Below are 72,089 nucleotides of genomic sequence, written 5' to 3' on the forward strand. Positions count from 1 at the left end.
CTAGAGAGAGATTCTAACGAATTCAGAGCAGCCTCCAGGGACTGAAGGGAACTCATCGGCAAAGAACCAATTCCCTCTCATATAAACCCTAAGATTGTTCTCCAAACCCAACGGTGCAATTCAATTTCATTCGATCTCTCCAATCAGGTTTGACTTATTCCCATTACTTTACGCTTTTAATTTGAAATTCCTGAAGCATGAGGTATTATGTTTGAATCTGGGAGAGTGGGTATAGTTAGGTTTTGCATGTGGGTTTAGATGTGTATGAATGTGTAGAACAATACCTTGAATGTTTAATCACCTCGTTGCTGAGATGGATACCATAGGGTTTGGGGTTTCTGAAATCGTACTGTTATCAATGGAGAATCCAGAACCCGTAGGCATTCGCTAGCCCACCGCTAGGCGAGCCTGCAGCGAAGCTTCGCTAAGCGAGACAGTAGCGATCGTGACAGTAGTTGGTTTTTCTGTTTGCTCTCTAATCTGTTCTGTGTTTGTTATGACATGTTTTCTATTGCATCCCGGTACATGTTTTAGTATGTATGTCATGTCTTGATGTGTGGATCCCTGCTCTCTGACTTTGAGTTTTAATACCTTTTGATGCATTTGTTTGACAAGAGGTTTAGTCCTCCTATCCTTTGTTGCTTTTTGTGAGCTTTTTGTGAACTTTAATAGCATGATTCATGTGGTTGCTATGATCTTTCTGTTTGGTGCACCTCTTGATTACACCCCATCTTGTCATTCTAACGTGTTTGTTGAGTTTTTGTGAGGGCTCACATGATTCTTGAAGAGATAGCTTGCTTGGTATTCCACTTTATTTGTGGGATACCATTTGGAGATTTATTTTGATTGCTTTGCTGACTTGCTTTCTTTGATGGTGCTAGCTTGAGAGATCACCGGGTTTCTTGCTTCTTTAGTTGTTATTACTTCGGATTTTTATCCGTGTGGTAGATCTCTTGATCCCTTTATCTTTCCCGTATTTTACCGTTTTCTTAGTTGGAAGACCTCGATAGGAGGCGATGTTTTTGTGTGTTTACTTTTGTACCCAAAGACCTCTAAGAAGAGGCACCAGTGCTAAAGACCTCCACGAAGAGGCAATTGACGGATAAAAGGGATTAGTAGTCAATCCGCCGTTATTCAGTGTGTCGTTCTTTATGCTCGCACTATGTGTCGATGCTTCAGAACAAAAGCCCACGATCTTTTGTCCGGTCAGTCAGTGGAGAGGGTTCCACCTTTCCGAATCCCCACTTTTTATCATGAGCTCACCCTGTCCAGGGTTAAGAGCTATGAGGTCTTATCCTCATTACCCTTTTGGTCTGCTCACCCTGACGTTCAGTGTCAGTGGTTAAGAGCCCATTTGATTACCCTTCTATGGCTTGTTTGTCGAGGTTGATATGACCCCTCTTGACTAAAGCCCTACCCATGTATGTTTGAGCCCCCTTATTGGTTGTTTACTTTATGCATGTTTGTTTTGTATGGTGTGATCGTCTCCCCATAGGGTTGCTAGGCTTCGTATAGTCTCTCGTTTGCATGTCAATTAAGGTAGCACGGTTCCTTCGTCTAGGACTTCCTTTTTGCATGAGCATTCATAAAACACAAACAAACTCATTGATTTTTCTTCTCCTAAGAACATGTTAACTCCTTCTACTACAGGCGAGTAAGTCTCAAAAGTTCGAGCATCCGGTAGATTGCGTAGTAACGTCGTTCATCTAAAATCACAAACAAATAGGTCAGTCGAGCTACGAAGACTCTGATTCTCATATTCAGATGAGATACGTATGCAGTGGATGCGACATCCGTGCGAGTCATTTTCTCTTGACCCCTCTTTTAGTAAATAGTACATTAGATAAACCCACACCCTTTAGACAAGAACAACAAGAGTGGATCCCGTTGAGTACTACGGATGCGTAGGGGTGCTAATACCTTCCCTTCGCATAATCGACTCCCGAACCCAAGATTTGGTTGCGAGACCTTATCTTTTCCTTTCCTTTTTCCAGGTTTACTTCGAGCGTTTCCTTTCCCTCCTTCGGGATTAATAACGCACGGTGGCGACTCTTCTGTCATTTCTTTTTTCGCCGGTTGTTTTTTTCGCATTCCTTTTTTTAGGTTGCGACACTTGTGCCTACATACCAACACAAAAATGAGGGATCAAAACATCGTAGTTCGTGGTGTCTATTTCAAAGTGAGTGTATTGCTTTTAACAAAAATTTAAGTTTGAAAGGCACAAAGGCCTAAAAATGGTTTGAATGAGTTAGTTCCTTTTGGATTTTGAAATTTTAAGTAAAGTATAGTTAAGTTTATTTACAACTTTGATTAAGAAAGTGAGTTTCAAAATGCAATGGCATAAGGCCAGAGTTTCTAGTTTGCAAAAGTGGTCAAAGTATAGAAAACAGACACAAGAAAATAAGATTTTAAAAGGGGGGAGATATTTTTTAAATTAAAGAAATGGGGAGGAGATAAAGAGACTAATTCTAAGCACAAAATTAAAAGTTGAGAGTTGAGAATATCTGACCAATGGGCTGCAATCCAATACACAAGAATGTCATATAGAAACCCACAATTCCCTTGGACTTTAGAATCAAGCAACAAATAATGCACAAAATTTCAACTTGAAGAGCAAGGCATCAAATAAAGATAGCCACATCCAAGCTTAGCAATTCCATGATCTTCTTCAAATTTACCCATGTAGCAGATGAATTTCACTATGCATAAATCACACGTTCAAAATAACAGCTTCACAATGATCATGTTGTCGATGAACTCAAATGGATCTTCAATGATGTATAAGATGAAGTTTCAAATTACAAGCAATTGGTTTCATGAAAGTTGGCATTGGTCAAGTCCTTTGCATAGGGAATGTTTCCTAAATTCTAAGTCCAATTGTCTCAGATCAAACCAAGCTGATTATATGGTGTATAATGTGTGGATTGATTATATGTTGATGTGGATTATCCTTCATATTTTATGAACAATTAATATATGTGATTGCATTTTTACCCCTTGTATGTTTTATGTGTTGTTCTTTACACCTAAAGTGCAGATACTCAGGTAGATCCTGATGCGCTTTAGGTGTAACTTATGTTTGAGGATGGCGTAATTGGCCTTCTTCGTTTATTATTTTTTGTGAGTCCCTCGGGTAGTGTAACACTTGGGTTGAGATGATTTGATGATGTTTTATGCGAATTTTTGATTTTATTTGACTTATGATTTTAATAAAATTGAGTACTATTTCATGAGATAAATGAAGATGTTTTTAATTGCTTAATTCAGCTGCGATTATATTTTGAGAATGATGTTATGATGTGAAGACATGAAAGCACTCAGATGCTCTGGATGAAGAATCAACTTGGGGACTTTAAAATCTATGAGAGTAACATTCCTATCTTTTTTGATAATACTGTTGCTATCTGCTTAAGTAAGAATCCAATTGACGACATGTGGTTATGGATGCAGAGCCATGGTATGCATGCAACCTATTGATCGCTCTCACCAGGATTGATCACAGGTTCTACCACTCCTTACTCACGCTTATCTCATTACATTGAGAGCAATGTATGTTTCAAGTGTATGGGAGGAAATTTCCCGCTTTTAGTAGTTTAGATTTACTTGATTTTTAGTTATATTTAATGCTTTCTAATTATGATTTCCATGATTTTTAGTTTAGGATCTTAGTTTTATTTGTTAGTTAGTGTTATCAAGTTTATGCATGCACTATCGAGTAATTTATGCATGTGTTTCATCTATGTTAATGATTTTCCCCATTTTTGGAATCGAACAATTTTTTTGAAAAGGATTAGGATTAGTGGCTCACTTAGAAAGTACATTGGTTCCAAAAGAGGAGAGGGTAAGGTTAAGGACACTTGGGAAAATTTTGACAAAACCAGTATTGTCCCAACACTTAAAGCCTCCCGAATATGGATATCAATTTAAATACTTGTTTTCCCATAGTCTCGAGTTTCTATTTCATACTAATGCTCAACTAGTTTGTTTATCTAGTCAGGTATATTCTATAGTCATACATTAAGTAGGCTAGTCTATGAACATTAGCAAAAAGTTCAAAGCGTAAAGAAAATAAAAAGGGACAATTGTTAGAACAAGATTTTGAATCTGCAATATATCTCTAAGTTTTGATAATAACCAAGAATAAAACAATTTGGTACCCTAATATCTTTCTCAAGTGTGCAAGATTATAAGTTAAAAGGACTGTGAGGAAAGAAATATATGACATTCGCACTAGTCCATAAAAGTTGACCCAACACAAAGAGAAATCAGATCTGACTCCAAACAAAATGCCTTTGAGGAGTAATTACCTGAAGAATTTGAAGACTCCGCACGAGATATATGAAGACTCTACACGAGATATATGAAGACTCTGCACGAGATATCTGAAGATTCTGCATGAGATATCTGAAGACTCTACACAAGATATCCGAAGACTACAAGAGATATTTGAAGACTGCAAAGATATCTGAAGACTGCAAAAAGATATCTGAACTCCAACTCTGAAGACTTTGATCATGCTAACTCTGATACATGTTCAACACACCATCAAACTTCACATAATCAGAAACTTAAGCTGGAGGTATTTAAAGTGAAGTACAATTATTTTTAAGGAAACAATGGATTACACTCCAAGACTGCTATGAAAATGACAAGAAGATTTACTACCTTTAACTCCCATAGCTGGCACGAAATCTCCATTGATTTCCCCCAAACGGTATCATTTCAAGTTCTATATAAATGCCTTCTTACCACTTGCTGAACACAACAACAAAATATACAACAATACAACTTTCATACAAAAACACTCTCTTTTCCAAATACTCTTCACTACCATTGTTGTAAGAAATAGTTTCCATACAAGAGTTGTTTCTCCAAAATTGTGTGGTCGTGTTTCATTGTTCTCAACGTGTATTTACACTTCTTATCTAGAAGCATTTAGTCAAACACTTGTAATTTCTTGAAACTTGTTGTAATTTATCAAGTGACTTATTTAAGTCTGCAGACTTGAGAGGGCTAAGAGATTGCTAAACTCTTAGACGTATTATTTTGTAATTTGTTAAGATTAGTGGATTAAGTTCTTATTGAAGGCTAAATCACCTTGGTCGGGTGGACTAGAGTAGATTTGAGTTTCAAGAGAACCAGGAGAAATTCTTTGTGTTGTTAGTATTTATTTTGTGCGTGTGGTGTTGCAAAAGTTTTTAATTACTGTGAAAACAATTCAAATCCCCCATTTCTTGTTTTTATCTACCTTTAATTGGTATCAGAGCATCGACTCTATTATTGATTTTTGAATCCAACACTTAACCATGTAGAGAGACCCAGGGTGAGAAAAACTTCTTGGCTGACACAAATGAAAGAGAAAGCTACATACCAAAACCTCCAGTTTTTGGTGGAGAAAATTTGAATACTGGAAGGACATAATTGAAATTTTCTTCCTAGACTATGATGTTGATCTCTGGGTTATGGTTACAAATGATTATGAAATACCCAACTTTACACTTGGTATTCCTATTCCAAGAAGCAGAATGGGCGACGATAAGAAGCATGATTTCAAGAATCACCATAAAGCAAGAACCATTTTGTTAAACGTTATCTCCTACAACGAGTACGAGAAGATAACCAACAGGGAAACAACGAAAGATATTGTTGACTCCTTGAAAATGATGCATGAAGGAAATAATCAAGTTAAAGAGACTAAGGCTCTGGCCTTAATCCAGAAGTATGAAGCCTTCATAATGGAAGATGATGAAGTTGTTGAAGTGATGTTCTCAAGGTTCCAAACCTTGGTTGCAGGACTCCAGGTTATGGAAAAAGGATACACTACAACAGATCACGTCAAGAAGATAATCAGAAGTCTTCCCAAGAAATGGAGACATATGGTTACTGCTCTGAAGTTATCCAAGGATCTGAACATCATAAGTCTTGAAGAACTTATCAGCTCCCTCAGAAGTCATGAAATAGAGCTAGAAGAAGATGAACCTCAGAATAAAAGTAAATATGTTGCTCTAAAGTCTAGATCAGAAAGAAGAAATCCAGAAAGGAACAAAGCCTTTCAAGTTGAAGAGAAAGAAGATGATGACTCTGAGAATGAAGATTCTGATGATGAAGAAGAATTATCTCTTCATTCCAGAAGAATCAAACAACTCTGGAGAAAAAGACAAAACAACTTCAGAAAGCCCAGGAAGAAGGGATACTGTCCAGATTCAACCTCCAGAGGCAGACCCGACAAGGAAATCACGTATTATGAATGTAAAGAGCCTGGACACTACAAAAATGAATATCCAATGCCAAAGAAGGATAGCTCCAGAAAGGAAAGCTTCAAGAAGAACTCATTCAAAGAAAAGAAGAAAGGACTCATGGCAACATGGGACGACTATAAATCTGAAGCTTTAGAACCTGATTCAGAAGAGGAGCAAGCAAAAATAGCATTCATGGCCACTACCTCTGGAAGTTCATCTGAAACAGAGTCTGACTTTGAAGAGGTATTCTATGACTTTTCTTGTTATGATCTGGAAGCCTATTTATCAGAATTTCTGAGCTTGTATCAGAAGCTTTGACAAAAATTCAAGAACCTAAAAAAGGTTCATGAAAAGATTGTTGAAGAGTGTGATAAGCTTGAGAAAGAAGTTTCTGAACTCAAAGAACATAATTTTATTCTTGAAAGAGAAAACAAATTTTCAACCAAGAAATGTTCAAAACTTGAAGAAACTCTTTCTAAAGCTCCACCTACTTCTGACACTATCATATACAAATATGAAAAAACTTTTTAGAAACTTCTGAACAATGGTCTAAAAAGAAGCAAAATGGCTTCTATGATCTATGGTGTAAGTCATCATAGAAAGAGAGGAATTGGTTTTGACTCCGATGAAGATGATCTGAAACCTTCTATAGAAAACAAATCAAAATCTCCTTTTTCTTATCATTATACACCTGCACAGACATAGACATTCAGTAATGCTAGAAAACCCAAAGTTTTCAGAAACTCTAGGAGAACTAATCCTAAAGGACCCAAAAGATTATGGGTACCAAAAGATAAAATAGTGTATGTTGCATATATCATGTGCAGTAGAGTTAAAACACCAATCATGGTACCTAGACTCTAGATTATCACGACACATGACGGGAAGAAGGCATATGATCCAAAACCTGGAACTTAAAGATGCTGGTTTCGTAGGCTTTGGAGGAAATCAGAAAGGAAGAATCAGTGGATCTAGAACAGTTGGTAACTGATCTCTTCCCTCTATTTCTGATGTCCTTTATGTTGAAGGATTAATGCATAATTTGTTATCCATAAGTCAATTAAGTGATAACAGTTATGATATTATCTTTAATCAAAAAACATGCAAATCTGTTAATCATAAAAATGGCACAACCTTTTTCACTGGAAAGAGGAAAAACAACATTTATAAAATAAAACTTTCAGATTTGAAAAACCAAAACGTAGAATGCTTGATGTCTATTAATGAAGAGCAACGTTTGTGGCATAGACGCTTGGGTCACATTAGCTTGAGGAGGATTTCTAAGCTAAATAAACTTGAGTTAGTTAGAGACCTACCCAAGCTTAAGTTTTCTTCATATCCTCTTTGTGAAGCATGTCAGAAAGGGAAATTTTCTAAAACCACATTCAAAACCAAATTTTTTGTTTCTACCTCTAAACCTCTTGAACTTCTACACATTGATTTGTTTGGACTTATTAAGACAACGTCAGTCAATGGTAAGAAGTATGGACTTGTCACTTTTGATGATTATAGTCATTGGACATGGGAGAAATTCTTAAGGCACAAGAATAAGTCACATTTTGTGTTCACCAGTTTCTGTTCAAAAGTGAAAAATGAATTTGACTCTAAGATAATCAGAGTCAGAAGTGATCATAGTGGCGAATTTGAAAACAAACTTTTTGTAGAACTTTTTGACTCTAATGGAATATCCCATGATTTATCTTGTTCTAGAACTCCACAACAAAATAGAGTTGTAGAAAGGAAGAATAAGAATCTCCAATAAATGGCCAAAACCATGATCAATGAAACTAATATGTGTAAGACCCCAATTTTGACCCTAAGATACCTCATGCTATCTCATCATATGTGTAACACCCTTCTAAAATACCCCAATAATTAATTAAAACAACAAAATATAAATCAGAGTAGATATGCAATTTCAGGGTGTCACACTTGACACTTCACACCATTCACCAAAATAACCTGTCATGCTCATTTATTAATCAAATAAAACATTGCACAATTCGCAGCGGATGGAAATCTAACAACAGACAAACCATGTAACACATTACATGTAAAATTGTTCAACAACCAAAAATGAAAACAAAGTAAAACATCCCGTCCCGATGTTACATATACCAGAGCATGACCCACTAAGGAACTACACTAGACTCCAATCACTGCTCGTTACCTGAAAAATAGTTGTAAGAGTGAGTTCCTCAATCGATATAATAAGCATTATAAAATATCATGTAATGTTAAGTAAATTAACAGATTCATCACCCTAATCATATCACACATTCAACAACGACAACATCAACTCATAATCATACTCCACACAAACACAAAACACACGTACAATATTGGAATACATCCATTCATATTATACGCCATACATACATCATGTAATGAGACTCCATGCATGCGGTACCGACTATTCGTGAACACATAGTTCAACCTCACCGATCAAACCCAGATACGGCTACCAAGCTCACTAGTCCCACTCATTTGAGACCTAGTGACTCACTCACTAACTCCTCACCATGGGAATTAGCTACCACTGTAACACCCCGATAATAATAAAATAATTATTTAAATTGAGTTAATAATTTATTTATTAATTTAATTAAATAATTGGAAATTTTATTATTATTACTATTGGATTATTATTATTATTTGGAAAATATATATAAGTTGGAAATAAGAGAAAAGTCTCATTTTTTGGAAAAAGGTTTTCACGTGAAAACAGAGAAACGATCGTGAAAGAGGAAAAGGGCAAAGAGACAGAGCAAGGGCTGAAGGTTGAAGAGAGAAAAGCTTGGAGCTCAAAGATTTGCCGGATTAATCAGGTAAAGGGGGTTTATCGTCGATTAATGGGTATTATGGGATAATATGTGATGGGTAGTGATAAGCCGTTAATTTGACCCTAATTGGGATTGTTGATGCTGAAGAATTATGTTGGATAAATTGTATTTAGACTGAAATTGAATCTGTGTTTGGGTTAGTTGTGAAATTCCGAACGTGTAGCTTTTTACGGAATCGGAATCGGAGGTCCGGAAGTCCTCCAACGGCGGAAAATGCGGAGAATTCTGCATTCTGCCTTGTGTTAGCGCAGGAACTGCTGTTTTGTCTGCGTTAACCGGTTAACCCAGGGTGTTAACCGGTTAACACTGTTATAATTGGTGAAAATGTGTTATTTTGCCTGCGTTAACCGGTTAACCCAGGGCGTTAACCGGTTAACACTGTTGCGTTTTGCCAGAAAATGTGTTTTTGCCTGCGTTAACCGGTTAACACTGTTGCAGAGTGGAAAAATTGGCTTTTTAAGGTTGTGTACATAATTGAGAGTTGGCCTATGTTGGCGTATGATGTGATAGGGATTATTTCCCGCTGTTTTGAGCAGTATAGGTATTAGTAGAGTGTGCTAATACTGTGTTTAATTGATTGACATGATAATGATGTGTTGATACATGTGTTGATGATGTATGATGATAGGCATAATGCTATGAATGTATATATTATGCCTGTATTTGTGAATGGACTGTTGTATGGCTTAGAGTGTGAGCATATGTCCATTTGAATTGTTGATTGATGCTGCATTGCTAGATGATTAGCGTGCATAGCATAGCCTTCGGGGCTGTAGCTAATTCCCATGGTGAGGAATTAGTGAGTGAACCATTGTGGGTTTGTTGTTGATGTTTGCATGCTAGATGATTAATGTGCATAGTCTAGCCTTCGGGGCTGTAGCTAATTCCCATGGTGAGGAATTAGTGAGTGAGTCATTAGATCTCAAATGAGTGGGACTAGTGAGCTTAGTAGCCGCATCTGGATTGATCGGTGAGCTTGAACTATATGTTCAAGAATAGTCGGTACCGCATGTGTGGAGTCTCATTGCATAATGTATGTATGGCGTATAATATGAATGGATGCATTCCAATATTGTACGTGTGTTTGTGTTGTTATGGAGTATGATTTGAGATTATACTTGTGCTTTATATTGGTGTTGAGTATAATGTTGAGCTGATGTGCTGTTACTGATTGTATGTTGTGATTAGGGTGATTAATATGTTAAATTGCTTAACATGACATTATATTCTATAATGCTTATTATATTGATTGAGGAACTCACCCTTACAACTATTTTTCAGGTAACGAGAAATGAGTTGAGTAGAAGCGAATGCTTGGAGTCTAGTGTAGTCTCCTTAGTGGGTCGTGCTCTGATAGATGTAACATCGGGATGGGATATTTACCTTGTTGAATAATTTACATTGAATGTTACATGTTTTACATGATTGGGGAGATCTCTATCCGTTGCGTTTTATGCAATTGTTTATGTTTTGAATTAATAAAAGAGCATGACCCTTATATGGTTGAATGGTGTGAATATTATGTGTGACACCCTTGCATGGCATAATTACTCTGAATTGTTATATGTTTATTATTTTTAATTAAATAATTGGGGTATTTTAGAAGGGTGTTACATTAGTGGTATCAGAGCATAGTCGGTCGAGTCGAGTCGTAATTATTCTAATTCCCCTGTACGGTATAGGTGTTGTGTAACCCTATCAGTACTTATTGTTTTAGTTGTTTGGGTTTTCAGAATAGAGATGGCTGGAAGAGGTAGAGATGATGCTGCGATTGCTTAGGCTCTGGGTATGCTAGCTGGAGTACTTGGAGGAAATCCGAATGTTGTGGGAATGGGAGCTGCTCGTCAACTGAGTGAGTTCCAGAAGAACAATCCTCCAATGTTCAAGGGGGCATACGATCCAGATGGTGCTCAGAAGTGGTTGAAGGAGATCGAGAGGATCTTCCGAGTAACTGAGTGTGCCGATAACCAGAAGGTCAGGTTCGGTACGCATATGCTGTCTGAGGAAGCAGATGATTGAGTAGAAGCGAATGCTTGGAGTCTAGTGTAGTCTCCTTAGTGGGTCGTGCTCTGATAGATGTAACATCGGGATGGGATATTTACCTTGTTGAATAATTTACATTGAATGTTACATGTTTTACATGATTGGGGAGATCTCTATCCGTTGCGTTTTATGCAATTGTTTATGTTTTGAATTAATAAAAGAGCATGACCGTTATATGGTTGAATGGTGTGAATATTATGTGTGACACCCTTGCATGGCATAATTACTCTGAATTGTTATATGTTTATTATTTTTAATTAAATAATTGGGGTATTTTAGAAGGGTGTTACATTAGTGGTATCAGAGCATAGTCGGTCGAGTCGAGTCGTAATTATTCTAATTCCCCTGTACGGTATAGGTGTTGTGTAACCCTATCAGTACTTATTGTTTTAGTTGTTTGGGTTTTCAGAATAGAGATGGCTGGAAGAGGTAGAGATGATGCTGCGATTGCTGAGGCTCTGGGTATGCTAGCTGGAGTACTTGGAGGAAATCCGAATGTTGTGGGAATGGGAGCTGCTCGTCAACTGAGTGAGTTCCAGAAGAACAATCCTCCAATGTTCAAGGGGGCATACGATCCAGATGGTGCTCAGAAGTGGTTGAAGGAGATCGAGAGGATCTTCCGAGTAACTGAGTGTGCCGATAACCAGAAGGTCAGGTTCGGTACGCATATGCTGTCAGAAGAAGCAGATGATTGGTGGGTTGCTACCCGCACTGAGTTGGAAACTGCTGGGAATGCTAAAATCACTTGGGCTGTGTTCAGAGAGAGATTTCTGAGGAAGTATTTTCCAGAGGATGTCAGAGGAAAGAAAGAGATAGAGTTTTTGGAATTGAAACAGGGTAACAGGTCTGTTACTGAGTATGCTGCTAAGTTCACAGAGCTGTCGAAGTATTATACTCCCTATAATGAGGCTGCTGGAGAATTTTCGAAATGTGTGAAGTTTGAGAACGGATTGCGTCCCGAGATCAAACAAGCTATTGGATACCAACGGATCAGAGTGTTTTCTGACTTGGTTGACTGTTGCAGGATTTTTGAACAGGATTCCAAAGCCAGAGCAGAGAGCTATCAGCAAAGGGTTGATAGGAAAGGCAAGAATCAGAATGATCGTGGAAATCCGTATGCAGCTGGTAAAGGTTTCCAGAAGCAGAGTGGGATGAAGAGGCCTAGTGGGGGAGACTCTAGTGCCCCTGCTAAGTGTTATAGATGTGGTCGGGCTGGACATCGTGTCCATGAGTGTACCAGTGCTGAGATGAAGTGTTTCAAGTGTGGCAAAGGTGGTCATTTGGCTGCAGAGTGTCGGTTGAAGACTGTAACTTGTTTCAACTGTGGAGAGTTGGGTCATATCAGTCCACAGTGTCCTCACTCAACTGAAACGACCAAAACTGCACAACAGACAGCTCAGAAAAATCAAACTTCTGCCCATACGCGTATGCCTCATGCCCATACGCGTATGGCACAATTCCTAGCCAAGCCCATACACGTATGGCCTGTCTCATACGCGTGTAATACGCGTACCACTTCTCCCATACGCGTACCAACAGAGACAAAACCACGTTTAAAACATCATCTTCTTCATTCATACGCGTATGGCCTCACCCCATACGCGTACCACTCACAGGCTACGCGTAAGTACACGCGTATGGCGCGTATCAGCACCAGCCTCCTCCCCTCAAGGCCATCTCATACGCGTATGGCCTAATGTCATACGCGTATGACCAGAAACCACAATTCCAGATCTGCTATGGGTTTTCTCTGCTGCGAGATTTCTCAGATCCGGCCTTCCACAGTCCAATTTTCACACAGCATTCGTTCATACTATCTAACACAGATCATACCCATTCGATTTCACAATTTCTAACCTTATTACATCTAAATCCTACGAATTTTCTTCCATTATAGACCCATATCTCATTCATCCAGAAATTCACAATTTGCAACATTCATCATCCAAATTAGAGTCGATTCAATGGCTTATTACTACCCATTACATGTTAACCCATAATACCCATTAAACGATGATAAACCCCCCTTACCTGAGTTAATCCGGCAAATCCTTTAACTTCAAGCTTTTCCCTTCTTCAACCCTTTTTCTCTTGCTCTTCCTTTTTGCCCTTCTTCCACTTTTGAGTCGCTTCCCTCTTTTCACGTGAAAAACCCTTTTTACCAAATGGGACTCTTTACTGATTCCAACTTTATTATTCCAATAATAATAATCCAAATAATATTCCAATTATTTAATTAAATTAATAAATATACTATTAACTTAAATTAAATAATTATCATATTTTATCGGGGTGTTACAACTCTCCCCCACTAAAAGAGTTTTCGTCCTCGAAAACATACCTCAAGCGAATAACTCTGGATAAGACTCCTTCATCTGACTCTCAAGTTCCCAAGTCACATTGCCACCTGCTGGTCCTCCCCAAGCTACCTTTACCAAAGCAATCTCTTTACCCCGCAACTGCTTCAACTCTCGATCCTCGATCCTCATAGGTGATGTTTCAACAGTCAGGTTATCTCTCACCTGTACATCATCTACTTGGACCACATGCGACGGATCAGGAATGTACCTCCTCAACTGAGACACATGAAAAACCTCATGCAAATTCGCAAGTGACGGCGGTAAAGCGATACGATAGGCTACCTCCCCTATCCTCTCCAAAATCTGATAAGGACCAATAAATCGAGGTGTCAACTTCTTCGACTTCAAAGCTCGACCAACACCAGTTATCGGAGTAACACGAAGAAACACATGATCTCCCTCTTGAAACTCAAGTGACTTCCTTCTCTTGTCGTGATAACTCTTCTGACGACTCTGAGCAATCCTCATCTTCTCCTGAATCATCTTAATCTTTTCCGTAGTTTGTTGAACAATCTCCGGTCCAACCACAACACTCTCACCGGACTCATACCAACATAAAGGTGTCCGACATCTCCTACCATACAAAGCTTCAAACGGTGCCATACCAATGCTCGAATGAAAACTATTGTTGTAGGTAAACTCAATCAAAGGCAAATAACAATCCCAAGCACCTCCCTTTTCCAAAACACAAGCCCTCAAAAGATCCTCCAGTGACTGAATCGTCCTCTCAGTCTGACCATCAGTCTGCGGATGATATGCAGAACTCAATCTCAACTTAGTTCCCAAAGCCCTCTGCAAACCTTCCCAGAACTTCGATGTAAATCTAGGATCTCTGTCCGAAACAATACTCGACGGAATACCATGCAAACTTACAATTTTCTCAATATACAACTCAGCTAATCTCTCTAACGGATAATCCATTCTGATCGGAATAAAATGAGCCGATTTTGTCAATCTGTCAACAATCACCCAAATAGCTTCAAAATTCTTAATTGTCCTCGGTAAACCAGAAACAAAATCCATACTGATACTATCCCACTTCCACTCTGGAATAGCCAACGGTTGCATTAGCCCAGACGGCTTCTGATGCTCAATCTTTGACTTCTGACAAGTCAAACAAGAGTAAACAAAACTCGCAATTTCTCTTTTCATTCCCGGCCACCAAAATAACTTTTTCAAATCATGATACATCTTCGTAGCCCCAGGATGAATACTCAGGCCACTACGATGTCCTTCCTCAAGAATACTCTTCTTAAGTTCGGTAACATCCGGAATACACACCCGATTACCAAATTTCAAAACACCATTCTCGTCAACTCTGAATTCACCACCTTGACCTTGATTCACTAGAGTCAACTTATCAACCAAAAGCACATCGGATTTCTGACCCTCTCTAATCTCATCCAGAATACCACTCGTTAACTTCAACATCCCCAATTTAACACTATTGTGAGTACTCTCACACACCAAACTCAAGTCTCTAAACTGCTCAATTAAATCCAATTCCTTAACCATTAACATAGACATATGCAATGATTTCCGACTCAATGCATCAGCCACTACGTTTGCTTTACCCGGATGGTAATTCAAACCAAAGTCATAATCCTTCAGAAACTCTAACCATCTCCTCTGTCTCATATTCAGCTCTTTCTGATCAAACAAATACTTTTAACTTTTATGGTCACTGAAAACCTCAAATCTTGACCCGTACAAGTAATGCCTCCATAACTTCAGAACAAATACCACAGCTGCCAACTCTAAATCCTGTGTCGGATAGTTCCTCTCATGAACCTTCAGTTGTCTCGAAGCATAAGCTACAACCTGCTTATTCTGCATCAAAACACCACCCAAACCCAACAATGAAGCATCACAGTAAACCTCAAATGGTTCCGACGGACTCGGTAATATCAGAATAGGAGCAGTAGTTAACCTTCTCTTTAACTCTTGGAAACCTTCTTCACATTTTGAGTCCCAAACAAACGCTTGCCCCTTTCTAGTCAACATCGTCAACGGTAACGCCAACTTAGAAAATCCCTCAATGAATTTCCTATAATAACCTGCAAGTCCAAGAAAACTCCTTATCTCAGAAACAGACTTCGGCGCTTCCCACTTAGATACCGCTTCTATCTTAGAAGGATCAACAGCAACACCACCTCTTGAAATCACATGACCAAGAAAACTAACCTCTTCTAACCAAAATTCACACTTGGACAGTTTAGCAAATAACTTCTTTTCTCGTAGAACTCCTAAAACCACTCTAAAATGTTCAGCATGCTCTTCTTCAGATTTCAAATACACCAAAATATCGTCAATAAACACCATAACAAACTTGTCTAGGTACGGATGGAAAATCCTATTCATATACTCCATAAATACCCCAGGCGCATTAGTCACACCAAAAGGCATTACAGAATACTCGTAATGTCCATACCTTGTTCTGAAAGCAGTCTTCTGAATATCCTCAGTTTTCACACGTATCTGATGATACCCCGATCTCAAATCTATTTTGCTGAACACACTCGCACAAACCAACTGATCCATCAAATCATCAATCCTCGGTAAAGGATACCGATTCTTGATCGTCACTTTATTCAGTTGCCTGTAGTCCACACACAACCTCATAGTACCTTCTTTCTTCTTAACCAATAACACTGGTGCGCCCCACGGTGACACACTCGGACGAATAAATTTCTTATCCAACAGATCTTCCAACTGACTCTTCAATTCAGTTAACTCAACATCAGACATACGGTACAGAGCCATCGACATCGGCCTAGAACCAGGTACCAAATCAATCGAGAACTCAACTTCACGCTCTGGCGGTAATTCATTCACTTCTTCAGGAAACACATCGGGAAAATCACACACCACGGCTAGATCGCAAATCACCAGTTTATCTTTAGCCTCCAAAGTCGCTAACAGCATAAACAACTCTGCCCCATCTGCTACTGCCTCATTCACCTGCCTTGCTGATAGAAACAAACTCTTTCCTTCCTCAATCTCAGGAAAGATCACAGTCTTATCAAAACAGTTGATATAAACTCGGTTAAACACCAACCGGTTCATACCCAGGATAACATCAATCTGCACTAGTGGAAGACACACGAGGTCCATCCCAAAGTCTCTACCAAAAATACTCAAAGGGCAATTTAAACAAACTGAAGTAGTAGTCACTGAACCCTTCGCAGGAGTATCAATCACCATACTCCCATGCATCTCAGATATCTCTAATTTAAGTTTCACAGCACAATCCAAAGATATAAAGGAATGAGTTGCACCTGTGTCTGTTGTGCAGTTTTGGTCGTTTCAGTTGGGCATGAGGACACTGTGGACTGATATGACCCAACTCTCCACAGTTGAAACAAGTTACAGTCTTCAACCGACACTCTGCAGCCAAATGACCACCTTTGCCACACTTGAAACACTTCATCTCAGCACTGGTACACTCATGGACACGATGTCCAGCCCGACCACATCTATAACACTTAGCAGGGGCACTAGAGTCTCCCCCACTAGGCCTCTTCATCCCACTCTGCTTCTGGAAACCTTTACCAGCTGCATACGGTTTTCCACGATCATTCTGATTCTTGCCTTTCCTATCAACCCTTTGCTGATAGCTCTCTGCTCTAGCTTTGGAATCCTGTTCAAAAATCCTGCAATAGTCAACCAAGTTAGAAAACACTCTGATTCGTTGGTATCCAATAGCTTGTTTGATCTCGGGACGCAACCCGTTCTCAAACTTCACACATTTCGAAAATTCTCCAGCAGCCTCATTATAGGGAGTATAATACTTCGACAGCTCTGTGAACTTAGCAACATACTCAGTAACAGACCTGTTACCCTGTTTCAATTCCAAAAACTCTATCTCTTTCTTTCCTCTGACATCCTCTGGAAAATACTTCCTCAGAAATCTCTCTCTGAACACAGCCCAAGTGATTTCAGCATTCCCAGCAGTTTCCAACTCAGTGCGGGTAGCAACCCACCAATCATCTGCTTCTTCTGACAGCATATGCGTACCGAACCTGACCTTCTGGTTATCGGCACACTCAGTTACTCGGAAGATCCTCTCGATCTCCTTCAACCACTTCTGAGCACCATCTGGATCGTATGCCCCCTTGAACATTGGAGGATTGTTCTTCTGGAACTCACTCAGTTGACGAGCAGCTCCCATTCCCACAACATTTGGATTTCCTCCAAGTACTCCAGCTAGCATACCCAGAGCCTCAGCAATCGCAGCATCATCTCTACCTCTTCCAGCCATCTCTATTCTGAAAACCCAAACAACTAAAACAATAAGTACTGATAGGGTTACACAACACCTATACCGTACAGGGGAATTAGAATAATTACGACTCGACTCAACCGACTATGCTCTGATACCACTAATGTAACACCCTTCTAAAATACCCCAATTATTTAATTAAAAATAATAAACATATAACAATTCAGAGTAATTATGCCATGCAAGGGTGTCACACATAATATTCACACCATTCAACCATATAACGGTCATGCTCTTTTATTAATTCAAAACATAAACAATTGCATAAAACGCAACGGATAGAGATCTCCCCAATCATGTAAAACATGTAACATTCAATGTAAATTATTCAACAAGGTAAATATCCCATCCCGATGTTACATCTATCAGAGCACGACCCACTAAGGAGACTACACTAGACTCCAAGCATTCGCTTCTACTCAACTCATTTCTCGTTACCTGAAAAATAGTTGTAAGGGTGAGTTCCTCAATCAATATAATAAGCATTATAGAATATAATGTCATGTTAAGCAATTTAACATATTAATCACCCTAATCACAACATACAATCAGTAACAGCACATCAGCTCAACATTATACTCAACACCAATATAAAGCACAAGTATAATCTCAAATCATACTCCATAACAACACAAACACACGTACAATATTGGAATGCATCCATTCATATTATACGCCATACATACATTATGCAATGAGACTCCACACATGCGGTACCGACTATTCTTGAACATATTGTTCAAGCTCACCGATCAATCCAGATGCGGCTACTAAGCTCACTAGTCCCACTCATTTGAGATCTAATGACTCACTCACTAATTCCTCACCATGGGAATTAGCTACAGCCCCGAAGGCTAGACTACGCACACTAATCATCTAGCATGCAAACATCAACAACAAACCCACAATAGTTCACTCACTAATTCCTCACCATGGGAATTAGCTACAGCCCCGAAGGCTATGCTATGCACGCTAATCATCTAGCAATGCAGCATCAATCAACAATTCAAATGGACATATGCTCACACTCTAAGCCATACAACAGTCCATTCACAAATACAGGCATAATATATACATTCATAGCATTATGCCTATCATCATACATCATCAACACATGTATCAACACATCATTATCATGTCAATCAATTAAACACAGTATTAGCACACTCTACTAATACCTATACTGCTCAAAACAGCGGGAAATAATCCCTATCACATCATACGCCAACATAGGCCAACTCTCAATTATGTACACAACCTTAAAAAGCCAATTTTTCCACTCTGCAACAGTGTTAACCGGTTAACGCAGGCAAAAACACATTTTCTGGCAAAACGCAACAGTGTTAACCGGTTAACGCCCTGGGTTAACCGGTTAACGCAGGCAAAACAGCACATTTTCACCAATTATAACAGTGTTAACCGGTTAACACCCTGGGTTAACCGGTTAACGCAGACAAAACAGCAGTTCCTGCGCTAACACAAGGCAGAATGCAGAATTCTCCGCATTTTCCGCCGTTGGAGGACTTCCGGACCTCCGATTCCGATTCCGTAAAAAGCTACACGTTCGGAATTTCACAACTAACCCAAACACAGATTCAATTTCAGTCTAAATACAATTTATCCAACATAATTCTTCAGCATCAACAATCCCAATTAGGGTCAAATTAACGGCTTATCACTACCCATCACATATTATCCCATAATACCCATTAATCGACGATAAACCCCCTTTACCTGATTAATCCGGCAAATCTTTGAGCTCCAAGCTTTTCTCTCTTCAACCTTCAGCCCTTGCTCTGTCTCTTTGCCCTTTTCCTCTTTCACGATCGTTTCTCTGTTTTCACGTGAAAACCTTTTTCCAAAAAATGAGACTTTTCTCTTATTTCCAACTTATATATATTTTCCAAATAATAATAATAATCCAATAGTAATAATAATAAAATTTCCAATTATTTAATTAAATTAATAAATAAATTATTAACTCAATTTAAATAATTATTTTATTATTATCGGGGTGTTACAGTGGTAGCTAATTCCCATGGTGAGGAGTTAGTGAGTGAGTCACTAGGTCTCAAATGAGTGGGACTAGTGAGCTTGGTAGTCGTATCTGGGTTTGATCGGTGAGGTTGAACTATGTGTTCACGAATAGTCGGTACCGCATGCATGGAGTCTCATTACATGATGTATGTATGGCGTATAATATGAATGGATGTATTCCAATATTGTACGTGTGTTTTGTGTTTGTGTGGAGTATGATTATGAGTTGATGTTGTCGTTGTTGAATGTGTGATATGATTAGGGTGATGAATGTGTTAATTTACTTAACATTACATGATATTTTATAATGCTTATTATATCGATTGAGGAACTCACTCTTACAACTATTTTTCAGGTAACGAGCAGTGATTGGAGTCTAGTGTAGTTCCTTAGTGGGTCATGCTCTGGTATATGTAACATCGGGACGGGATGTTTTACATTGTTTTCATTTTTGGTTGTTGAACAATTTTACATGTAATGTGTTACATGGTTTGTCTGTTGTTAGATTTCCATCCGCTGCGAATTGTGCAATGTTTTATTTGATTAATAAATGAGCATGACAGGTTATTTTGGTGAATGGTGTGAAGTGTCAAGTGTGACACCCTGAAATTGCATATCTACTCTGATTTATATTTTGTTGTTTTAATTAATTATTGGGGTATTTTAGAAGGGTGTTACACATATGATGAGATAGCATGAGGTATCTTAGGGTCAAAATTGGGGTCTTACACATATTAGTTTCATTGATCATGGTTTTGGCCATTTATTGGAGATTCTTATTCTTCCTTTCTACAACTCTATTTTGTTGTGGAGTTCTAGAACAAGATAAATCATGGGATATTCCAGCAGCCTCATTATAGGGAGTATAATACTTCGACAGCTCTGTGAACTTAGCAGCATACTCAGTAACAGACCTGTTACCCTGTTTCAATTCCAAAAACTCTATCTCTTTCTTTCCTCTGACATCCTCTGGAAAATACTTCCTCAGAAATCTCTCTCTGAACACAGCCCAAGTGATTTCAGCATTCCCAGCAGTTTCCAACTCAGTGCGGGTAGCAACCCACCAATCATCTGCTTCTTCTGACAGCATATGCGTACCGAACCTGACCTTCTGGTTATCGGCACACTCAGTTACTCGGAAGATCCTCTCGATCTCCTTCAACCACTTCTGAGCACCATCTGGATCGTATGCCCCCTTGAACATTGGAGGATTGTTCTTCTGGAACTCACTCAGTTGACGAGCAGCTCCCATTCCCACAACATTCGGATTTCCTCCAAGTACTCCAGCTAGCATACCCAGAGCCTCAGCAATCGCAGCATCATCTCTACCTCTTCCAGCCATCTCTATTCTGAAAACCCAAACAACTAAAACAATAAGTACTGATAGGGTTACACAACACCTATACCGTACAGGGGAATTAGAATAATTACGACTCGACTCGACCGACTATGCTCTGATACCACTAATGTAACACCCTTCTAAAATACCCCAATTATTTAATTAAAAATAATAAACATATAACAATTCAGAGTAATTATGCCATGCAAGGGTGTCACACATAATATTCACACCATTCAACCATATAACGGTCATGCTCTTTTATTAATTCAAAACATAAACAATTGCATAAAACGCAACGGATAGAGATCTCCCCAATCATGTAAAACATGTAACATTCAATGTAAATTATTCAACAAGGTAAATATCCCATCCCGATGTTACATCTATCAGAGCACGACCCACTAAGGAGACTACACTAGACTCCAAGCATTCGCTTCTACTCAATCATCTGCTTCCTCAGACAGCATATGCGTACCGAACCTGACCTTCTGGTTATCGGCACACTCAGTCACTCGGAAGATCCTCTCGATCTCCTTCAACCACTTCTGAGCACCATCTGGATCGTATGCTCCCTTGAACATTGGAGGATTGTTCCTCTGGAACTCACTCAGTTGACGAGCAGCTCCCAGTCCCACAACATTCGGATTCCCTCCAAGTACTCCAGCTAGCATACCCAGAGCCTCAGCAATCGCAGCATCGTCTCTACCTCTTCCAGCCATCTCTATTCTGAAAACCCAACAAGCTAAACAATAAGTACTAATAGGGTTACACAACACCTATCACGTACAGGGAAACAGAATAATTACGACTCGACTCGACCAACTATGCTCTGATACCACTAATGTAACACCCTTCTAAAATACCCCAATAACTAATTAAAACAACAAAATATAAATCAGAGTAGATATGCAATTTCAGGGTGTCACACTTGACACTTCACACCATTCACCAAAATAACCTGTCATGCTCATTTATTAATCAAATAAAACATTGCACAATTCGCAGCGGATGGAAATCTAACAACAGACAAACCATGTAACACATTACATGTAAAATTGTTCAACAACCAAAAATGAAAACAAAGTAAAACATCCCGTCCCGATGTTACATATACCAGAGCATGACCCACTAAGGAACTACACTAGACTCCAAACACTAGCTTCTACTCAATCACTGCTCGTTACCTGAAAAATAGTTGTAAGGGTGAGTTCCTCAATCGATATAATAAGCATTATAAAATATCATGTAATGTTAAGTAAATTAACACATTCATCACCCTAATCATATCACACATTCAGCAACGGCAACATCAACTCATAATCATACTCCACACAAACACAAAACACACGTACAATATTGGAATACATCCATTCATATTATACGCCATACATACATCATGTAATGAGACTCCATGCATGCGGTACCGACTATTCGTGAACACATAGTTCAACCTCACCGATCAAACCCAGATACGGCTACCAAGCTCACTAGTCCCACTCATTTGAGACCTAGTGACTCACTCACTAACTCCTCACCATGGGAATTAGCTACCACCATATAGGCCATGTTATGCACGCTAAATCACCTAGCATGCAAACATCAACAACAGTCTACAATGGACATATGCTCATACTCTAAGCCATAAACAACTCACTAATTCCTCACCATGGGAATTAGCTACCACCATAAAGGCCATACACAGTCCATCCACAATTGCATACATAATATATATATTCACAACATTATGCATACCATCACACATCATCAGCATATTTATCACAGAATCATATCATGTCATGCCAAATAATAATCACAGTATTAGCACACTCTACTAATACCTATACTGCTCAAAACAACGAGAAATGATCCCTACTATATCATACATCAGCTAAATTACATCACTCAACTGAAACGACCAAAACTGCACAACAGACAGCTCAGAAAAATCAAACTTCTGCCCATACGCGTATGCCTCATGCCCATACGCGTATGGCACAATTCCTAGCCAAGCCCATACGTGTATGGCCTGTCTCATACGCGTATAATACGCGTACCACTTCTCCCATACGCGTACCAACAGAGACAAAACCACGTTTAAAACATCATCTTCTTCATTCATACGCGTATGGCCTCACCCCATACGCGTACCACTCACAGGCTACGCGTAAGTACACGCGTATGGCGCATATCAGCACCAGCCTCCTCCCCTCAAGGCCATCTCATACGCGTATGGCCTAGTGTCATACGCGTATGACCAGAAACCACAATTCTTGATCTGCTATGGGTTTTCACTGCTACGAGATTTCTCAGATCCAACCTTCCATATTCCAATTTTCACACAGCATTCGTTCATACTATCTAACACAGATCATACCCATTCGATTTCACAATTTCTAACCTTATTACATCTAAATCCTACGAATTTTCTTCCATTATAGACCCATATCTCATTCATCCAGAAATTCACAATTTGCAACATTCATCATCCAAATTAGAGTCGATTCAATGGCTTATTACTACCCATTACATGTTAACCCATAATACCCATTAAACGACGATAAACCCCCTTACCTGAGTTAATCCGGCAAATCCTTTAACTTCAAGCTTTTCCCTTCTTCAACCCTTTTTCTCTTGCTCTTCCTTTTTGCCGTTTTTCCACTTTTGAGTCGCTTCCCTCTTTTCACGTGAAAAACCCTTTTTACGAAATGGGACTCTTTACTGATTCCAACTTTATTATTCCAATAATAATAATCCAAATTATATTCCAATTATTTAATTAAATTAATAAATATACTATTAACTTAAATTAAATAATTATCATATTTTATCGGGGTGTTACAATATGCATTGGCATTGGGATCACATCTTGGTATCCTCCTTACCCCTCACTCATTGGGTTTGCCTTAGGAGAGATCACCAAGCACCATTTGATTATAGCATACTTTGTATTTTATCATTTTTACTAACCAAAATACCAAAAATATGCCTTTGTATATATCTAACTCTTTTGTAGATAGGGCACATGCTCACCTTTGATCTATCAAGTTCATATATAGGGTTTAAGACCCTCAATGCTAAGATCTCAATAAATAATGGTCTACAAATGTCTCTAGGTATCATATATAAATCCCTATGATCTCCACATGTCATTTTGATCAAGAATTCATCAAGAGTTAGGAATTGGTTTGCCTTGGAAACCCTAGTTTATCTGGGTATCTTGTGTAACTTCTTCAACAAGCTCCTTCAATAATTGATCAAATATTTCAATGGATAATGAAAATTACATCATATTATGCATATATGATCTCCCATGAGTCCCAAAAGTCAAGATAAATTCAAGCTAGCAAGTTGGTTGATGGTGGTTGACCAGAGGAATTCATCTAGACAAATCTGGGCTATCCTAGACCCTATCTTCTACAATTTTTGTCATATGAAAATTATTGAAAGAGAAACGTTACTCTAAATGACATTCTAAACAACTTTCATGTTGAGTTCTAGATCTAGTTTTGCTTGGAAAGTCATTTTTGATGGTGAAAGATTATAGGTCATTTTGTCTAAACCCTAATTTGGAGGTCAACTTACCAAGGCCATAACTTGCTCAATTTTTATGAGATGAAAGATTTCCAAGTTGTAAAATCAAATTCAATATGTCTACTTCCACTTTTATGGTTGTAGGAAGAGCTAATTCAACTTTTATGAGCATGTGATATGAGGATACATTATAGGTCATTTTGGACCAATACCATTGAACAAGTGATTTTTCCAAACTTCAAAAATGCATAACGCCTTCATTTCAAATGCCAATGAGGTCATTTTTGTGAACCTTTTGAATAACTTTAAGAGAGATACAACTTTTATGAAGGAACATTTCTCATTTGAAGCTCACAAAAAAAGTTAGCCAAGGTGGAATAAGTGAACATATGGTACAACTTTTGAATAAAGATACAACTTTTTTTGATATGTTTAATTTTACAAACTTCCACCTCAAAATTCATCATGATACAAGCCTCAAATGGAAAAGTGTTCAACACGAAAGTTGTTCCTCTTGATCTAACATTTCCAAAAAAGTCCAATTTCATTCATTTTGGAAAAGATTTAAATGGGTTGCGCATGGCTTGAACATTGCACCATCATTTGGCAACATTGAACTTCAAACTTCCATGCATAATTACCTAGCATTCCAACATGATTTTAGACTTATGTACATTCAATTATGGACCAATTGGAATGATCTCATGGGCCTGTACACACCCATGCACCCATGCATCACTCATTGCCAAATTTGGAAGTTCACTTCAAGGGTGAAAATATCATTTGAATTAGCTATAAATAGAGACGATATGCATGACAAATGAGGACTCCTTCGCGCCAAATTTGATCCCAAACACCAAACACTTCCATTTGAGAGGATAAATTTGAGAATTTCCATTAGAAATTGAGTTTGAATCTCACTGTTTGAATCTCCAGGGATCTAAGACAATTTGATCATTCTAATCTACTTCTGCAAGCAATCTGAGCAAGATCAAGCATGAATCAAAGCAAGAACAGTTGAATCCAGACCTGCATTGAAGGTATTTTCCAGAAAATTTCATCTCTTTGATTCTCACTCAATTCTCCATAATTCTCTTGGATCCTTGGTTGTCTAAAGTCCTACCAATGTAGGCAGCAAGATTGAGTTGCTTTGAGTTCAAATCGAACCAACTCAGATCGTGCACCTCAAATTTCAACTCTGTGTATCTCTTAATATACTTGGAGTTAGGATGAATTGAGGCCAGATTCAAGGTCAATGCCATTTTTACTTTAAAATCATGTCCTTCTTTTTAATTTTGGTGATGGTTATGACTGAACCATTATGGTGGAGCTCACTGGAGAAGGAGACCGGAGTTGTAGCTCCGGTGGCGAGTTGGCGTGTTCAGAGCCACATGATCCTTTTGAAATGAAATAATCTCGTGCGTAGGTTTGAATTACCAAGTTTGTGGCGCGCTGACTAAAGTCCATCGTGGATTGCGTGCTTTTGACCACTTGATCTGCCACCTCAATTAATGAGGGAGATCAAGTAGTCCACATTTTTTATGATTATTTGATTTTCATTTTATTTGTTTTATTTTCATTAATTCATATTAATTTTAATATTGATCCAAAAAATTTGAGAGTTTCACCAAAAAAATTTAAATAATTTCCTCTTCCATTTTCTGAATTAAAATTATTTTTTGGATCATTATTAATATTTTTCATGATATAATTGATTTTGTGAATATTTTTAATTGGTTAAAAATAGTTTTAAGTTTCCAAAAATGATGAAATTTTTTCTCCAAGGTCCTTTGACCTTGTTTGACCTATGATAAATCTCATGGCCATTTCTTTGGTGTTTTGATGAGGTTTTAGGAATTTGATAAACCATAATTTAATTTAATGCATATTTTAGTTGATTTTAATTATTTAAATTCCAAATAAATTGTGTTGAGCTTCTAATTTTGACTTGTTGAGTTTGACTTGTGTTGTTGGGCCTTGGTCAAGGTTGATTTGACTTTGTTGAGTTAATATCATTGGATTTAGGGGATTGATGAAATGTACATTTCATCTCCCAAAATGAATGAATGATCTTAATTTGGTAAAAGTCCTCACTTGATAAATTTGTGTTGATTCCATTTCCACTTCCCTCTTCATCTCATTCCCCTTCTCTATTCATTCATGTCATGGACCAATGATATCTCTAGATCCTAAGACTAGTTAATTGCAAAATCAACATGAGTATGGATGAGATTAGGTCCACCTTTTTTGCATATTATTTTGTATGTGGTATGTTTTATGAGCATAGTCCATTATACTATGTCTCTATCATGCATTAACACCAAAATTCTATTGCCCTACCTCAAATAGTTGTGACTTCTATATAAGTCCAATTACGATTGCTTAACATAACGCTAAATTTGTGACACAAAAAGGCATATCATTCTAGTAAGTGAGATTGTAAGTCTCCCCTCTTTCATGGTATTGTGTGGAAACTTGGGCTTTTTTCCTTCCTTTGGAAGATGTCTTGGTTCAAGGATCCATGCTTGTGAATAGTGGGTTGAGTGTTCTCCAAATAATGACTTAAATAAAACAAAGCAAAAGCAATACTAACTTCTAATCAACTAGCAACTAACATTTAATTTCATGTCATTTACTTTTATGCACTTTAATTTTAAGACTTTATTCATTTTCCATTATTCATACCATTCAACTTGTTTACTTTAATGTCATTTTAACTTTGCTCATTTAAGCCTCATTTTGTGATTATGTTGTGATTCTATATATATGGTTGTGTTTGTGGTCTTTTGACCTTAATGTACATAATAATAACAACAACCCTAAAAGACATTTGTATGGACTGTTGGATTTGTTCTGAGACATTGGACTTAAAATTAGGCAACACTCCCTATTCAAGAGACTTGGCCAATGCCAACATTCATGAAAACCAAGTGCTTGTGAAGTGAACTTTCATCTGATACAATATTGAAGATCCATTTGAGTTCATCTGCAACATTATCATATTGAAGCTGTTATTTTGAACCTATATCTAATGCTCCTCTTTGAAGCCATATGTTACATGGGGAATTATGAAGAAGGATCATAGAGTTGTAAAGTTTGGATGTGGCTATCTTTATTTGATGCCTTGCTCTTCACCTTGCTATTTGTGTATTGATATTGCATGTTTCTAAAGTCCAAGGGAAATTTGGGTTTCTATATGACATTCTTGTCTATTGGATTGCAGCCCATTGGTCAGATCTTTTCAACTCTTAACTTTTAATTTTTTGCTTAGGATTAGTCTCTTCATCTCCTCCCTACTTCTTTAATTTCAAAATCTCTCCCTCCTTTTAAAATCTTATTTGATTGTGTTTGTTTTCTAAAACTTAGACCATTTATCCAAATTAGAAACTTTGGCCTTATGCCATTGAATTTTTAAACTTTTTTTCTTAATCAAACTTGTAAATGAACTTAATTATACTTGACTTAAGATTTCAAAAGCAAAAAAGAACTAACACCCATCCAAACCATTTTTAGGCCCTTTGTGCCTTTTTTAAACTTAAAATTTTGTTAAAAAGCAATTCACTCACTTTGAAATTGATACCACGAACTACGAGGTTTTGATCCCTCATTTTTATTTTGGTACGTAGGCACAAGTCCGAAGGTCTTGTCAAACACAAAAATATAATGAATGAATTCTTTTCTCATCCCTCCACTCTATTTATTGCAAATATCATTTTATACCAAAACACATATGCACACAAGAAAGGGCTCTATAAGAGTACCTAGGACACTTTGGGTGCTAACACCTTCCCTCTGTGTAACCAACCCCCTTACCTGCAATCTCTAGCATTTTTTTAGTTTTGATTTGAAAACTTCTTATTTTTTGGGTTTTGTTCATACTTTTCCCTTTTACCTTGGAAACACAAAAAGCACGGTTGCGACTCTGGTTTTATTGACGTCTAGCTTATCTATAGCTTGATGGTCATGAATTTACCGCTACAGAAATTATGTGGCGACTCTGTTGGGAAGTAGTCTCCAGTGGGTTTAGCCTATTTTTGTGTGTGTATATAATTGTATATTTGATGTTTGTATATTTGTTTGTATGATATAATCTGCTTGTTGTGCTTGGTGATCTCTGAGTGGTGAGATAAGTTCTAACCTAAACTTGAGTGCAATTAAGATAGGAGGATGGTATAGTCATGTTCGACTTGTATGGAGTAGTCCTTAACAAGTTGGCTTGAGACACATCTACTCAATGGAGACCCTTTTGGAGTTATGAATATCACACACGTTATTTGTGGTTAGGTATTACTATCTCTAATTTGGGGTCAGAGAAGCTAAGGATCGTAGAACATTTAACCCCTCTTGGCCTATTTGGGACGTAGTGCGGAGACTGTTCAAGTGTAGACTTGATAACAGTTGTTACGTGATACTACACTCATACGAGTTTCTCTTGGGAATATTATGGGTTGATGAGTCAGTCATCCTAACATGTAATATCCGAAATATGGAATTAAGACTCTCGGAAGTTTTTAGAACATGATCTACAGGTTTGTATCCTTAGTTCACTCCCTTGGGATGGTTCTTACCCAGACTCTATGCTCGTGTCTCACAACAAACCCTTGATACTTGGTTGATCCAATCAAGTCTTGTCAATATCAATGGAACTTGAGTGTCGGTAAGGTGCAAACCATAATCCACCAAAATGGATGATTGATCTTGACAATGACTTGATTCATCCCTTGACCTTTGTGTGATCCCTTATTTATGATTGTTGCATTCATGCATTCATGCATATCATAACATTCATCACACCAAAATTTTCAAGGAACTGAGGTCTTATTTGCAAATATTTTCATACCATGGATTGTGGACGAATGAACACTAAGAAGTACAATTTCAGAAGTCCCAACTCGAAAGAGTTAAGGAAGCTAGTATCTTTTGTATTAGATCCCTTGGGCTTCCAGCAATGTCATGAGAAACTTCTACCTATTCTGTCTGCTGATATGGTTAAAGGACTCTTGAGCGTGTTGGTTTAGTTTTATGATCCTCTCTACCGTTGCTTCACTTTTCCTAATTATCAGCTTGTGCCTATGTTGCAGGAGTATGCCCATATCTTAGGAATACCTATTTCTAGCAAAGTACCCTTTAGTGGATTGAAAGAGATTCCCATATCTCATCTTATAGCTGAAGCTCTTCATCTGAAGAAGTCCGAGATTGAGGCTCATTGAGTGAAGAAAGGAGGATTGTTTGGATTGACTTCTGAGTTCCTCATCAAGGAAGCTACTGCCTTTGCTCAAGCCGGTAGTGTGGATTCTTTTGAAGCTATCTTTGTGTTGCTCATATATGGGTTAGCTTGTTTCCCTAACATTGACGGTTTTGTTCATGTTAACGCCATTAGAATTTTCTTGATTAGGAATCATATGCCTACTTTGTTGGGTGATATGTACTTATCTTTACATATAAGGAATTCTAAAGGTGGTGGAACAATTGTGTGATGTGTTCCTCTACTGTACAAGTGGTTTATTTCGCACTTGCCTCAGACGCCTACTTTTGTGGAGAACAAACAATGTCTAAGGTGGTCTCAGAGACTTATGTCTCGCACTAATGATGATATAGTTTGGTATAATTCTTCATTGAGTATCTTGGAGATTATTGATTGTTGTGGTGAATTCTCTAATGTGCCTCTCATTGGTACACAAGGAGGAATCAACTACAACCCTGCTTGGGCTCGTCGTCAACTTGGGTTTCCCTTAAGAGACAAACCTGATAACACTTTGTTAGAAGGTCTTTGCTATCAAGAGGGTAAAGATCCCCAACATTTGAAGCAGAATATTATGCATGCTTGGCATAATGTGCATAGGAAAGGAAGATCCGAGCTTGGTCCGTGAAATTGTGTAGCTTTGGAAGCTTACACTCTTTGGGTGAAGAAGAGAGCATAGGAAAGGAAGATCCGAGCTTGGTCCATGCAATTGTCCATAGGAAAATACCTATTTCTATGCAGAGGAGTTGGAAGACGGACTCGCCAAGATGAAGCAAGAACAGGACATGTGGGAAGAGTGTTTCCATGCTTTGAGCTGAAAGCATGAGGAGTTGCAGCTTGAGTATAAGTACAAAGATGCACTTATTGAGCTTCTTGAAGACCGAGTAACGAAGAGACTGAGAGAACCAGAGGTTTCATCTTCCTCTAGTATGCCTCAGCCTTCCGTTGCTTGGAAGAAGATTGTTGATCAGTTAGTCCTTGAGAAGACTCAGATGAGACTTCTTTTGAGTCAGAGATTCGACGCATCCGAAGGAATTACGCGCCTGCAGCCAGATCTACTGATGTTGTTATTAGGAATCCTTAGGATGACTAGTCTCCTTTTCTCTTGTATTTTATTCTGGTTTCTGAAATTGTACTCAGTGTAATCCTTCCAATTATATGAATAAAAGAGATTTTTTATGGTCATATCAAATTGTTCCGATTGTTGTTATAAACATATATATTAGAAAATAATATAGTAAGTTCCTTGAAAAATAAAAACAAATCAAGCATTGCATTTCATGCATCATTTGCATAGTAGGTTTCTCTTTCGCCAGATGTGTTATTGGTATTTCTTCTATGCTTCAGCCAAGCTGACTCATCGATACAATACCTGGGCCAATCACTCAAGAATCATGGAACATCTTGAGCAAGAGAACAAAGATTTGAAGGACGAGATCGCCCGCCTGACTGCCATGATGGAGTCAGTGTTGGCTACTCAGAGCCAATCTTCTCCAACGCCTGCAACTCCTCCTCCTCAGAGGATTGTCATTTCTGAGGTTGCTACCTCTACCATTCCTGCTACCGCTGCTCACTTTGCGCCTGCCATGCCTGCCGGATTCCCGTGGGGAATGTCGCCCAATTTTGTGCCCGAGTGTTTTCTGCCTACTTTTTATTCCATGCCGGCATTTAGCCCGGTCATGTCTGTGCCACCACCGGTTGTTTATACTTTGCCCCGAGTTGAAGATACTATCTATCATTCTGAGGGGTAAAGATATATTTTGTAAGAGTGCTACAGATCTTTGCTTGGTTCCAAATGTTAAAATCCCGATGAAGTTCAAAGTCCATGACTTTGAAAAGTATAAGGGGAATACTTGTCCGCTCATTCATCTCGTCATGTATGGTAGAAAGATGTCGAGGCAAACTGATAATGATGAGTTATTGATTCATTATTTCCAAGACAGTCAGACTGGTGCCGCTCTGAGGTGGTACATGGGTTTGGATAGTGCGAGTATACGCACGTTCAATGATTTGGTTGAAGCATTCGTGAAGAAGTACAAATATAATATCGATATGGCGCCGGATAGGTATCAGTTGAGATCATTGTCTCAAAAGGATAAGGAGACGTTCAAAGAGTACGCTCAGCGATGGAGAGAGTTTGCCGCTCAGATTACCCCTCCTTTGGAAGAAAAGGAGATGACTAGGATTTTTCTCAAGACCATGAGCTCATTTTACTATGAGTGCATGATTTCTAGTGCTCCTAGTGATTTTACCGAAATGGTAAACATGGGGATGATATTAGAAGAAGGTGTCTGAGAGGGACGATTATCTAAAGAGGAGGTTTCGTCTAGAAAGAAGTATGGTAATGGGTTTGCCAAGAAGAAAGAGAATGAGACCAATGCAATATTTGTTGGGAGGTAGAGAAAGCCTCATGTAAGAAGAAGTCAACAATCCCGTCAACACCATCATCAAGTAACATCTATAATTCCGGTATTTTCTAACAGTCAATCAACACCAATTCAACAACAACATAAACAACAGCCACCGCAAAGAACAAACACCTACAACAATAACAATACCAACAATCATCAACAACAATAAAACTTTGAGAGGAAGAAGGTCCCTTTTGATCCAATTCCTATTACTTATGCCGAGTTGTATCCATCGTTGGTTCTCAAGAACCTTTTGCAATCAAGAAATCCACCTCAAATACCTGAACCGCTTCCATGGTGGTATAAACCGGAACTTCGCTGTGCCTTTCACCAAGGAGCTCCCGATCATGATATCGAGAATTTTTACCCCCTAAAGTATGAAGTCTAAAATCTAGTTAAAAGTGGAATGGTGTCCTTTGAGGACCGTGCGCCAAATGTCAAAGCTAACCCACTACCTGTTCATGGTAACCCTTCTGTCAATATGGTGGACGGCTGTCCTAGGGAGTTAAAGGTATTTGATGTATGCTTTATTAGAAGGTCCTTGGTAAGGATGCACAAGAATATTTGTTTGGTTAGGGATTGTGAGCATGACCATGATGATTGTGTAATTTGCAGTGTCAATCCTAGAGGTTGTATAGTTTTGAAGAGAGACATCCAGAGGTTGATAGATGAAGGTATGATTCAGATTCTCCAGTCCCTTCACGTGGATGACGATGTGAATGTAATAGTGCCAGTATTCAAGATACCAGAGAGAGTGGTGATTCAATTTGATAGCAGCAGTAGTAACAGTGTCAGTAATAAATCAGTATCGTCGTTGGTTATACGGTTAACGGGCCTTATCCTGTATGCATCCGATAAGGTTGTCCCCTATCAATACAATGCAACCATGTTAGTTAATGGTCAAGAGGTTACTTTACCTACAACCAGTTCTGTTGTGAGCATAGCTGATGTTAGTAAGGTGACCCGTAGTGGTCGTGTCTTTGGGTCGGTGTTCCCTAAGAAAGTAGAAGATTGTTACGTTGGTAAGAGTGTGGAAGTTCCTGGAGTAGATCCAGTTAGCGCTCCAAAGTGTCAGTCTGGTGAATCCAGCGGTTTGAAGCCTAACGATGATGATGAGGTACTCCGATTAATAAAGAAGAGCGAGTTTAATGTGATGGAGCAGCTACTCCAAACCCCCTCCAAGATCTCAGTGTTATCTCTGCTTATGAGTTCTGAGGCGCACAGAGAAGCACTACAAAAGGTGTTCGAGCAAGCTTATTTGGAACATAAGGTTATGATGGATCAATTTGACCATATTGTGGCTAACATCACTTCCTGCAATAATCTTAGCTTATGTGATGAAGAACTCCCTGAGGAGGGTAGAAATCACAACTTGGCATTACACATTTCAATGAACTGCAAGGAGGATACTCTATATAATGTTTTGGTTGAAATTGGTTCTTCATTGAACGTACTCCCGAAATCAACTCTATTAAGGTTGTCTTATCAAGGAGCTCCTATCAGATATAGTGGTGTGATCATCAAAACATTTGATGGATCTCGCAAGATCGTGATTGGTGAAGTGGACCTTCCTGTAAAGATAGGTCTGAGTGATTTCCAGATTACTTTCCAAGTAAAGGATATCCACCCGGCCTATAGCTATTTGTTGGGAAGGCCATGGATGCATGAGGCAGGAGCCATTACTTCAACATTGTACCAAAAGCTCAAATTTATCAAAAATGGAAAGCTTGTTATTGTTGCTGGGGAGAAGGCTTTGTTGGTAAGCCACATGTCATCTTTCTCTTATGTAGAAGTCGAGGATGAGATTGGAACCCCATTCCAAGCCTTATATATTGCTGAAGAAAAGAGAGTTGGGGAACTCATGTCCTCATTCAAAGATGCGTAGAGAATCGTTGAAAATGGTAATGCTGATCAGTGGGGACAGATGGTAGAGGTCGCCGACAACAAGAGCAAAGCCGGTTTAGGTTTCCAACGAGGATCATCTGTGGTTAGAGCTGAAGATGTGCAACCTAGTTTCTATAGCGAAGGGTTCATTCATGGTAATGAACAACACTTAGCTGCTGTGATCGAGGGTGATGAAGATGAATACTGCACCAATTTTGTGACACATGGAAAAGCTTGCAACAATTAGACTATTGTTAATATTCCTGTTATTGTGCATCGATCTAAGTAATTTCTTTTATTTGTTTTCAAAAATCCTTCTCCTATGCCTAAGGGAGAAGTGAACATTGTTTGTCATTTCAAATTTGAGCATCAATAAAATATAATTCTATTCATCCACATCTATGATGTTTTATTTTTACTTTTTATTTTATTCTGAAAAATGGTAATCACAAAAAACATAAATCAATAAATAATAACTTGTCCATCAATATAACATTTGGTCACAATTCACTTCTCTAAAATCAAATATCAAATCATTATGAAGGTTGGTCTCTAAACCCATTGAGTACAATGATCCTTCTCCTTCTCCAAATTTTGAATTCACTGTGTTTGAGGCCGAGGAAGGAAGTGATAAAGAAGTATCAGATGAATTGTCTCGTCTTCTTGAGCATGAGGATAAAGCCATTCAACCATTCGAAGAGCAAATTGAACTAGTCAACTTGGGTTCCGAGGATGATGTGAAGGAAGTCAAGATTGGATCTCGATTGCGTCCAGAGGCCAAGAAGGGGTTGATTGATCTTCGCTGAGAGTATTCATATGTGTTTGCTTTGTCCTATAAAGACAAGCCTGGGATAGATTCTGAGATTGTGGAGCATAGATTGTCGTTGAAGCCAGAATGCCCGCCAATCAAGCAGAAGTTGAGGAGGACTCATCTTGATATGGCAGTGAAGATTAAAGAAGAAGTGCAGAAGCAGATCGATGTTGGTTTCCTTGTTACAGCTTTGTACCTGCAGTGGGTGGCCAATATTATGCATGTTCTGAAGAAGGATGGAAAAGTTCGTATGTGCGTTGATTATAGAGATTTGAATAAAGCCAGTCCGAAAGATGATTTCCCTCTGCCACACATTGATATGTCGGTAGACAATACATCTAAATTCAAAGTCTTTTCGTTTATGGACGGATTTTCCGGATATAATTAGATCAAGATAGCACCCGAGGATATGGAGAAGACCACATTCATTACACCTTGGGGAACATTCTATTATAGAGTGATGCCTTTCGGTCTAAAGAATGCTGGTGCAACTTACCAGAGAGCAATGACTACTCTTTTCCATGATATGATGCATACAGAGATCGAGGTCTATTTTGATGATATGATTTCCAAATCCATTGATGAAGAGGAACATGTTGATCATTTGTTGAATTTATTCCAGCGTTTGAGGAAGTACAAACTTCGCTCGAATCCCAATAAGTGTACTTTTGGTGTTCGTTCTGGTAAGTTGTTGGTATTTATTCTCAGCCAGAAAGGAATTGAAGTTGATCCTGCCAAGGTCAAAGAAATACAAGAGATGTCTGCACCCAAAACTGAGAAGCAAGTCAGAGGTTTTCTCGGAAGCTTGAATTATATCTCAAGATTCATTTCACACATGACTGCCACATGTGCGCCTATATTCAAGCTTCTTCGGAAAGATCAATCTTGTGATTAGACCGAACATTTCCAAAAAGCTTTTGACAGTATCAAAGAGTATCTGCTTGAGCCTCTGATTCTATCTCCGCCTGTTGAAGGAAGACCGTTGATCATGTATTTGGTTGTGCTTGATGAGAGTATGGATTGTGTTCTTGGTCAGCAAGACGAAACTGGAAAGAAAGAATATGTTATTTACTACCTCGGTAAGAAGTTCATGGATTGTGAGACTCAGTATTCTATGCTTGAGAAGACTTGTTGCACATTTGCTTGGGCTGCTAAGCGTCTGCGTCAATATATGTTGAATCATACCACTTGGTTGATATCCAAAATGGATCCAATCATGTATATTTTTGAGAAGCCTGCTTTAACTTGGAGAATTGCCCGTTGGATGATGTTGTTATCAGAGTATGATATTGAATACCGATTTTAGAAAGCGATTAAAGGTAGTATCTTGGCTGACCATTTAGCTCACCAACCGATTGAAGATTACCAGTCAGTACAGTATGATTTTCCTACAGAAGAGATTTTGTACTTGAAAATGAAAGATTGTGATGAACCATTGCTTGAAGAAGGGCCAGAACATGGTTCCCGTTGGGGCATGGTATTCGATGGAGTTGTTAATCAATATGGTAATGGTATTGAGGCAATGATTATTACTCTTCAATGCACTCATTTCCCGTTTACAGCTAGATTGACTTTCAAGTGTACAAACAACATAGCTGAGTATGAAGCTTGCATTATGGGGCTTGAAGAGTCCATTGATCTCATAATCAAGTATTTGGACGTCTATGGAGATTCATATTTGGTTTTAAATCAGATCAAAGGTGAATGGGAGACGAATCAACCCGGTTTGATACCATATAGAGATTATGCGAGGAGGATTTCAACTTTCTTTACAAAGTTGAATTTCATCATACCCCTCGAGATGAGAACCGGATGGCAGATGCTCTTGTAACATTGACTTCAATGATTATGGTGAAGTTTTGGAATGAAGTTCCTAAATTTAACTGTGATGCGTCTTGATAGGCTAGCTCATGTGTTTGTTGTTAAAGAGATCAAAGATGAAAAGTCGTGGTATTTTGATATCAAATGTTTCTTCCAAAGTCAGATTTACCCACCTGGGGCATCTTTGAAAGATAAGAAGACTTCGAGAAGATTAGCCGGCAATTTATACTTGAATGACGATGTGCTTTATAAGAGAAACTTCGATATGGTTTTGCTCAGATGCGTGGATAGACACGAAGCTGACCTGTTGATGACTGAAGTCCATGAAGGTTCCTTTGATACTCATTCCAATGGACATGCTATGGCAAAGAAGACGTTGTGAGAAGGTTACTATTGGCTGACAATGGAATATGATTGTTGCATGTTGGGAAGAAATGCCACAAGTGTCAAATATATGCAGATAAGATTCATGTTCCTCTGAAACTTTTGAACGTCATATCCTCCCCACGGGCCTTCTCCATGTGGGGAATTGATATGATTGGTATGATTGAGCCTAAAGCGTCGAATGGACATCGTTTTATTTTGGTGGCAATTGACTACTTCACAAAGTGGGTTGAAGCGGCATCGTATGTGAATGTAACCAAGCAAGTTGTTGTAAGGTTTATCAAGAATCAAATTATATACCGATATGGTGTGCCAAGTAAGATCATTACTGATAATTGATCGAACTTGAACAATAATATGGTGGAAGCTCTTTGCAAGGACTTCAAGATTTCACATCATAATTCTTTTCGTTATAGACCTAAGATGAATGGGGCTGTTGAAGCTGCAAACCAGAACATCAAGAAGATCATTCAGAAGATGGTTGTCACGTACAAGGATTGGCATAAGATGCTCCATTTCGCACTTCAACAGTGGCAACCCCTTTCTCACTAATTTATGGCATGGAAGTTATGCTCCCCGTGGAGGTTGAGATCCTATCATTGCGTGTGCTGATGGAAGCCAAGATGACTGAGGTTAAATGGTGTCAGACTAGGTTTGACCAACTGAATTTGATTGAAGAGAAGAGGTTGACGATCATGTGTCATGGCCAGTTATATCAGCAAAGGATGAAGAAGGCTTTTGACAAGAAGGTTAGACCTCGTGTGTTCCGAGAAGGTGACCTTGTGCTCAATAAAATTCTACCTTTCAAACCAGATTATAGGGGAAAATGGACTCCTAATTATGAAGGCCCATATGTTGTTAAGAGAGCCTTTTCAGACGGTGCTTTGATTCTTGCAATTATGGATGGTGAAGAGTTCACTCATCTTGTGAATGCAGATGCAACCAAGAAATACTTCACCTAAAAAAAGGTAAAAGAACAGCTCCCTAAGTTGAAAACCTGAAAGGGAGGCTTAGGCAAAAATGAGCGTCTCGGTGGATTGAACCCGAAAGGGAAATCCAGGCAAAAGTTAGAGACATAAAACAGAAAGAATTATCCCGATAAAGTGAGTACCCCATCTTGGGGCAATTTATACAAAAATTCAGGATTACGGCAAGTAACTGCATCCCGCTGATCTTCAGTTCTGAAGACGTGTCTTGCGCACATTGTAAAAATCTAGTTCGACATCTCTAGCCGGCGCCAAGGGCACGACGTATATCAGAAGTTGGTAGAAGGATTAGTGATCATTGTATTCAATGTAGCCCTTGCCCATTTAAATTACCATTTTTTGACTGGTATAAAGATCTATGGAGTCTTGTCATTTATAGACCACCATTCTATTAAATAAAGTTGAGCTTTTATCCAATTGTTTATACTCTTGTTTAATTCAGCCAAATAGATTTAAATTTTATGATGATCATGTATGAAATTAAAATTTTAATCAAAATCATATTTTTCTTAAACATATAAAAGCATTAATTTTAAGAAATCGATTTCATTTAAAGGGAATATCAACGGTGGTTTGAAAGAAGTAAGCCCTAAATGTGGAGCATTATTGGTTCTCCCCAAGCAGTTAGCGTGATCTCTATTTCATCCCCGACAGTATGTCAGCACCTGATGTTTGTTGATGCCCCCAACCGAGTTGTTCATCTTCTCTAACTGAGTTTGTGATTGGCCTCCCATGAGTTGTAGGCATTTCGTTGCAGCGGTTTGCATGGCTTCGACAGAACTTTGTTTCACCACAAGTCGCCATTAGATTTGTCCCCAAACAGAATTTCTCCCTGGTTTTGAGCAACTATTTGTGTTTATCCCCTGCAGGATTGTCATCCATGTGATATGGTGTTGACATAAAATTCCCCGCAGAGTTGATAGCAGTTTCCTCAATAGATCTCCTCCTTTCTTCCCCAGCCCGGGTTGAGCCTTCGAGATGTTTGATCTTTCTCCAATTGATGCCTCCATCCTGTTGAGATTGGTGAAAAATTGTATCAATGATTCAAACCAGCGACATTTTGTATCCTTTGTGATTGTTTTGTCAACATAATCGTTATACATATACATATACATATACATATACATATACATATACATATACATATACATATACATATACATATACATATACATATACATATACATATACATATACATATACATATACATATACATATACATATACATATACATATACATTCAAAAACTTCATAATTGCACTATTACACCTTATGATTCATTGTTGTTCGGATTCTCTGTTATGGCTGTACTCCATCCCCATGCAGATTCGATGTGTTTGTCCTCCTTCAATTGTAGAGTGTCACCCCCTTCAGCAGAAAGAGTTTAACCTTTCTCCCTCCCCTACTGAGTTATTTCATCGTGGATGGTTATTATTTCAGTTTTATTCCCAGTTGATTATCTGGATAAAATTACTCCCCTTGGGTTATATCCTCAATGGGTTGAGTCTTGATTGACTGTTTCTTTCTAGATCTTACCTAGATAGATGTGATTGGTCCTCTAAGAGTCTATTACCCAGTAACTAGTAATATTCTTCTTAGTTTGCAGTTTGTTACTTCTTGCCCAATACCCAGTAAAAGTAACCCATTTTCTCCCCAGCGGATTCATTTTCACGTTTCCCAGGAAGTATATCCTTGATATGTTCATCCTAACCGATAACGGATATTTTCTTCCCCTGCTGTGAGTTTATCCTTGATATGTTCACTCTAACCAGTGACAGATATTCTCCCCTTTTGGTATTCTACCTAGTAAAAAGGTAGTTGTAATCCTTATTTTCTTCCCCAGAGAGTTAATCCTTGATATGTTCATCCTAACCGGTGACGGGTTTCCTTCTCTTCGCGGTCTTCTGCCCAATAACCGGCAGTTGTAAATCCTTTTTTCTCTCCCCTATGCAGAGTTTATCCTTGATATGTTCACTCTAACTAGTGACAGATATTCTCTTTCTGGTTTTCTATCCAGTAACTAATAAATATAATTCCTATTCTTCCCCTTGGAGTCTATCCTTGATATGTTCATCCTAACCGGTGACGGATATTCTCTTTTTGGTTTTCTATCCAGCATTCGATAGATATAATTCCTACTTTGTTCTGGTGGTTTATCCTTGATATGTTTATCTTAACCAATGACAGGTATCCTCCTTAACATCCCCAGGAAAGTCTATCCTTGATATGTTCATCTTAACCGATGACAGATTTTCTTTCCTTTGAGTCTATCCTTGATATGTTCACTTTAACTAGTGACGGATATTCTCTCCCTTTGGTCTTCTGCCCAGTAACTAGTAGTTGTAAATCCTACTTTTTCTCCAGCAAGTCTATTCTTACCCAGTAACCAATAATGAATACGCCTCCTGGCGACCCTCAGCGAGTCATCCTTGATATGTTTACCCTAACCGGTAACGGATGTCCTCTCTGTCAGATTCTGTTATCCCCGTACCCAGTAACCGGTAGTGGATGATATATTTATACTCCTCCTATGTTGATGTTCTTTTATTTCTCAGTTGATTTTGAATGCGCATTTCCTTAGTGAAATCGGTGTTCCTGCTTAGTTCGAGTATTTTAGTTTTATTCTTATCTACCTGTTTCCCCTACAGAGGTTCCTTGTGTCCCCTGGTTGAGTCTTTCCATTGATTTATTCTCATGGAATCCCTCGTGTCCCCCAGTTTGTTTTAAGACGTAGCCTAGCCTACACACAACATTTGTATCATCTTAGAGTCTTTGTCTCCTCAATGAGTTTTCCTTTTGGAAACCATTATGCTCCTGCAGACTTTCAGTTTCTCCGGATTCTTTTCCTTTGTGGCAACATTTCCCCACAAAGATTCTTTCTAACATTCATATCGTATGCATCATGAGGTCTCTTTGGGACCAAAGTTTGTTTCTATATGTTGTTATTTAAACCCATTCTACTGAGTCAATACGAAGATTTTAACCTTCATCTCCTCGGTTAGAATGTTCTTAATTACGGGCACCTTTAAGACCCCAAGTTTGACCCTAAGATCCCTCATGCTATCTCATCATATGCATTGGCATTGGGATCACATCTTGGTATCCTCCTTACCCCTCACTCATTGGGTTTCATTGGGAGAGATCACCAAGCACTATTTGATTGTATCATACTTTGTATTTTATCATTTTTACTAACCAAAATACCAAAAATATGCCTTTGTATATATCTTACTCTTTTGTAGTAGGGAACATGCTCACCTTTGATCTACCAAGTTCATATCTAGGGTTTAAGACCCTTATTGCTAAGAGTTCAATCAAGAATGGTCTACAAATGTCTCTAAGTATCATATATGAGTCCCCATGATCTCCACATGTCATTTTGATCAAGAATTCATCAAGAGTTTGGAATTGGTTTGCCTTGGAAACCCTAGTTTATCTGGGTATCTTGTGTAACTTCTTCAACAAGCTTCTTCAACAATTGATTAATTATTTCAAGGGATACTTCAAATTCCATCATATTATGCATATATGATCTCCCATGAGTACTAAAAGTCAAGATAATTGCAAGCTAGCAAGTTGGTTGATGGTGGTTGACCAGAGGAATTCATCTGATCAAATGTGGGGTCTCCTAGACTCAATCTCCTAAACTTTTTGTCATATGAAAATGATTGCAAGAGGAAAGTTACTTCAACTTTAATGTTTGTAGTAAGGGATAATTCAATTGTTATGAGCATGTGATATGAGGATACATTATAGGTCATTTTGGACCAATACCATTGAACAAGTGATTTTCCTCAACTTCAAAAATGCATAACTCCTTCACATCAAATCCAAACGAGGTCAAACTTGTGACAATTTTGAAGGACTGTGAGAGAGATATAACTTTGATTAAGGAACATTTCTCATTTGAAGCTCACACAAAAAGTTAGCCAAGGTGGAATAAGTGAACATATGGCTTGACACTTAGAAATGTTGTTGATATGTTTAATTTTCCAAACTTCCACCTCCAAGTTCATCATATACAAGATTCAAATGGAAAAGTGTTCAACATCAAAGTTGTTCCTCTGGATCTAAACTTTCCAAAAAGTCCATTTTCATCCATTTTGGAAAAGATTTGAATGGGATGCGCATGGCTTGAACATTGCATCATCATTTGGCAAGATTGAACTTCAAACTACCATGCATAATTGCCTAGCATTCCAACATGATTTCAAACTTGTGTACATTCAATTATGGACCAAATGGAATTATCTCATGGGCTTGTACACACCCATGCACCCATCCATCACTCATTTCCAAATTTGGAAGTTCACTTCATGGTTGCAAAATCATTTGAATCAGCTATAAATAGAGACCCTATGCATCCAAAATGAAGATGCCTTCGCGCCAGCTTTGATCCCAAACATCAAACCCTTCCATTTGAGAGGATAAACCTGAGAATTTCTATTGGAAATTGAGTTTGAATCTCACTGTTTTGAGATTCAAAACTCCAGGGATCCAAGACCTTTTGATCATTCTAATCTACTTCTGCAAGCATTCTGAGCAAGATCAAGCATGAATCAAAGCAAGAACAGTTGAATTCAGACATGCATTGAAGGTATTTGGTTAATGAGGGAGATCAAGTGGTCCACGTTTTTTCTGATTATTTGATTTTCTTTTTTTTTTTTTTTATTTTCATTAATTCATATTAATTTTAATATTGATCCAAAAAATATGAGAGTTTCACCAATCAATATTAAATAATTTCCACTTCCATTTTCTGAATTAAAATTATTTTTTGGATCATTATTAAAAAATTTCATGATTTAATTGATTTTAAGAATATTTTTAATTGTTTAAAAATAGTTTTAATTTTCCAAAAATGATGAAATTTATTCTCCAAGGTCCTTTGACCTTGTTTGACGTATGATAAATCTCATGGCCATTTCTTTGGTGTTTTTATGACGTTTTCGGAATTTGATAATCCATAATTTGATTTAATGCATATTTTAGTTGATTTTAATTATTTAAATGCCAAATAAATTGTGTTGAGCTTCTAATTTTGACTTGTTGAGTTTGACTTGTGTTGTTGGGCCTTGGTGTCGCATTACGCAAAAAACCGGCGGGAAAACGAAACAACAGAGCCGCCACCGTGCGTTATTTATCCCAAAGGAGAGAAAGGAAACGCTCGAAGTAAACCTGGAATAGACATGGTCTCGCCACCAGAGATTGATGGGATCGAGAGTGGGTTATGCGAAGGGAAGGTATTAGCACCCCTACGCATCCGTCGTACTCGACGGGATCTACGCTCAGAAAGAATAGAAGAAAGGTTGCTAGAAAGACTGCTCACAAACTGCACACACGCTGGAAACAAACACAGATGAAAGACGGAAGAAACGAGACTCGGCAGGATATCGCATCCTGGGCCTACATAGTCTGTCAGACACCGACATCAGAGTCGACGTAGTTCGGAGACAACGGAAAGCGGAACTTGCTCGCTAGGATGTCGCACCCTATGCATACGTATCTTCTCTAACTAGAGAAAGAATCAGAGCACTCGTAGCTCGGCTAACGCACGCCAAACAAAACACAAACAGGAAACCGACTGCCAATCACTAGACTTATGTCAGACTCCTATACAAACAGGCAAACATGGAAACCGAATGCCAATCGCTGGACTTACATCAGACTCTGAACCAACAAACACACCCAGGAAACCAACTGCCAACCGCTGGACTTATATCAGACTCCAACAAGCAAACAAGACACAGGAAACCAACTACCAATCGTTGGACTTACGTCAGACTCCAAACACACACAAAGGGTTGAAAAAGAAAAAAGGGCGCCCGGAGAGATCAGCTCATCTCCTGCCTACGTACCTCATCTGGTATGAGGATCAGGGCGACGTAGTTCCCCTAAACAGGGAAAGAACTTCTAACCTAACCAGAGAAGAGGGAGATAACAGACTACTAGGGAGACTACGACTCGAGCCTAGAAGTTGTCATGCATACGATCCCTATGTTGAGGTCTCTATCCTAACTTGCACAGGAAGCAAGCTAGCCTAAACAGCACATCATCAAACATAAGCACAAGTAGCACACACTACATGCAAACAATTGGCTCATACAAGGCTAGGCTTTAGTCAAGGGGTCATGTCAACCTCGACAAACAAGCCAACTGGAATGGGGTGTGGTTAGCTCTTAACCCTAACATTGAGAGTTAGGGTGAAGCAGATGCAATAGGAATGAGGGTTATGCCTCATAGCTCTTATCCCTGGCCTGGGAGAGCTTGACTCAAATAGAAAGTGTGGGAGTTCAGAATGTAGGAACTCTTCTCCACAAATGACTCACACAACAAGATCTTGGGTTCTTATTCACAATGCATCAACACATGGTGTGAGCAAAGTGAATGACACAACTAAAGAGCAGGGGATGGATTGCACATCCCTTTTATCTGCCAATTTCCTCTTAAGAGGTCTTTACCTGCTTGGCACAAAAATAAACATCCACAAACATTGCCTCTTAAGGAGGGCTTCAGCCAGGTGCCTGCCAACATAACATGACAGGTCTTCCAGACTACATGAAGATCAAGGAATTATACCTCAGTGGTACCTGTGGAAACAGCTAAACCAATCAGTATAAAATCCAGACAATCAGACAACAGTCAATATCCAACAGACAACCCAATATGCAACACATGAGCCATAAACACAAGTGAATTGTTTTCAAAGCCTACAAACCAAACCAATGTTAGCCAATAATAACAAATGATCAAGCTCAAATGAAGGAGCAACATCAACCATGGAAATGTACACTTGAACCTGAAATTTACAACTAAAATGTGAGTAACAAGCCACTAGGTCAAAGCCTAGGGTCAAAAGGGGATCAAAAACCCAAAACAGAACTTAATATTCAACATAGATAATCTTTAATCAATCAAGAACAAGTCCTAAAAAGGACCAAAGCAAAATCAACATTCAAGTTCATGTAATAGGCAAGAGAAGTCAATGACCAATTCAAGGCACACATTTGAACATTAAGAATGAAAATTCCCAATCAAAACAGAAATGATTCAAATAATTCTGGAAACATTCATGAGCATTCAACACATCTAACACATCCATCATAGAAAAAATCAGAAACATTAGAGGTTATTTGGAATGGAAATAAAATTGCACAATCAAGACAATCAAATGTGTGACACAAATTGTCACACCATGCAAACATAAGCATAAAACAGAATTGGTACATGAGAAAAATGCCAAACCAAGCCTAAAACATCCATCAACGTGTCTAGAATCAACATGTAAAACTTCAAGTCCATTGGATTAAAAACAAGCATTTCATGATAGAAAGAGCAAGGAAAGGTCACAAATGCACCTATGAGCAATCAACCTAGAGAAAATAAAATTCCAGCCATGCACAACTTCAGAAAAAATCATCATGAAAAACTAGACATCTCAAGGAACAATTAGCAAAAACCAGGTATTTTTTGGATCATTTTTCAACTTGATATGCATTTTCTAAGTTGGTGAAAAAATGAAAAAAAATCATATGAAGCATGGCATGGCAAATGGAGGGAAAGCATAAAAATATGAAGCAATTTGAATATTGTGCAGCGCTGGGAATCGAACCAGGTTGAGATTTGAAATGAAACGCGCGCCTCTTAAGGAAACGGCGACGTTTTGGCTGAAAAGCCCTAGGGAAAATAGCGGCGGTTACAACCGTCACAAAAACCGACGCAAATGATGAATCTTCATCTTCTTCATGAAGAACACGAAGAACACTCACGAACTTCAATGGAGTTTTTCCAGATTTTTCCAGATTTCCAGAAATGCTCAGATTTTCAAAAACTTTATACCAAAACGAAGCTCATGCAAAGGAGATAATAGATCAAGCATCAATTAATCCTAATTCAACATGATTCATGCAAATCGAAGCAAATAAAGTTTGACATGTGAAACTTCAATCAAGCATATCTCTCTCAATTTTTATCCGAATCGCACGAAATTTATATCAAAACAATCAGAAAAGCAAGATCTACAAGAATATCTACATGAATTGTGAAATTATGAAGCTCTAAAAACTCACCTCTTGAAGAGCAGTTCCTTGTTTTGCACGATTCAAAGCTCCAGATGATCCAAATCAGTTCCAGAATGCTTGTGATGATGTTTGATGAAGAAAAGGAAGCTTGAGAACGTGTAGATCTAGATTAATAATCAACTTCCATCTTTGAGTTTTGAGCTTCAAATGCTTGGTTCTTGCACGAATTCAACAAACCAATACTTGATTCACACTCTAATCAACTCACTGATCATGAATCTTCAACAAAAACAAGGTGTTATGTTGAAGGATTTTGAATTTTGGTTTGAAGAAAATTTTGGAGTGAGAGAGAACCTAGATCTAGAAATGTGAAATTGTGATTAACCTCCCAAATTCTGTTATGATTATGGTATTTATATGTTGTACTAATCATACTAAAAAATTTAATTAGCAATGGTTAATGGTAATTAGCAAAAATAAGGTGTTTTGACAAAAATTGAAAAATTGCATGGTGCATGTAGTAATCCTACGTGAACAGTATCCTTGGCTTGATCATTTTCACTTAAAATCCTTTTTTAAACTCAATGGCAATGGTAGAAAGTCCATACAATGCACCATTTTCGAATTTTGCAATTTCCCTCCAAAAAAGTCATGGTTATGCAAGTGATTATATGATGAGATTTTATGTAATGTGATGCATGATTTGGAAATTAGAGGTCAAGGGAAGAATATTGCAAAAAGAACCACTCAATTTGGAGCTTTGGTTCAAAAGTTATGCTCATTTGAAGTTCCATGCACACTTTGCCATGATTTGATCATAACTCCTTAACCATTCATTAGAAATTCATGATCTTGGACTTTTTGGAAATGGGAGAAAACGATCTTCAACTTACATGTTGGACAAAATTTCATTTGAAGCTTCTTTCATGTTGGAAAGTTGAGTTGAAGTTGGTCCAAAAACTTGCCATTTTTGGAAACTTGAAATTACAGGCCACTTTCCATTTTTGGAAACTTTTGATCTGGCTTCAAAATCTTCAAGGTAGATGTTTGACATGTTTAATAACCTTCTTTGGAACATGAATGAAGTGTCTCAAACCATTTCTCCATCTCCTAGCCCTCAGTTGACTTGCAATTGAATTTATGGGCCTCAGATGACTTGGTCATGCAATGTGGACTTTGAGCGTCATGCCTTTGGTCAAGTTGCTTCAAAATGATCCTTGACTCATGTAAGCTCTCTAGAACACCCATAGGGCCTTCATCTCATGGAACAACCCTTGCTCTCTTGCACAGATGGATTCTCCTGATTAGTTTTGACTGATGAAATGCAACATGCTATGCAATGCTAATGACCTAAAAATGAAATGTATGTACAAATGGGAGGTGCAAATTTGAGGTGCTACAACTGCCCCTATTCAATCAACTGGGAACCTGAACGGATGAGAGAAACGGTTGTCAGATCTTCAAGGTAAACAGGGATTAACTACCAAAGAACCGTAGAAATTTGCACTCTGCGGGGATCCAAGAAAAGAATGTTCACCAATGGCAACTTCCACTGGGATCTGATATTTATCAATGGACCAGACAAGACGTCTACCAACGACTCCACTGGGGATTTTGATTTTTTTTATCAATGAAGAGAAACCACATCCAGACATCGAAAGATGATGAATGGGAATAGAAATCACAACTAGACGCCAACGGACGACTAGGAAAAACTCGACGTTTATCGACACCAATGGAGAGGTGACCAGACATCAACGGATGAATGGGAAGACTCGACCAGACGTCAACGGACGAACGGGAGAAGCTCGACGTTTATCGACACCAACGGAGAGGTGACCAGACATCAACGGATGAATGAAAGAAAGAAATACAACCAGACGTCAACGGACGAATAGGAAAAATTCAACGTTTATTGATACCAACGGAGAGGTGGCCAGACATCAACGGATGAATGAAAGAAAGAAATACAACCAGACGTCAACGGACGAATGGGAAAAACTCAATGTTTACCGACACCAACGGAGAGGTGACCAGACATCAATGGATGAATGGAAGAAAGGGGTACAACCAGACGTCAACGGACGAATGGGAAAAACTCAACGTTTATTGATACCAACGGAGAGGTGACCAGACATCAACGGATGAGCTGGGAGAAAGAGATACAACCAGACATCAACGAACGAATGGGAAAAACTCAACGTTTACCAATACCAACGGAGAGGTGGCCAGACATCAACAGATGAATGGGAAGACTCGACCAGACGTCAACGGACGAACGGGAGAAGCTCGACGTTTATCGACACCAACGGAGAAGGTGACCAGACATCAACGGATGAACTGGGAGAAAGAGATACAACCAAACGTCAACGGACGAATGGGAAAACTCAACGTTTATCGATACCAACGGAGAGGTGACCAGACATCAACGGATGAATGGAAAGGGATACAACCAGACGTCAACGGACGAACGGGAGAAGCTCGACGTTTATCGACACCAACGGAGAAGTGACCAGACATCAGTGGATGAACTGGGAAGACTCGACCAGACGTCAACGGACGAACGGGAGAAGCTCGACGTTTACCGAAACCAACGGAGAGGTGACCAGACATCAACGGATGAACTGGGAGGACTCGACCAGACGTCAACGGACGAACGGGGGAAGCTCGACGTTTATCGACACCAACGGATAGGTGACCAGACATCAACAGATGAATGGAGAAAGGTACAACTAGACGTCAACGGACGAATAGGAAAAACTCAACATTTACCGAAACCAACGGAGACGTGACCAGACATCAACGGATGAATGGGAAAACAAACCATATGTCAACGGACGAACGGGAGAAGCTCGACGTTTATCGACACCAACGGAGAGGTGACCAGACATCAACAGATGAATGGGAAGACTCAAAGAAAGGGGTGAGGTGTTACCGGTTAGTAGGTAACAAGCTCGGGAAGAAGGAATATCTAAGATCGGTGCACGGGTGAGAGATATCAATCAACCAAAAACATCTGAGGAAAACCTGAATAGGCATATTTCGACTTAGGAAAATCTGACTCCACAGGGGACCAAGGTCCCAATAGGGAGCAGACAGGAAGGAACACCAAGGATACCGGGTTGTAGGCATAAAACAGGTGACCGACCAAGGCGTGAATTGGTTTGTGTTCCAAAACACTCATCATCCTGAAGAGAGCTAACAAATCAATCTTGTTAAAGGATGGACATTCGATTCCACCAGGAATACGAATCCTACTCAGTTGGGGAAACACACAAAGGGTTCAGCCCAAGAGTACATGAGATATATTATCTATAGCCGTGAAAACGTAGATAATACACTCGCATGGAAGATTATCCATAACCGGGTTGTAGGTTGTCAAAGGATAGATCGACCGAAATCGTGAATTGGTGTGTGTTCCAAAACACACATCATCCCGAAGAGAGCGAAAGCAAACTTGTTAAAGGATAGACATTCGATTCCACAAGAAATACGAATCTTACTCCACTGGGAAGGACAAGACTTCGACTGAGGAGCACATGAGATATATTATCTATAGCCGTCAAGATATACTCGCATGGAAGCTTATCCATAACCGGGTTGTAGGTTGTCAAAGGATAGATCGACCAAAAAGAAAGGCATCGGGATACCGAGACTAGGTATGTAAAGATGACCAATCAAAATGGGGAAACCACAAACATTACCGGCAAACAGCGAATGAAAGAGGACCCACTGAGGATAAAATGGCTTACTCGGAGCGATTATCCAAAAGGAAGGGGAAGACCCGCTGGGGATAAGATTGCTTAATCAAAGCAAATATCCAAAAGGCAAAAGGACTATCAATACCGAAAATTGGATAATGATAACCACAAAGAGGGGATTACATCTACCGGTTCGTAGGTAGAAAACCACGGAAAAGTAACCGTCATCGACTAGGATGAGCACAAGGGTTGACTCCACAAAGGGGAGAAAAGAGGGTTCACCTCTACCTTGTAGGTAGAAGACCACAAAGATAGGACTTACAACTACCGGTTAGTGGGTAGAAGCCAACAACTTCTGCTGAGGATAAGATGAATGAGTGCCGGTTAGTGAGCAACTATTCATTTATACCACAGGGAGGCACAAGAGACAGCCAATAGGAAGCCAATTTATGATCGATCCAAAAAGGCAAATTGAATCAAGACTCATCCTAATGAGGAAAGAACTCAATAGGGAAAACCCATCCCATTATGTGTGTAGGGAGGGAACGGAAACAACCGTCATCCACAAGGATATAACTCAGTGGGGAGTGCAGAAGGAAATGGTAGACACTTTCTGCCTAAGCGGTCGACCCTATATGGAGAGATCAGACACACCCACATCTGCTTTGGGAATATCTAAGCTTGCAAGATGCTACCAGTTTTGTGGGGAGTAGCATTGCTGGGGATACCCACTCAACTAAAGAGTCACTTGTTGGGAAAACACCAACCTCTCTATCCTGCTGGGGAACCCAGTTCTGAAATCGATCCAATGGCGCGATGTTAAACACTTCCGACAACCCATTCTCGGATGGTCACCACGGCCTAGGGCTAATTTATGTTGCAATGTTGTTGCATGAGTTTTTTTTAGCACAATGCTCCATAATCATGGAAATGCTACGCACTAATGATGCAATATGCTATGCTTATCTAAATGATGAATGCATAAAAACACGTCTCCTTCAGAGACAACACCGGGGAGCTCAAGGAACTCTGCTGAGGATTTCAATACCACGTCAATTTCCCCCCTGCTGGGGAAAGATAAACCTTGCTGGGGATGATCTCCACCGAACCCGATCCGCGCCTGGGGACTACCCTGCTAAGGGAAACAAACAATGCTTATCTCTACTGGGGATAATTTTCACCGAACCTGATCCGCTTGGGAACTTCGCTGGGGAAAAACCATCAACACAAACCTCCGCTGGGAAAACTACCCACTTCAAAAATTGTTGGGGAAGAAAATCACAACCCTACTGGGGAAATGCATTCACGACCATGCTGAGGATTACAATACTTCATATCCAAATGCTAAGGAACAAACTACTCACTGATACCTCCGCTGGGGATACAACCTTCAGACTCAGTGGGGACCAACAGCCTTCTGACTGGCTAGGGATAGAATAGCCTTCAGACCTGCCACCCGACTGCTAGGGAATAACAGTTCTAGCAGCTTTCAGACTTGCTTGGGGAAACGGCCACTCTCAAGCCTGCTGGGGAAACATCCTCAACCCTTAGGAACAATCTACCCACCGACACTTCCACTGGGGATATGACAACCTTCAGGCTTGCTGAGGAGACACCGATATCGAATTTTCTAGGGAGATAACACTCTCCAACCCATTGGGGAGATACGACCTATTTGACATGGAACGTCCATCGATTCGTCTAAACCTGGCATTTACCATCCAACCATAGTGTCAACTTCCCACTTTTGAGGACTTCCAGACTCGTCCGGTCTTTTCTGATTCATCACCTAATATTCTCGTCTCTTCTTTGCTTCGAGACAACTGATTTCCTCAGATCCGGGCTAACTCCCTAATCTACAGACTTTGAAGAGTCTTCTTGATTACCCTTTAGGATCGTCGTCACAATTCTTTCACCGTCTTTTCACTGTTCTTCTATCCCTTGCCCCTGATTGGACTCTGCGGGGATCTCTTTTTAAAAGGCTTCATATCACAACCTGCAAGTGAATGAAGATATCTAACAGCACCTGCACAAGAGATCGTTAGATAAAAGCGTGCCCCAGGCGTGCCAACATTTCAACACCTAGGTCACTCAAACTTCCGAATAAGATTTCCATATTCCAATCTTATAAGCATGCATCGGAAGGGACCTCTATCTTTCAAAATGCAAATATTCTTATAAAAAATAAACGGATGTTTTCGCAATCAAAGCGGTAATGAAGACAAAAACAAAATTATTTGACTGAACATGCATTTATTGACTGAAAAAAGGTGGCTCAAAACCGAGCAACACACAGGAAGCAATCCCTGAAAAGAGGTGATCGCGCACAAAAGGAAAAATCTATCCTAATGGCAATGTGAAACCGTGATCTCATCGGGTTTCAACTCGGTTACACCCTATATGTCCTCAAGACTTTCCGCACTTTCTGTCTTCTGAACAAGACACTTCCGATCGATCTCTGTCGGGGATTATCTAAGTCATATCCCAAAGCACAAACGATCATTCTAGACGCAGTTATTCGTTTCAATCCCTCTTTTGCCTGGACCGCCCTTTCGGGTTTTCGACTTGCCGGGTGTATAGTTTTTCCTTTTATCCCTAATTTTTGCCCGAACCTTTTCCTTTTCTTTTGGTTCGCCGGGATGCCCATTTTTGCCTGGACTCTTTTAATCTTTTCGTCCAGCGGGTCTCTTTTACGAAGTATTTTTTAACTGCGTCCGCATTCACAGGGGATGGAAAATCCTCATCATTCATGGTCATCAACAACAAGGCTCTGCCAGAGAAAACCTTCTTGACCATGAATGGACATTCATAACTGTATATCCACTTGCCCCACAATCGTCTTGAGGAGGAAGGATCCTTTCCAATACCCGCTCTCCCACATGGTACACACGAGGTCGCACCTTTCAGCCACAAGCACGTTTCATTCACTGGGTACAACTGCTCATGACAAATAACTGCTAGCCCCTTTTTTTTCAATCGGGCTTCCTTCATACCGAGTCCTTATCCACTCGGCCTTTTCTAATTTCTCATCCATCAGGACTCTCCACAATGGGATCTAGACCTCAGCAAGTAATATCGCTTCTATCCCATACACGAGCGAGCGCGGCGTTGCCCCAGTAGACATACGTACCGAAGATCAATACCCAGGATACAAGCTTCGTACTCAGCCACCATTGTTGGTGCCTTCAACTGTCAGTTGGGCAGCAAAAGGAATGTGGGATCCCTTCGGCGTAACCAAAACGACACTAACTCATCCACATTAACCTCCCCCCATCAGACATCAGAATCCGTTCGGATTCAGGGTCAGGCCCCTCCTCCGGAATCGGTTCCTCAGAATCTTTCAATTTGAGCACCTCGAAATGTCCTCATCAGGGAACTCAAACTTCCTTGGTTGATAATCCTCAAAGGGTTGCGGGGCGATGTAATCGGACAATACACTCCCCTCGATTGCTTTCTGAGAGGTATACTGAATATCGTATTCAGTCAACATCATTTGCCCTTTCGCCACCCGTCCGGTCAATGCTAGCTTCTCAAACACATACTTGATCGGATCCATCTTGGACATCCACAAAGTGGTATGAACCAGCATATACTGTCTTAGTCGGCAAGCAGCCTATGCCAAAGTACAGCAAGTTCTCTCGAGCAGTGAATGTATTGTTTCACAGTCGATAAACTTTTTGCTAAGGGAAATTGCATGCTCTTTTTGACCAGACTCGTCATGCTGACCCAGTACACACCTCACAGACCCCTCGAGGGCTGTCAAGTACCAGATTAACAGTTGTTCCTTCCACAGGAGGCATCAGAATCAGAGGTTCCTGCAACTTATTCTTTTATCTTCCAATGCCCCTTGGCAATCATTATCCACCTGACCGTTTGATCTCTTTTTTTTAATAGTTTGGATGGGTTCCCACGTGGCTATCAGATGAGATATGAACCGTGAAATGGAGTTCAATCTATCTAAGAAACCACGAACCTTCTTTTCTGTTCTCGGTTGAGGCATTTCTTGTATCACTTTTTTCCTTTTCCTTTTCTTTCTTTTTTTTTTTTTTTGTTTGTTTGTTTTTGCAGGATCAACCTCGATTCCTCTTTCGTTCACAATAAGCCTCGGCAACTTACCGGACAGCACTCCACAAGTGCACTAATTCTGACTCTACCTCAGTCTGAGTTGTCTCAACCAGTCCAACAACCTGACCAAGTCCACCGGATGCCCCTCTCCTGTTTGGGGACTTTGCTATCATGTCATCAACATAGCATTCCATTTTATGATGAATCATATCATGAAACAAAGTCACCATGGCTCTTTGATACATGGCACCGGCGTTCTGCTTCACTAGAGGACAGTCTTCTCTCAATGGTAGCTTGTGCACAACGACATCGGTATCCGACCCTGGCATATTCTGATACGACCAGGCGAAGGTATCCACATGCTCTTTTAACAGTGCTACCATTCTGCTCTCAACTCGCCTCTGAAGCGGCCCCAACTTTCACTTCCTTTCTGACCTCGGCGGTGCCTGGAATAACAATCTTGAATCGCTCCTCGTGCGGTTGAATCACCCTCTCCTCTTGTCTTAACAACCTGGCTAATTCCAGCAGATCACAATCTTCTTCGCCTTATTCTTCGGCATGATAGATCGGATTGTCGAAGTCATACAGAGGTGTAACCGAATTGTTATCGATGAGATCAGGAGGATAGTCGCTTTTGAGGTCGGAACAAGACGAATCAAACGGAAAGAAAAAATGAAAATAAACATTGCCATTTTTATTTTTATTTTTAAACTGCAAAAATAACTGAAAAATAGGGAACACCGCTTTTAATCACGAAAACATCCATTTATTAATGATGCAAAATGTTACAAAATGAAACACATGAGATGGCCCTTACAATGGACCATTACGTTTCGGGCAAAACGTATGGCTTTCATGCAAACGGAATTGAAAAACAGAAATACTACTCATCATGATGAGTGACGGTGACGGTCTTTAAGGCCTTCCAGTTCCCTGGTACACACGATTTTATCCACGACTCAAGCTCGCGGTCGCGGTCAATCTCTTCACCCACTGCACAGGTGTGACCTGGATCCAGCATTCCAGCCCTGATGAATGTGAATGGTAGACGTCATCCTCTGTTTTGTCTAGACGACTCTTGGCCTGGCTGATAGCCAATCCCGAACATATCCGCTTTCACCACAATGTCTATGATCTTTCCCCCAGCCTAGGGCTTCTCCGTTCTTCACCACTTCCATGGCCTGTTTGTAAGAAGAAATGAACAGCTTATTCTCTTTCTCAGCAAGAATGGCGTTCTCTACCTTGACGGTTTCAACTGCCTGATCTGTTGTTTCAAACTCTTCACCGTCCATTTCTACTTCCATCATTCTCTGGATCGTTTCCCCCATCACTACACACCCATTTGTGGCAACGGCCGCACAACAATTATCAACACTAGGGAATGCTCCACTCTTCATCAGATGTTTTGGGACCATAGACATTGGAGTTTTTAACTGATCCCCCTCAGTCACCTCTGTTCCTCCCTTGTCCTTTGACACTACCTTCACCCCCACGGGACCTGGCACGGGGTTAGCGTTAACATTCAGTGTTGGCGCCAAACTGATGGCCTTAGAATCCACCATGTCCTGGACGGCATGTTTAAAAGCTCTATAACCCTCAATGTTATCTCCTGGTGCCCCAGAATGGAACTCGCACTTGGCATTCTCATCGTAGTTTGCAGGCCTCCGATGCAGTTCTACAGGAACCAATATCCTTGGCCGAACTAACCCAAGATCCCTCAACCTCTTGAACAGAAGGGTATAAGTCACGGGTGGCTTATCAAACTGACGATCCGTCGTCCCCTTCTTCATTTGGCCCTTAGCTTTCTGTGCTTTCTGTTGAGGTGGTGGTTGTTGCTGTGGTGCAGGTGGACTACCAACAAGAGTGGTTACAGTGGCAGCATAAAGGTGGTAACGATCCTTACCGTGTTCTTTCTTGGCCTGCACACCACCTGATTCAACCTCCTTCTTGAGTTGACCATTGCCAGAGGGCTTCTTTACTACGGACGACAAAACCTTTCCCTGAACTTTCTCCGTTATCAGCCATTTCTCAATCCTTTCCACCCTCTCAGCAATCGCTTTCTGCCCCAAGGCGAGCCCTTGCAAGACTTTGAACAACTTCCCCGTCATCTCTTTCAATTCGAGAATGTCAGCGTTAGGCGGATCCATCAGTCTGAGTTTGTTGAGTTTGGCAGGATGTCTGAACGGAAGAGCTATGCGCACCGGTTAGATACTGACACCTATAAAACAGAAAACAGGTTAGTATGACTCACACATGCAATGTCTATCCGTATGAGGCATTGTCCTTTGATTCGGGCTTCATTGAGACAGATAACATTTCATCAATAACATTGACATCTGGATGTCTCTCAACCGGAATCTCAATCAAAAAATGGACCCTGAGTACGGATAGACATGGGTCAAATGCAGATGGATGCGAAATGGGAATGATGCAAATGCATGCAGACAGGTCACTGTGCCATCTTCCAAGTCATCTGAGGATCAACTGTACTGGACCGGTCTCTGAACTGATTACAATAATCTGAGGGCCCGAGTAACCATAAATCTAACTTGGGGAGTTCCGAAATAAACGGAACCCGGGGATATGTCACTATCATCACAGGAAATCCACTGAACGGATGACAACCAGATCCTCTGAACAAGTACCTTTGGATTCAACCCGGGGATCCGAAATAAACGGAACCCGCTGATAAATACCACGGACAAACCTCCGGCGTCCAGAAATAAAGATCCAAAAATCCGTTGTACCAAAATCACCATCACAACATCACTGGCAGACACTGTACTGGAAAGAATCAAACCCTCCTCTCACAGGTGAATTCTAACAAGGTCATCCTAAGGCGGATAATGGTCTCGACGATCGGGCAAGATACTCAACGGGTTTGCCCTTTCGGGTGTGCCGTTGTAGCTCTCTTAAGATCGTCTAAACCAAAGATCCGGGAAAGAACGGCCACCGAAGTCAATAGCTCAAAAGAGGTAACCCGACCAAAGTGGAATAATCTACAATGGAAGAGCTCTCTCAGATGAACCTCGTCTGGCTTGTGGTATGTCACGTCGCCAAAAACATGTTGACCTAACATGAGGGGCAACATGAGACCACGCTAATCCTAGGTGTATACTCGGACCTGGGTTTTAGCCCCACTCAGAACACCCACCCCAAATCAGAGGAACAACCTGTACAGAATCCAACATGATGATAATATGATGCATGCAACCACATAATGCACATATATACAATCACATCATAAATGCAATAAATAAAATAGTAAAAGCAACAACCTATCCTAAAGAGCGCTAGGACTGACTCGCTTAGGGAAGATGGACCAGCAAGAGGTCAACTTCTAGTCCCCAGCAGAGTCGCCAGCTGTCGCATTACGCGAAAAACCAGCGGGAAAACGAAACAATAGAGCCGCCACCGTGCGTTATTTATCCCAAAGGAGGGAAAGGAAATGCTCGAAGTAAACCTGGAAAAGACATGGTCTCGCGACCAGAGATTGATGGGATCGGGAGTCGGTTGTGCGAAGGGAAGGTATTAGCACCCCTACGCATCCGTCATACTCGAAGGGATCCACGCTCAGAAAGAATAGAAGAAAGGTTGCTAGAAAGACTGCTCACAAACTGCACACACGCTGGAAACAAACACAGATGAAAGACGGAAGAAACGGAACTCGGCAGGATATCGCATCCTGGGCCTACGTTGTCTGTCAGACACCGACATCAGAGTCGACGTAGTTCGGGGACAGGGGAAAGCGGAACGTGCTCGCTAGGATGTCGCATCCTATGCATACGCATCTTCTCTAACCAGAGTAAGAATCAGAGCACTCGTAGCTCGGCTAACGCACGCCAAACAAAACACAAACAGGAAACCGACTACCAATCAGTGGACTTATGTCAGACTCCTATACAAACAGGCAAACATGCAAACCGAATGCCAATCGCTGGACTTACCTCAGACTCCAAACCAACAAACACACCCAGGAAACCAACTGCCAATCGCTGGACTTATGTCAGACTCCAACAAGCAAACAAAACACAGGAAACCAACTGCCAATCGCTGGACTTACGTCAGACTCCAAACATACACAAAGGGTTGAAAAAGAAAATAGGGCGCCCGGAGAGTTCAGCTCATCTCCTGCCTACGTACCTCATCTGGTATGAGGATCAGGGCGACGTAGTTCCCCTAAACAGGGAAACAACTTCTAACCTAACCAGATACGAGGGAGATAACAGACTACTAGGGAGACTACGACTCGAGCCTAGAAGTTGTCATGCATACGATCCCTATGTTGAGGTCTCTATCCTAACTTGCACAGGAAGCAAGCTAGCCTAAACAACACATCATCAAACATAAGCACAAGTAGCACACACTACATGCAAACAATTGGCTCACACAAGGCTAGGCTTTAGTCAAGAGGTCATGTCAACCTCGACAAACAAGCCAACTGGAATGGGGTGTGGTTAGCTCTTAACCCTAACATTGAGAGTTAGGGTGAAGCAGATGCAATGGGAATGAGGGTTATGCCACATAGCTGTTATCCCTGGCCTGGGAGAGCTTGACTCAAATAGAAAGTGTGGGAGTTCAGAATGTAGGAACTCTTCTCCACAAATGACTCACACAACAAGATCTTGGGTTCTTATTCACAATGCATCAACAGATGGTGTGAGTAAAGTGAATGACACAACTGAAGAGCAGGGGATGGATTGCACATCCCTTTCATCTGGCAATTGCCTCTTAAGAGGTCTTTACCTGCTTGGCACAAAAATAAACATCCACAAACATTGCCTCTTAAGGAGGGCTTCAGCCAGGTGCCTGCCAACATAACATGACCGGTCTTCGAGACTACATGAAGATCAAGGAATTATACCTCAGTGATATGCCACCCACAAGCAAGCAAACCAAAGTTCAAATGAACTTAAAGCAACTTAGGTACCTGTGGAAACAGCTAAACCAATCAGTATAAAATCCAGACAATCAGACAACCCAATATGCAACACATGAGCCATAAATACAAGTGAATTGTTCTCAAAGCCTACAAAACAAACCAACGTTAGCCAATAATAACAAATGATCAAGCTCAAATGAAGGAGCAACATCAACCATGGAAATGTACACTTGAACCTGAAATTTATAACTAAAATGTGAGTAACAAGCCACTAGGTCAAAGCCTAGGGTCAAAAGGGGATCAAAAACCCAAAACAGAACTTGATATTCAACATAGATCATCTTTAATCAATCAAGAACAAGTCCTAAAAAGGACCAAAGTAAAATCAACATGCAAGTTCATGTAATAGGCAAGAGAAGTCAATGACCAATTCAAGGCACACATTTGAACATTAAGAATGAAAATTCCCAATCAAAACAGAAATGATTCAAATAATTCTGGAAACATCATGAGCATTCAACACATCCAACACATCCATCATACAAAAAATCATAAGCATTAGAGGTTATTTGGCATGGAAATCAAATTGCACAATCAAGACAATCAAATGTGTAACACAAATTGTCACACCATGCAAACACAAGCATAAAACAGAATTGGTACATGATAAAAACACCAAACCAAGCCTAAAACATCCGTCAATGTGTCTAGAATCAGCATGAAAAATTTCAAGTCCATTGGATTAAAAACAAGCATTTCATGATAGAAAGAGCAAGGAAAGGTCACAAATGCACCTATGACCAATCAACCTAGAGCAAATAAAATTCCAGCCATGCACAACTTCAGAAAAAAACATCATGAAAAACTAGACATCTCAAGGAACAATTAGTAAAAAACCAGGTATTTTTTGGATCATTTTTCAATTTGATATGCATTTTATAAGTTGGTGAAAAAAAGAAAAAAAATCATATGAAGCATGGCATGGCAAATGGAGGGAAAGCATAAAAATATGAAGCAATTTGAATATTGTGCAGCGCTGGGAATCGAACCAGGTTGAGATTTGAAATGAAACGCGCGCCTCTTAAGGAAACGGCAACGTTTTGGCTGAAAAGCCCTAGGTAAAATAGCGGCGGTTACAACCGTCACAAAAACCGACGCAAATGATGAATCTTCATCTTCTTCATGAAGAACACGAAGAACACTCATGAACTTCAATGGAGTTTTTCCAGATTTTTCCAGATTTCCAGAAATGCTCAGATTTTCAAAAACTTTATACCAAAACTAAGCTCATGCAAAGGAGATAATAGATCAAGCATCAATTAATCCTAATTCAACATGATTCATGCAAATCGAAGCAAATAAAGTTTGACATGTGAAACTTCAATCAAGCATATCTCTCTCAATTTTTATGCGAATCGCACGAAATTTATATCAAAACGATCAGCAAAGCAAGATCTACAAGAATATCTACATGAATTGTGAAATTATGAAGCTCGAAAAACTCACCTCTTGAAGAGCAGTTCCTTGTTTTGCACGATTCAAAGCTCCAGATGATCCAAATCAGTTCCAGAGTGCTTGTGATGATGTTTGATGAAGAAAAGGAAGCTTGAGAACGTGTAGATCTAGATTAATAATCAACTTCCATCTTTGAGTTTTGAGCTTCAAATGCTTGGTTCTTGCACGAATTCAACAAACCAATACTTGATTCACACTCTAATCAACTCACTGATCATGAATCTTCAACAAAAACAAGGTGTTATGTTGAAGGAGTTTGAAATTTGGTTTGAAGAAAATTTTGGAGTGAGAGAGAACCTAGATCTAGAAATGTGAAATTGTGATTAACCTCCCAAATTCTGTTATGATTATGGTATTTATATGCTGTACTAATCATACTAAAAATGTTAATTAGCAATGGTTAATGGTAATTAGCAAAAATAAGGTGTTTTGACAAAAAATGAAAAATTGCATGGTGCATGTAGTAATCCTACGTGAACAGTATCCTTGGCTTGATCATTTTCACTTAAAATCCTTTTTTAAACTCAATGGCAATGGTAGAAAGTCCATACAATGCACCATTTTCGAATTTTGCAATTTCCCTCCAAAAAAGTCATGGTTATGCAAGTGATTATATGATGAGATTTTATGTAATGTGATGCATGATTTGGAAATTAGAGGTCAAGGGAAGAATATTGCAAAAAGAACCACTCAATTTGGAGCTTTGGTTCAAAAGTTATGCTCATTTGAAGTTCCATGCACACTTTGCCATGATTTGATCATAACTCCTTAACCATTCATTAGAAATTCATGATCTTGGACTTTTTGGAAATGGGAGTTGAAGTTGGACAAAATTTCATTTGAAGCTTCTTTGATGTTGGAAAGTTGAGTTGAAGTTGGTCCAAAAACTTGCCATTTTTGGAAACTTGAAATTACAGGCCACTTTCCATTTTTGGAAACTTTTGATTTGGCTTCAAAATCTTCAAGGTAGATGTTTGACATGTTGAATAACCTTCTTTGGGACATGAATTAAGTGTCTCAAACCATTTCTCCATCTCCTAGCCCTCAGTTGACTTGCAATTGACTTTTATGGGCAACAGATGACTTGGTCATGCACTGTGGACTTTGAGCCTCTAGCCTTTGGTCAAGTTTCTTCAAAATGATCCTTGACTCATGTAAGCTCTCTAGAACACCCATAGGTCCTTCATCTTATGGGACAACCCTTGCTATCTTGCACAGATGGATTCTCCTGATCAGTTTTGACTGATGAAATGCAACATGCTATGCAATGGTAATGACCTAAAAATGAAATGTATGTACAAATGGGAGGTGCAAATTTGAGGTGCTACACTTGGTCAAGGTTGATTTGACTTTGTTGAGTTAAGATCATTGGATTTAGGGGATTGATGAAATGTACATTTCATCTCCAAAAATGAACGAATGATCTTAATTTGGTAAAAGTCCTCCTTTGACCAATTTTTGTTGGTTCCATTTCCCCTTCCCTCTTCATCTCATTCCCCTTCTCTATTCATTCATGTCATGTACCAATGATATCTCTAGATCCTAAGACTAGTTGATTGCAAAATCAACATGAGTATGGATGAGATTAGGTCCACCTTTTTTGCATATTATTTTGTGTGTGGTATTTTTATGAGCATAGTCCATTATACTATGTCTCTAATATGCATTAACACCAAAATTCTATTGCCCGACCTCAAATAGTTGTGACTTCTACATAAGTCCAATTACGATTGCTTAACATAACGCTAAATTTGTGACATAAAAAGGCATAATATTCTAGTAAGTGAGATTGTAAGTCTCCCCTCTTTCATGGTATTATGTGGAAACTTGGCCTTTTTTCCTTCCTCTGGAAGATGTCTTGGTTCAAGGATCCATGCTTGTGAATAGTGGGTTGAGTGTTCTCCAAAGAATGACTTAAATAAAACAAAGCAAAAGCAATACTAACTTTTAATCAACTAACAACTAACATTTAATTTCATGTCATTTACTTTTATGCACTTTAGTTTTAATTCTTTATTCATTTGCCATTATTCATACCATTCAACTTGTTTACTCTAATGCCATTTTCACTTTGCTTATTTGAGCCTCATTTTGTGATTATATTATGATTGTATATACTTGATTGTGTTTGTGGTCTTTTGACCTTAATGTACATAATAACAACAAAAACCCTGAAAGATATTTGTGTGGACTGTTGGATTTGTTCTGAGACATTGGACTTTGAATTAGGCAACACTCCCTATGCAAGGGACTTAGCCAATGCCAACTTTCATGAAAACCAAGTGCTTGTGAAGTGAACTTTCATCTGATACTATATTGAAGATCCATTTGAGTTCATCTGCAACATGATCATATTGAAGCTGTTATTTTGAACCTGTATCTAATGCTCCTCTTTGAAGCCACCTGATACATGGGGAATTATGAAGAAGGATCGTGGATCTGCTAAGCTTGGATGTGGCTATCTTTATTTGATGTCTTGCTTTCCACCTTGCTATTTGTGTATTGATATTGCCTATTTCTAAACTCCAAGGGAAATTTGGGTTTCTGTATTGCCTCCCTACTTATTTAATTTCAAAATCTCTCCCTCCTTTTAAAATCTTCTTTGATTGTGTTTGTTTTCTAAAACTTAGACCATTTTTGCAAATTACAAACTTTGGGCTTATGCCATTGAATTTTTAAACTCTTTTCTTAATCAAACTTGTAAATGAACTTAATTATACTTGACTTGAAATTTCAAAAGCCAAAAGAACTAACACCATCCAAACCATTTTTAGGCCCTTTGTGCCTTTGTTAAACTTAAAATTTTGTTAAAAAGTAATTCACTCACTTTGAAATTGATACCATGAACTACGAGGTTTTGATCCCTCATTTTTATGTTGGTACTTAGGCACAAGTCCGAAGGTCTTGTCAAACACAAAAATATAATTAATGAATTCTTTTCTTATCCATCCACTCAATTTATTACAAACATCATTTTATACCAAAACACATATGCACACAAGAAAGGGCTCCCTAGGAGTACCTAGGACACTTTGGGTGCTAACACCTTCCCTCTGTGTAACCAACCCCCTTACCAATAATCTTTGGCATTTTATTAGTTTTGATTTGAAGACTTCTTATTTTTTGGGTTTTGTTCATACTTTTCCCTTTTCCCTTGGAAACAATAAAAGCGCGGTGGCGACTCTGGTTTTATTGATGTCTAGCTTATCCATAGCTTGATGGTCATGAATTTACCGCTACAATGTGGCTAAGCACTTCGGGGCAGAAGCTGTGAATACATAATGTTACATTAAAAATAGAATCTCCGTCAGACCTACTCTGAAGAAGAGTCCTTGTGAACTGTGCAAGGGAAGAAAACCCAACATTGCTTATTTTCATCCTTTTGTTTTATCCTGAAAACTAAAGACAATCCGAACAAGTTTGACTTTAAGCCACAAAAGTGTATTATGTTGGGATACTCAGAATGTTCTAAAGGATATCGAGTATACAATACAGAAACACAAATTATGGAGGAACCAATTCATGTCAGATTTGATGATAAGCTTGACTCTAAAAAGTCAAAGCTAGTTGAGAAATTTGCAGATCTAGAGATCACACTTGCAGGTCCTGAAAAAAAGACAATTGGATCTGAAGAAGCAGAAAAAGGAACTTCAGAAGCACCTGAAATCACAATCAATTAGAAAAGACAAAGAAATGGGCAGAATGTCTCTGAAGAACTAATTCTGGGAAACAAGGATGAACCTATTAATACAAGATCAACATTCAAAGTTTCTGAAGAAACGATTATGGGACTAGTATCTCTGATAGAGCCAACATCCTGTGAAGAAGCTCTTCAATATAAATAATGGATTCTGGCAATGAAAGAAGAACTTGATCAGTTTTCCAAAAAATTACGTTTGGGATCTTGTACCAAGACCAAAGGGAACCCAGGTGATTGGAACCAAATGAGTTTATAGAAACAAGCTAAATGAAAAGGGTGAACTTGTCAGAAATAAAGCACGTATGGTAGCACAAGGTTATAATCAACAAGAAGGAATTGACTACAATGAAACCTTTGCATCAGTCACGAGGTTAGTATTTATTCGTCTCCTTGTATCTTTTGCTGTAAATTATTCTCTTAAATTATATCAAATGGACGTCAAAAGTACATTTCTGAATGGTTACATTTCTGAAGAAGTGTATGTCCATCAACTAAAATTCAAAACATCCAACACATGTTTTCAAACTTAAGAAATCTCTTTACGGTCTGAAGCAATGTCCTAGAGCTTGGTATGAAAGACTTAGCTCATTTCTTCTGGAAAATTTTTTTATCAGAGGAAAAGTGGACTCCACTCTCTTTTGCAAAAACATCAGAAACAATCTTATGATTTTTCAGATTTATGTTGATGATACAATATTTGGTTATGCTAACCCCTCTGTTTGCCAATAATTTTCTGAGTTGATGCAGGCAGAATTTGAGATGAGCCTAATGCAAGAATTGAAGTTCTTTTTGGGCATTCAAATCAATCAAACATCAGAAGCCACATATGTCTGTAGCGGTGTATTCGTCACTTTATGATTTATTGATTAAACCAAAAGCAAAGCATACAAAGAATCGAGTCGCCACCGCACTTTTATTTATCCAAAGGAATGGCTAAAAAGCGAACAAAAGCCTAAGAAGTTTTACACATAGAAAACTAATGAAAAGGTCAGAGATCTGGGTAAGGGGTAAATTACGCAATGGGAAGTTGTTAGGCACCCAAAACGTCCTAGGTACTCCTAGGGAGCCCTTTTCACACTTGTTGTACGAAATGTTATTTGTTTATGAAAATATTTATTGTGCAAACATGGACTGAAGGGATGAGAAAAGAATATACAAGTTATTATTTTTGTGTTTGAACGGATGAACCCGTTGCCTACGTACCTTCCATGAAAGGTAAGGATCAAAACGCCGTAGTTCGGCTAAAAGATTTCCAAAATATGAGTGGGTTCATTTTAAAACAAAAGCCCTAAGGTCTTTCGTTATCCACGGGAGAAAACTCAACCTTATACACACAACAAGTCCACCATGTGAGAAAAGCTTCAACTTGCTAGTGAGGGGTTAACCCTATAATAAGAAAGGAAGTCTTACAATTCAATCACTAAGGACAAAAGGTGAAATTAACATCGACCAACTAGGATAAATCAAACCTATGGCTAATGTATGAAAACTTATCAAGAATGGACAAAGCCACAAAACAATTGAATGAGTGAAATTAACCAATTAGGATTTATTCACAAAAGATGGTCAAAGTATGATTAGAATTCAATTCAAAAGAAGTATTATGAAAATGAAGTTTGAAAAACAAAGGCTTAAGGCCTAGGTTTCTAATTTGAAATCATGTCAAAATGTTTGCACAAAGTTTTCAAGTTTGGGTTAGCATGCAAATGGAGGTTTAAAGAAACAAAAGGGGGAGGGGGAGGGATGGAAAACTTCTTAGATGTTCACCTCTTGAGATCATATGTAGATGATTCAAGTGATTCCTTTGGAATAGGCAACAAGTAAATAACAAATGAACAAAGCAAATGGATACCGGATGCCAATCAATGGACTTAATCCAATCTCACAAAAAAAAATGGATATCGGACACCAATCAATGGATTTATACCAATCTCCTAAAACAAAGAAACAATGATACCAGATGCCAATCAATGGACTTACACTAATCTCACAAAACAAAGATGGATACCGGATACCAATCAATGGATTTACACCAATCTCCTAAAACAAAACATGGATATCAGATGCCAATCTATGGACTTATACCAATCTCCTAAACAAAAGATGGAAACCGGATACCAATCAATGGATTTACACCAATCTCCTAAGAATGATCATAGGAAACAACTGCCAATAAATGGATTTACAATTGACTCCTCACATACAACAAAACAAATGCAATAAGCAAGAGGAAACAAGTTGCCAATAAATTGTCTTACACTCGACTCCAAAGAAATAGGATGCCAATAAATGGTCTTAGTCCCAACTCCTTCCAAATCATAGGAAATAATGGAAAATAAATGGACTTACAATTGACTCCTCAATGGACAAACAAAGGTGTCACAAAGATATGAATAATGATCATGAATTATGTATAATTAATGATGATAAATGCACAAAGGCACACATAAGAAGATATGCACAAATGAATCAAGCAATCAGACAAACAAGTCAATTAGCACACACTATACACAAGCAATAAGGCTCAAGCAAGGTTAGACTTTACAGTCAACTGGAATGGGGTAATATGAGCTCTTAACCCTAACATTGAGAGTTATGGTGAAGCAGATGAAATGGAGATGAGGGGTGTGCCTCATAGCTCTTATCCCTGGCCTGGGAGAGCTTTAAACAATAGAAGGTGTGGGAGTTCAGAAAGTTGGAAACTCTTCTTCACAAATGATTTGACTCTATAAGATCTTGGGTTATTATCCACAATGCATCAACACATTGTGTGAGCAAAGTGGATGACACACTGAGTAGCAGGAGATGGATTACACATCTCTTTTATCTGCCAATTGCCTCATAAAAGGACTTTTCCTGCTTGGCACAAAGAGTAAACAATCACAAGCATTGCCTCTTAAGGAGGACTTCAGACAGGTGCCTGCCCACATAACAGGACAGGTCTTCCAGACTACATGAAGAAGAGAGGTTATACCTAAGTGGTTAAGCAACCAAGCAAAAGCAAAGTTCAAGATGAACTTAAAGCAACTAATGTACCTGTGGAAACATCAAACAAATCAGTACAAAGTTCAGACAATCAAACAACAGTCAATAAGCAACAAACAATCCCAATGTACAAAATGTGTAAGCCCAAGGTCAAACTCAAATGAGCTAACAATCAACCTACAAAACACACAAAGATTAGTAATCAAAAGGCAAACGTCAATGCTCAAATGATGGAGCATCAACAACTATGGAACTTGGATGTTCAACCAGAAATCAAAGTTCAAATGTGAGAGGCAAACAACTAGGTCAAAGCCTAGGGTCAAAGATGGAGAAAAAATTCAAAACAGAAGCTGAAATTTAACATGAATCAACTTCAAACACATCTTGAAACATTCCAAAAGGTCTCACATCAATATCATATACAAGAAACATTTCATGATCAAGGAAATTTTAAAGCTCAAATGTGATCAACCAGAATGAAAAATCTCAATTAAATCAGAAATGATTCAAATAATTCCAAGAAAATTCATGATTAATCACAACATTCATAACATGCATCACATAAAGAATCAGGACAATTGAAGATCATTTGGCAAGGCAAACACATCACATAAGTTGGACAAGCAAAGGTGTGACAAAAATTGTCACACCAACTTAACATGATCATAAAACAGAAATGATAAATGGTAAAAATACCAAATCAACACCAAAATGTCAAGCAAAGTGTCTAGTTTCATCATGCAAATTTTCACAATCATTAGATAAGAATCAAGCATTTCACAAATGTATAAGCATGGCAAGGTATCAATAGGACACATGATCAAATACCCTAGCATAAAACAAAATCCAGCCAAGCACAATTTTGGAAAAAATGATCAAAAAATAATAGACAGAGCAAGGAGCAAGTAGGAAAAAATTTGGATTAAATTGATGCATTTTTCTATTTTAATGATTTTGTAATGTTGGAAAAAAAAATAAAAAAACATAAGTGAAGCATGCATATGATTCATGGAGGGAAAATGAGGAAAACAAAATGACATTTGAAAAAATTGCACAGCCAGGATTCGAACTCGGTGACAATTTGAATTATGGCGCCAGGCTGCATGATACGCAGCGTTCCATTTATGATGTGGCAGTTAAAGGCGCGGTCAAACAAAGGAGGACCAATCAGAATGCTAGCATGGCACGGACATTGACCAATCATACGCGAGCCCTAAGAAACACATGCAGCAACGCTTTATCGTGGCCTAAGGGATCTAAAACCGTGGCCTATGACTGTACTTCATCTTCTTCCTCACGAAGATGAACAGTGAATGTTCATCAATGTTCAAGAACAAATTCTCCAGAAATCATGATTAAGCACATCAACACATAGCATATCTCATGGAGATCACGAATCAACTAACAACTAAGCATAATTCCACATATTAAGATCAAATCGAGCAAATCAAGTTTCATGCATGGATCTTTAACCTACCATAATTAACTCGATTTGGCACCAAAAATCAAGATTCAAACCTCAGCATGATCAGCACATCAAGATCCACAATAATATCATAATAATTTTGAGAAATAAGAGATTCAATTTGTAACCTCTTGAAGAGCAGCGACTGGATTTCGCGTTGTCCAAACCTTGCAGTGCTCAAAAGCTCCTCTATGATGCTTGTGGAGTTGATTGGATGAGAGAAGGAGGTTCAATTGCACACGAATCCACCAGAATTTGAATTTGCCATGGATGCTTTCAAGCTTCAATATGCTTCAATGTGCCACGATTTCCTTTGGTTCCACGTCCAAACTTGCTCAAGAACTCTTCAGAAGCATGAATCAAGCACTGGAAATGGATTAGATGTGAAGAAATTGCAAAACGTTTTGAGAGAAAAGTTTGAGAGATTTTGATCTAGATCTGAAAAATGAATTGTTAATCTGAAGAACAATTAGGGTTTTGGTTTATATAGGTCATGCTAATCACCCTTTAATCATGTTTAAGCCAATGCTAATGAAATTAACCAAAAAATGAGGTGTAAGTGCAAATTAGCTTTTTTTCACCTTTGTGCATGATATGCATGTGAACAGTGCACGAAATTTCATTTGATTTCACTTAAAATTCTGTTTTGGAGCCAATGGTGGTGGGAAAAAGATCAAATAATGCACCAATTTTAAATTTCATGTTTTCCCTCCAAAAATCCAATGACTTACCAAATGCTCATGTGATGATAATTTGTGAAATGCAATGCATGATTTGGAAATTATAGGTCAAAAGAAGAAGAATGCAAAAAGAGCCATCCAATTTGGAGCTTTGGTTGAGAAGTTATGCCCATTTGAATCTTCATACACACTTTGCCAAGTTTCGATCATATCTCCTTAACCACACATGAGAAATTGATGATCTTCGACTTTTTGGAAATGGGAGAGAAATATATACAACTTTCATGTTCAACAAAATTTAATTTGAAGCTTTCTTGATGATGTAATTTGAAGTTGAAGTTAGGTTAAAACCTTTCCATTTTTGGCAAGTTTGAATTATAGGTCACTTTCTATTTTTGGAACGTTTTGACCCGACTTTAAATTCTTCAATGTTGATGTTTGAAATGTCAAATGAGACTTGTTTGAACATGAATGAAGTATTTCTAATCACTTTCCACCTCCAAATCCACAGTTGACTTGTTAGTTGACTTTCTAGGCCTTCAGTTGACTCGGAAATGTTCTGATGAAGTTCAAACCTCTACCACTTGGGATTTTACTTCAAAATGATATCATGGTTCATATGAACTCTTGTGAATAATTTTGGGGTCCAAATTATCAAGAATGGCCACCATCTATTGCTCAATGACTGTCGTTGATTGCTTTGACTGTTGATTGCTTCATCTGAAAGACAAAGGTTAGATGACATATTTTTGTACTTTTTGGTTAGTGGTAAAAGGAAAAGCAATAATATACAAATGCAACACATGCTTGGTGATCAAGAACCACTCTAAAAAAGATAACCCACCCATAGGGAAGGAGGCAAGGTGCTCAATGATCCTAGAGGCAGTGTGATGATATGATATAATGCCATGAGGGGTCTTAGGGACAAAATTGGGGTCTTACAATGTCTATAAAAGAAAATACATAAAAGATCTTCTTAAGAAATTTGACATGTCAGAAAGCAAACCAACTAAGACTCTCATGCATCCTACTTGTATTATGGAGAAGGAAGAGGTAAGTCAAAAGGTTTGTCAGAAACTCTATCGGGGTATGATATGTTCTCACCTTTATCTAACTGCTTGTTGTCCTGGTATATTATTCTGCGTATGTTTATGTGCTAGATTTCAGTCAGATCCAAGGGAATCTTACTTAACTACTGTTAATAGAATCTTTAAGTATCTGAAAGGAACACCTAACCTAGGCTTGATATATAAGAAAACGTCAGAGTACAAGCTTTCTAGGTACATCTGGGAACTGTTAGTTTTTGGGAGGAAACCTAATATCATGGGAAAGCAAAAGACAATCAACCATTGAACTGTCAACTGCAGAAGCAGAGTACATATTAGCTTCACTGTGCAACACTCAGATGCTCTAGATCAAGAATCAGCTTGAGGACTTTCAGATCTATGAGAGTAACATTCCTATCTTTTGTGATAATACTGTTGCTATCTTCTTAAGTAAGAATCCAATTGAAGACATGTGGTTATGGACACAGAGCCATGGTATGCATGCAACCTATCGATCGCTCTCACCAGGATTGATCCCAGGTTCTACCACTCCTTACTCACGCTTATCTCATTACATTGAGAGCAATGTATGTTTCAAGTGTATGGGAAGAAATTTCTCTCTTTCATTATTTTAGACTTACTTGCTTTTTAGTTATATTTAATGCTTTCTAATTAGGATTTCCATGATTTTTAGTTTAGGATCTTAATTTTATTTGTTAGTTAGTGTTATCAAGTTTATGCATGCGCTATCGAGTAATTTATGCATGTGTTTCATCGATGTTAATCATAATATGGGTTGATAAGTCAGTCATCCTAACCTATAATATATGATAGATGGAATTAAGACTCTAGGAATTTTTTAGAACATGATCTACAGGTTTTTATTCTTAGTACACTCATTTGGGATGGTTCTTAACCTGACTCCATGCCCGTGACTCACAATAAACCTTTTGATTCTTGGTTGATTCGATCAAGTCTTGTCAATGTCAATGGAACTTGGGTATTCATAAGGTGAAAACCATAATCTACCAAAATGGATGATTGATCTTGATGATGACCTGATCCATCCCTTGACCTTTGTTTGTGCTTGCCTTGAGTGTGATCCCTTATTTGTGATTGTTGCATTCATGCATCCATGCGCATCATAACATTCTATAGTACGAACCCTCGTGGGTGTATGATCGTCAAGCGGGATATCCAGAGGTTGATGGATGAGAATGTAATCCATATTCAATAGTCAAGGGATATAGATGATGTTAATGTGATTGTTCCAGTGTTTAATACCCCTGAGTGGGTAGTAATTCAGTTTGATAGAAGCAGCAACAACAACAGTAATAGATCGGTATCATCATTGGTAATATGGTTAGAGGGCCATGTCCCGTATAGATCCAATAAAGTTGCGCCTTATCAGTATAATTCTACAATGGTGGAAAATGGTCAAGAGGTTCCTTTACCTGTAACGGATTGTGTGGTGAATATAGCTGATATTGCAAAGGTGCCCTATAGTGGTCATGTCTTCGGTCCGGTCTTTCCGAGGGAAGTAGAGGATATTTTAGCCAATAAGAAGGTGGATGTGCCTGTGGTGAATCTAATTAGTGCTCCAGTGTGTCAATCTGGTGAATCCAGCAAACTGAAGCCTAATGATGATGATGAGGTATTGCGTTTGATTAAGAGGAGTGAGTTTAATATGGTGGAGCAGTTACTCCAAACCCCGTCAAAGATTTCAGTGCTATCTCTGTTAATGAATTTTGAAGCACACAGAGAAGCATTGCAGAAGGTACTAGAGAAGGCCTATGTTGAGCACGATGTTAC

Source organism: Lathyrus oleraceus, chromosome 2 (assembly GCF_024323335.1).
Source record: "Lathyrus oleraceus cultivar Zhongwan6 chromosome 2, CAAS_Psat_ZW6_1.0, whole genome shotgun sequence".
Taxonomy (NCBI): Eukaryota; Viridiplantae; Streptophyta; class Magnoliopsida; order Fabales; family Fabaceae; genus Lathyrus; species Lathyrus oleraceus.